Source organism: Nannobrachium achirus (assembly GCF_963921795.1).
Source record: "Nannobrachium achirus genome assembly, chromosome: 15".
Taxonomy (NCBI): Eukaryota; Metazoa; Chordata; class Actinopteri; order Myctophiformes; family Myctophidae; genus Nannobrachium; species Nannobrachium achirus.
In genome coordinates this window covers 11963635-12035723 of record NC_137822.1, presented here as the reverse complement: position 1 = coordinate 12035723, position 72089 = coordinate 11963635, and the positions used below count along the sequence as shown (strand labels likewise).

At 41.7% G+C, this 72089-nt stretch overlaps 2 protein-coding genes and 1 long non-coding RNA gene across 3 annotated transcripts; 1 reads left to right on the top strand and 2 right to left on the bottom strand.

Moving 5' to 3' along the window:
- Positions 1–37853: 37853 nt before the first annotated feature.
- LOC308299620 (G2/mitotic-specific cyclin-B2-like) lies at positions 37854–39128 on the bottom strand (the record flags this gene model as incomplete). Its single annotated transcript, XM_080743415.1, has 1 exon — positions 37854–39128. The coding sequence occupies one exon, from the start codon at positions 39126–39128 to the stop codon at positions 37854–37856; it is 1275 nt and encodes a 424-aa protein (XP_080599541.1).
- A 12153-nt stretch (positions 39129–51281) lies between these two features.
- On the top strand, positions 51282–62205 carry LOC308299531. The gene is made up of 9 exons (XR_013962783.1): positions 51282–51421; positions 54424–54495; positions 54893–56015; positions 57114–57191; positions 58472–58569; positions 59015–59130; positions 59760–60170; positions 60476–60847; positions 61777–62205. It is a non-coding gene; the product is annotated as an uncharacterized lncRNA (long non-coding RNA).
- LOC308299053 (transforming protein RhoA-like) lies at positions 52227–52802 on the bottom strand (the record flags this gene model as incomplete). Its single annotated transcript, XM_080742779.1, has 1 exon — positions 52227–52802. One exon carries the CDS (start codon positions 52800–52802, stop codon positions 52227–52229), a length of 576 nt encoding a protein of 191 aa, XP_080598905.1.
- Positions 62206–72089: the final 9884 nt, after the last annotated feature.

Here is a 72089-nt window from a genome sequence, read left to right as displayed (position 1 = left end):
TACACAGCTTATGGTCATTTTTTTGGTTTGAAAATAAGGTCTTATTGTTGGTTACAATTGAATGTGTATTTTACTGTTGGGAAATTGAATTCATGCACATTTTTATTGTTGGTTCATTTGGTTGCAGTTGAAAATGAGTGGTAACAATCAAACTGTGTCTGCAAAAATGCAAGTGGGTTTTGGTGAAAAAAGGTTGAGAACACCTACTTTCAAAGGGATCAGAATGGTTATGGAACGGCTTCAAACAGAAAGGAACAGCAATGTCACACAGTCAACCAAATTAAAGAACCAAATAACTGCTCTCATGGCCTCTAAGGAAAATGTCTCAAATGTCAAACAAACCCTGGAAAAGTTCAAATTGTTGTGTAAAAAAGCTACCGAAATCCATAATACACTGCTTTCTGAATTCCCTATGCCAGAGGATGAACAAACCAAACAAAATACATGGATTCAAGCAAGGATGATGAGCAGTGACGTGTTCATTGATGATGTATCAAAATGGTTGTCAGAAAATGGATGTGCAACTGATGAGGGTGACAATGCAAATAAGGATTTGGGTGGTCAAAATGCACAGTGTCAAGATAACATTAATCCAGAGGACAGTGTGTCTTGTGTGTCTCAGGGTTCAAAGAGGTCAAAGGCCTCTAGCAAAGGTTCTGGAGTGTCATCTGCTTGCATGAGGGCCAAGGCAGAAAAAGCAGCTTTATTGGAGAAAGTTGCTGCTATGAAGAAAAGGCACGAAATAGAGGAACAAGAGGAAAAGTTGAGGAAAATGAAAGAGCAGTTGGAACTTGATTCGCAAATAGCGGCTGCTAATGCCATGGTTTCTGTGCTGGAGGAGGGCAGTGCTGTTGGAGGAAAGGCCCCTTCGAATGCAATGGGCTCTTATGTGAGCAAAGGCCCTATAAGGCAAGGCCTTCAATTTAACCCTAAGGCACAGGAGTTTGTGCCAAAGGTGAAGACACTTACTCTAAAACAAAGCTTAAACCCACCACCTGTTTCATCGACCCCCAATGTGCGACAAAGGGTGAATATGGACCCTCAAAACACAATTGATCCCACTGTCAGAGAACAGCCCCAACCAAACATTGGACCCCCTCAAGCAGCTACGCCAAGGAACATAATGTCAACACATCCGTGACAGCCGAACCCCATTTACAGCAACAACCCATAAACAGGCCCCTGTCCCCGCAAAACAGGACATCAGGACAATCATTACAATGCTCAGGTGACAAAGGAACCCTTTGTGAAATAATGCAACGACAAAACGAAATCACCACAATGCTTGTGCAGCAACAAATGGCAGCCACTCTACCTCAAAAGGATATCGCAGCATTTGATGGTGATCCGTTACAGTGTACATCTTTTATCAGGACCTTTGAGCATTGCATCGAAGCTAAAGCAAGAAGTTATCAAGATTGTCTATACTACTTGGAACAATACACCAGGGGGCAGCCCAGAGAGCTGGTGAGAAGCTGCTTACACATGCTGCCACAACAAGGTTATGAAAGAGCTAAAACACTGCTTAAGGAGCACTTCGGCAATGAATATATAATAGCAACGGCATATATGGACAAAGCATTTGGTTGGCCTGCTATTAAAACCGAAGATGTTAAGGCACTGCAGGAATTTGCCTTATTCTTAAGAGGATGCTGCAATGCTATGATGGAGATTAAGTATATGGAGGAAATGAACATTCCATCAAACATGAGGCAGGTCATGACGAAATGGCCATATAAACTGCGGGAGAAATGGAGGTCTAAGGCCTGTGGGATACAAGATCAACATGGCTACAGGGCTACATTCCCAGATATGGTGAGCTTTCTTGAGAAACAAGTCAAAATATTGTCTCATCCCCTCTTTGGTGACATTTCTGATGCACATTCAAACACTTCAATACAGCCTACAACCAGGACTACCATAAAGAAAAGCAGTTTTGTAACCTCAATCGCAGCTACCAATTATACTGTAACTCCTGGGCCTATAGCATCGCAGGAGTCAGCCGTGGAACATTGTCTTTACTGTGGAGAGACACATCCACTATCCACGTGTTCAACACTGAGTACGATTTCTCAAACAGAGAAAATTGAATTCTTAAAGGTCAAAGGAATCTGTTTCGGATGCTTGAAAAAAGGCCACATGAGCAAGGAATGCAGAAGTCGTCTAACTTGTGACGAATGCAATCTTAAACATCCAACGATTCTGCATATCCACAACAGGGATGAAACACCAGAAACGCCAGTCAGTAGTGCTTTTGTATCCCTTCAAGCTTATGGTTGTACTGGGGCCGGAGACCAAGACTGCACCCTCTCCATCGTTCCAGTGCAGTTAAAGTCTAAGAGGGGAAATAAGGTACTGCAGACTTATGCTTTCCTAGACCCCGGAAGTACAGCAACCTTTTGCACCAATCATCTCATGAAGAGGTTGAATCTGCAGGGTACCAAGACCAACATCCTCTTGCGTACAATGGGCCAAAACAGTGTGGTTAAAAGCCAAATCCTTACTGGTCTGGAGGTTTCCAAATTGGATGGGAACCAGTTTGTAGAGCTCCCAGAGGTATTCACTCAGGACTCGATCCCTGTGTCTAGAAGTAACATCCCTACACAGCAAGACGTTGACAAATGGGACTATCTGAAAGATGTTAAAATCTCAGAATTGGATGCCAATGTCGAAATGTTGATCGGGACTAATGCTTCGCACCTCATGGAACCTTGGGAGGTAATAAACAGCCATGACAATGGACCCTATGCCGTGAGGACCCTATTGGGGTGGGTCATCAACGGCTCTTTGAGAGGCAATAGTGGGTGCCAGAGAAGCTGCTCCACCATAAATGCCAATGGAATTTTGTCTGTCGAGCTGAAAGAAGAGTTAAAAGAGGAAGTACTGGAGGAGAATCAAAGGCTGTCGGGAGATGACTTGAAGTTTATGGAAATCTTGGAGTCAACTTGCAGCTTGGAGGAAGCAGACCACAAGAAGTTCCCTGCTGCTCCCAGAAGGAAGAGAGGACACAGGAGCAAGGCAGGCTCGGACCCCAAAAGGTCTCCTGCTATTGCTAGAGTCACAAGGAACAGTGTGAAACAGCCCACCATCATGTCTATATGTAAAGGTTTCTCAAAGTCAAAGGTGGATGGAGAGGCTTCACATGGTCAAAAGGAAATGATTGAAAATGATTGCTGGAAGAAGGTGGATTCAACTAAGCCAGTCTGTGCAGCCGTGATACCACCTCCTAAACGCCTAGATGTCCTCTCGGGCTGCGGAGGACTGGTTAAAAGCTTCCACCATCCAAGGAAATGGGAGGCCTTCAGGCGAAACAACGGCACCTCAGTCATAACTGGAGACCACAGTGTCCTGTTTAAGCTGGTCAAATCTGGGGAGAAGACTACTACTGACACTCCGGGTCAGAAGCCGCCTTGGAAGGAGTGACGTGGAGATGCTTGGTGGAGGCCCGTCAGGGCCATAATGGAACCAATCACTTCACTACTATATTCAAGCTTTTCCTGTCTCACAAACTGAAAGGGAAAACACTGAAATGGGCTTGGATTCTTTCTATGGCTCCCTTTTTGTTTTGTAATTGTTCACTTACCTTCACAATTAGGGGCCGGAGTGAAGGAGCCATTCTGCCTGTGTGCCCTTCAAGCCTGTTGTGGGCGGGTTCACCATAGGGCAGTGATTGACAGGCGCAAACTAATAATGGACACAGGTGCAACAAGCCAAGTGATGGCATGGCATGGTATGGGCACGGAGGGAGATGACACGGTTTTTACCGTTTCCTTATATTTGCAAATATGAAAAGTTTACTGTTATGTTATACTCGACCTGGCTGTTACCTTGAATAAATGGGAACACCACCCAACAGTAGCTGAAGTCTGGACAATTGATTATTTGAACGCGTCAAAAACGATTTCCATGTGCCCAGCCGAGTGGCTAAGTTTGTTTGGAATTAGCCACTACAATATATATATATATATATATATATATATATATATATATATATATATATACTGTATATATAATTACAGTACAAAGTAACTACGATTTAGGTCAAATCAGACCTAGAATCTGTCTAAACCAGTGGTTCTCAACGACTCAACCACTGGGGATACTTGAGCCCCCCACTGTGAAAAGGGTTGAAAACCACTGCGCTAGACCAGGGGTTTTCAAAGTGGTTGAAGGGGAACCCTGGGGTGCCGTGATGCCAGTCCAGGGGTGCCGCAAGATAATTTGATTTGGAATTCATCAATATCATTTCACTATGCTTAGTAAAACAGACCTGATTTGCACTGTACTTGATGAGTTCTTTTTCCATCTACGACGAATCTCTTCACCAAAAATAGCAGATCTACAAGCTCACAACGTGTCGCGTTGTCGCGTTGATTCGTCGCGTTGATTCGCGTTGATTTGGAATTCATCAATATCATTTCACTATGCTTAGTAAAACAGACCTGATTTGCACTGTACTTGATGAGTTCTTTTTCCATCTACGACGAATCTCTTCACCAAAAATAGCAGATCTACAAGCTCACAACGTGTCGCGTTGTGAGCTTGTAGATCGGCTATTTTTGGTGAACATTTCCCCCAGAATAGGCATGCTGGGGTTCAAGTGGTTAAACGTCAAGTATAACGCTATTTTCAGTCAGTTCTGATGGAAACAGATATTTCTCCAATATGATGTAAGATTAAAAAAATTAACAGTCTAACTCAGGGGTGCCGTGGATGAAAAAAGTATTTACAGGGGTGCCCTAGCTGAGTCAAACAAGTTTGAAAACCCCTGCTAGATGAACACAGTCCTTTGACCATTTGTATTTTATGGACTCCACTGACCTCTACTGCTGGTGGCTCGTGGGCGATGCGTTTCTTGGGGTTCTTGGGTGGCCTCGGTGACTTGCCCTGCAGGGACGAGCAGAGAATGTTAGAGAGGCAGGGGCTGACATTTATAAAAGGGCTTTTTAGTAAGAAGCTCTGGCTGTAGTGAAGGCGATGAATGTTGTCAATGATCATGCAGAGCGTGGGGTTGCCTTAATACAAGAATATTGTGGTCTCATTACTAAAGATGAGTCCCAACTCCAATACTTGCTGCAAATTGTGCAGAACCATCGGCACAAGTATCCCGATAGCCGTAAACAAACTTAAATTGATCAGTAAATACTGAATTGCTATACTGCAGTGACTTTCGGGGGTTTTGGGGGTAAACAGGAAGTGGGGCTGTGTGCTTGTTGTGTGTTGTGAGTATGATTGAAGAGTGTTCAATAAAGACATGTCATTGTGCACATTAAATGAAAAATAGCAATTTGTCATTCTTTGCTTTGCTATTTCCTACAATACATGCTGGTTTGACATATGACAAACATGTAATCAGATTTGTGTTTAGATTTGTAAGCTTAAAAAATATAATTTTTGTGCTTAGTATAAGAATAATGTGTAATGAATAATGTGTAATGTATAACTTAAATGTGCCTGCAGTGCAATTCGATTTTGACCAATAAAATGTACAATCTTTGACTTGATTGAGCTACCTCTAAATATGCTTGAAATTCAACCAATTTTAACCAAAGCAGTTTTTTGTACATTGGAACATAATCGGGGGGTAAGACTCAAGAAAATCTAAAAAAGGTAATTTAAGATCCACCCTAGACCGCTCGTGGCGTTTTCAGACACAACGGGGCCATGGTCATTTTTCTATTTTTTACATTTTATGAAAGTACAGAATGTAAGCTTTCATATGATGTATCATTCATTGAAATTGGACAATATTTGAAGAAGATATGATCAATTGAAACGTGTTGATCCAGAAACAGCAAAGGAGAGAAAATGCCCTTCAAAGAATTCTCCTTTTAACACCTTTTCCAGGCCCAGAAAATGGGAGTGACATAGTAGTTAACCCCACCTCTAACCACTCCCCCACTAGCTGTCAACTGTCTGTCAATACTTGAAACACATTTCACAAGACAGGCCTTCAAGCCAGTAGATCAAATAATACTCATGAATGGTATAAAATGTACTTAAGTAATATACTTAAGTATAATTTTGAGGTAGGTATTTGTTCTTACTTGAGTATTTCCAGTTTCCAATACTTAGACTCTACAACACTGAGAGCTTGTAGATCTGCTATTTTCAAATTAGTATTTTATACTTTTTGAAAACAATTTGAAATGAAAGATGGCTACTTCATGATGTTTTAAAAGGCTAGTAGCCTACTATTTGTACTTTAAGTACATTTGGATGGAAATACTTTTACTCAAGTAAATTCTGAATACCAGACTTTTACTAAACAAATATTTCTGCATTATAGTATTGATACTTTTACTTGAGTAAAGATCTGATTACTTTTCCCACCACTACTCTCTTATTTCTTTGCTCAAAATGGGCCCCCCCCCCTCTCTCTCAAAATGCCCCCCTCTCCCTATCCCTCTCCCTATCCCTCTCTCTCTCTCTCTCTCTCTCTCTCTCTCTCTCTCTCTCTCTCTCTCTCTCTCTCTCTCTCTCTCTCTCTCTCTCTCTCTCTCTCTCTCTCTCTCTCTCTCTCTCTGGGAAGTTCGAGTAGCGACGTAACATGTTTTGTAACATCAGGGGTAGACATTAAGGGAAATTTACTACTGGCCCTCAGGGCCAGTGGATGTTGATGATCACTGGCCCTGACACGCGTGTGCACGCAAAACTTTCTGTGGTGTAAATCCTTTCAGTAGAAGTTGTATCAGTGAACTGTACTGTCCTGTCCCTTTTGCCATTCAAAATATCATCCCCCATAAATATAGGCCTACTACTAACACCAGCTGTAGCCTGTTTAACTGGTGAGGGCCCCAGCCCAGATCGGGTGGATTGACAGCTGTCTGTCTGCCTTCCCAGGATCTCCTAATTTGGGGTTAATTAGCCTAGGATCAAGGCTATCAAAGCTGTATTTTATAGATGATATAAAATAAAATAATTGCATCATATTTATAAACTGTGTATACATTCCTGCTCCAGCTAGTCAGTTATACAGAAGATAGGACAGCAATTATAGAAATATTAGACCTTAACTGTGGAATGTTCAATCATGTATGCCTATGTGTTACATTACTTAAGGCCATTTTCTAAATATTTGACTTTTTTTAACATGTAGAAACATAATTGCCAAATTTGACATCAAAGTTCCCACTCTTCCTTATAGTGCCCACAGTTGTGTTACATGATGCATCCATCTCTGACACCGAGACACTCCATTGACCATTCTCATCTTCTCGTTTGATATACATATTCTCAATAGGCTACAGTACACTTTGATTCTAAATATTTACAACAGTTAAAAGAAACTAATTTGCCGAATGCGTTCCGCGCGCACACACACACACACACACACACACACACACACACACACACACACACACACACACACACACACACAGGACCGCCCCTCTCTCATTCACTAGACACACAGCGACTTGCGACAGCGTCTTTCCCCAACTTCAAGAACATAACTTGTCTATTGTAGGCCTACTTTCTGATTCTGACCCGCGGTGGACATACTGAACAGCAGGGCAACAGCGCTCCGTTGTCAACAATCTGCAGTAGAAGCTAACGCTGTTTAGCTGTTAGCAGCATCAACGGAGCCGAACGCATGGATGTGAATGAGCGTGTCAGCGTGGAGCATAGAGATGGGGCGTTCATGAACGAATCGAGTCTTTTGAACGGCTCTTTGAAATGAACGATGGGATCCGGTTCGCAGTATAGGGAGCCGTTCCTTTTGTAAATGAACAGCTCTTTGAAAGGAACGGATCTTAGAGATCCGGCTCACTTCAAAGAGCCATAAATCCCATATGTAGTGGAGCCACTCCACTGTGACTGCAGCGCTGTGCGCAAGCACGCAGAAGGTAACTTTGATCTGGATCACGCAATGCTATATTTTAGCAGTAATTACGAGACGATTTCACCGAAATTATTACAAAACAGTTACAGTACCACAGGGAATACATGTGAAATTAGATATAAACGTTATTATTTGTTTTATTTTCAAGGCATTAAATTCACTGGCCCAAACGGGCAAGTCCCTGGTGAGTTCTGGTGGCCCTGTCACTCTAAAAAGTACATACGGGCCAGCGGGCTGGTTCTAATGTCGACTCCTGAACATGATGGAGACGGAGGGAGGGACAGAGTCACAGCGTGTGGCCGTATGAAATGCATGCAATAATAAGAATAAAGTTAATCTGGCGTTGATTTTAAAGCAATTGAACCCCGGATCCTTTGAGCTAAACCCACCGAGCCATGACAAAGAAAGAGAGAGGGGGGAAGGGAGGAGAGAAAGATAAAGAGAAAGAAACGTTCCTCGCAAGCGACTCCTCTACAACAGTGAAGCTGGACTTTAACTTCGCCGTACGACATGTTACATTCTGAAACTAGTTGATCTATACAACACGTCGCATTCGCGACGCGTTGTGAGCTTGTAGATCAGCTCTTTTCACCACGCTAAAACTTGCAGGAGGACTCGGAGATAGAGTCCCCGCCGCTGTGATTTAGGCAAGACGTCCTGTTGTATTTCTGGTACATTCACAGCGTTGTAATCCACCACTGATTCCCCCGTGTGTCACTGTTTTATTTTGCGACGGGTAGTGCTGTAATCAGCGCATCGCCTGATTTTCGCCTCCGTTTACTGGCTGTCCTGTAGCCTACATTAAAAGCTTTAAGCAAGTGTGCTGATACAAAGTGAGTTGCAAATCAGCCATTATAAGAAAGATTGAATCTGTTGTGTTTACTGTTTAGAAACACGTGTGCTTATGGGCGGTGCAGCGCTGCTCTGCCAGGAGGGAGAACAATAGGCGAGGCCAATCGCAAGCACTCTATGTAAATACGTGGAAGAATGTTACACCCCCAAACAACCACGGAAAATGTCTTAAAATAGAGCCATGTTTAAGACTATAAAACGATGACTGTATGAATGTAAAACACCTATCTCTTGTTATTAAAACCTTCATCAACATTCAAACTGTTTTATTATGCCTAGAAACGAAAAAAACTAAAAAAATAAATCGAATGCATTTTGTTCTATTGTAGAAATCCATTACCCCCGAGTTGTGTCTGAAAACTCTGAGTGGTCACAAATATGCAAGCTGAATAGGATGAGGCCATACACCTGTATTTTAACATCAGTTGTTATGGTGGTACTTGGAGAGAGATATTTTATGAGGTGGTACAGTAAAAAGTAGGTGGGGATACCACTTTTTTGCTGATCAAGTACAAGTACGAGTACTTAATTTGAGTACTTGCCGATACCGAATACCGATACTGTAAGTTACGTTTCTGTACAAGTGCTTAAATAATGTGTGACGCTCCAAAATAAAATGCTTTAAATAATTATGTTGTCATGCCTAGAGTGAGAGAAGGTGAAAACACTGTTCATTAGTTGAACTAACACACACAAAACTGTGTCTTAGGACTTTTGATATGTTGTTACCATATTTCTGAAACAAAATGGTATCTGGCGTTGTCGTGAGTAATATCGGACGAGTACGAGTAGAGCAAAATAGGCAGCATCGGGGCGAGTACCGATTCTGGTATCGGTATCAGGACATCCCTGGTAAAAAGGTTGAGAACCACTGGCCTATATGATAATATTAAAAAAATGTGTTTGTTTGTGTGTGCGTACTTGCCTGCGAACTTGCGTGTGTGCGTGCGTGTGTGTGTGTGTGTGTGTGTGTGTGTGTGCGACTGTGCGTGCATGGGACTATCCCACAGTATACTAGCAGCCATACACATTTTGGCTAAGAACAAATTGGATATCTACTGACATCTGGTGGACTTTACAGCACATTACACCTTTGCCTATAAGTCTAAAAGAAAGTAGGACATACCTGTACAAGCAAGGAGCAGAGGATGAAAACAAGCCGCCAAAAACTCACATTAGACCATGGTAAACCTTCTCAGGCCTGCAACCCCGAAAATAATCATATTTTAACTGGGGACCCCCCCCCCACCCCACCCTGACAAGCACTAAGAGTTGAGGCATTACATTTTGTATTGCGAGGCGTTGTGAACATGTAGATCGGCTATTTTCACAATTCCTGCCTCTAATATTTGACAATTTGGCCAATGTTTAATTTGTCATTTTAGAGATATTAAAAAGTCCCTAAATTGTCACTTTAGAAATTTGCAGATACCCTCTATACACTTAAACTTTATGTTGTTGTTTTTTACCCTTGAGTGAGAAAACAATGTTGTACATTAAATTCATCATCTGGGGACCCCCCCAAAATAATTTGACCCACAGGTTGAGAACCACTGCATTAGAGGTAGGTCTATTTACTTTCATTTTGCGCTAGCACTCAAGATTACTTACTGGCTGTGGCTCTCCAGGCTCTGGGGTAACACTGGCCACCTGGGAGGGCGAGAAAAATACAAATGAAAATAATTGCGACCGTCAGGGAGCAGTTTACTATGAAAACCTCCACCGGCCGTCCGTCCGTCCGTCCGTCCGTCACACGTCACACCTTTGCCCTGCTCATATCTCCGCATCAGTATGACATCACACCACATGTGTACACAAACCTTTGTGTACGTTCCTGTGGCAACAGTCTGTTGTTGCTGGTTTGTTAGTGTACGTTAGCAACCACCTTAGCAACCATGGTTTTACCCTAGCAACCAACTGTTTACCCTAGCAACCAACTGTTTACCATAGCAACCATGTTTTTTTACCCTAGCAACCAACTGTTTACCATAGCAACCAGATACGCAGAGCAGGGATCTCCATATATGGGCATAAACAGGTGACATCACACTGATGTCAGATACTCAGAGCAGGGATTTCTCCATAATATATGGGCATAAAAGGGATTCTGTTAGGGATCTCCATATATGGGCATAAAAGGGATTCTGTTAGGGATCTCCATATATGGGCATACAAGGGATTCTGTTAGGGATCTCCATATATGGGCATAAAAGGGATTCTGTTAGGGATCTCCATATATGGGCATAAAAGGGATTCTGTTAGGGATCTCCATATATGGGCATAAAAGGGATTCTGTTAGCTGTTAGTGATCTCCATATATGGGCATAAAATGGATGCTGTTAGGGATCTCCATATATGGGCATAAAAGGGATTCTGTTAGGGATCTCCATATATGGGCATGAAAGGGATTCTGTTAGGGATCTCCATATATGGGCATAAAAGGGATTGTATCCCAGATGATGCCCTGTTAGGAGATCCACACTAACAGAATCCATATATGGTCCTACCGACAGCTGCTATAAGCCAACCCTGGCGATAAGGTCTGAGTCGAAGAAATGCTTCTTTCCTGGCAAGAATTGCCCCTTTATACTGTAGGGCTCGTTTGTGTATTGTATGACATCACGCCACATCATCGGCTGAGGACTGTGTGATGTCATCATATCTCCATATATGGAGACATAAGTTGCTCATGCCCAAATATGGGCTGGTGAGGTCAGACTTAGTGTGATGCGTAGGTTATCTCCATATATGGAGATTCAACTTCAATGAGTAACCATGGCAAACTGTCAACTGCCCGTATGTCTTGATAATTGGTAAAACAAACTTTTGGCCTATTTGTGGAGATAAGCGACCAACGGTCGCTTATCTCCCGATTAGGGAGTCTTACTGGTAGATAATCACATGTTGTACAGTAGGTGGCACAGTTGACCTGATGATGTTTTTATTGTGCAGTTGCAATCTTAAACCCTTAAAGGAGTAGTTCAACCCCCAAAATGACTTTGTTTTTTCTTCTATTGATTACTCACTCCATGGACACTTGAATTCAATAATATTTTTTTGTTTTTTGTCACATTCCCAAGATAAAAAATGTATTACAATAAATTTACCCCCATTGATTACGGATGGAGACCCAAATGCATTTGGGTCCCCATCCGGAATCATTGGGGGTAAATTAACTATAATCAATTTTTTTTGTCTTAATGCGACAAAAACAGAAACATATGATTGAACTCAAGTCTCAATGGAGTGAGTAATCAATAGAAAAAAAGTCATTTTGGGGGTACCTTTAAGGGTATATATTATATTACTGTTATATTTATGCTCTTGTAGATTGGCTATCTTCAAATGGATGAAATATAAGTGGTTAGTGTGTTTTGTAATAATAATCTACATCTACAAAGTAAAAATTTACTGCGTTTTCATATATTTTTAGATATATTTTTAGTAAAAGTACAATAATTTTAGGTATATTTTTAGTAAAAGTACAGTATTTTCCTCTGAGATGTAGTGGAGTAGAAGTAAAAGTATTGAAAACTGCAAATACTGGAAAAAAGTAAAACATGCATAATATGTGATATGTATTTTAAAGTAGTTGCTTTACACTATCACACAACAAAACGCAGACACGACTATTATTATTATCATTAATTTGCAACAATTACAAAAAGACAGCAACTTTTACTCACATTTCCTGGTATACCGGGAAATGTGAAAACAACAGCGTGTTCATTCGCTGCATGCTAATTAGCTTATTAACAGCCAATGTACCTCAGGGCGGCCATTACTGTGACAGAGTGATGAGCGAGGATGATGTCGTCTCCATAATGACCCAGCGCTACCATACGGAACAAGGGTTCGGCCATTATGGCAGCATATGCTCCTCAAATTAATCCCACCTTAAGATAGTGGAGGGGGGGTTTTAAGGGAGAGATTTAGTAGATTTTTAGTTACAATTTGAAGTAATTTCTCTCTTACCTTGTCGCCCTCATCACCTTTTGGCCCAGTATTTGGCCCGGTATTGCCTCTTTCTGCCTGTAATGATGTAAAACATTTTAAGTTATTTTTCTGCAGTTTTCAGAACAAATTCATACTTAAGCCCCAGTGCGTTGAGAGAGTGCGTTTTCAGTCAGCCGCGCACTAAAATTGTTTATCCGCTGGCGACCATACTTTGGTGTGTGTGCAAGTAAAAGTCTGTATTTCAAAATGTACTTGAAAATGTACTTAAAGTACAAAATGTTTGAAAATAGCAGATCTACAAGCTCACAAGGCATCGCGATGAAAATAAAAGTATAATATTTGCCTCTGAGATGTAGTGGAGTAGAAGTAAAAGTACTGAAAACTGGAAATACTCAAGTAAAGTACAAATACCTCAAAATTGTACTTAAGTACAGCACTTAAGTAAATGTACTGTACTTAGTTACTTTACACCAGGGGTTTTCAAAGTGGGTGACGGGGCACCCTGGGGGCCGTGACGGCAGTCCAGGGGTGCCACGAGATCATTTGATAATATTTGGAATTTATTTGGACACTTGAAAAAATATTATAAAAGTACAAAGATATTTTCAGTCAGTTCTAACCAAAATGGCTATTATCTCAATGTTTTCCTCGCAACATAATCACTAAGATATCGTCAATGTCGGGCAGAAACCTTGTATCTCCAAGTTTCAAATGTGTACGTCTTTTGCCCTGCTTCATCATACAAGACTGTCGGACAAAACTAGTGAAAACAGCCAATCTACAAGCACACAACGCCTCGCATCGCCAACATGTGTGGTTGTGTGTAAGGAGCTGCTTCAGGGCGGACGTAGCTATGTGTCGGGACCCCCAGGGGGGTCCCCAAATTATTTTGGGGGGTCCCCAAATCATTCACTTAAAGGACAACTTTGTTTTTTACAACAAGGGTTCATATTTTAGAGACATTTTTAGAGAAAAGAGAAGATGAGTGTTAAAAATGTTTTCATTTACTTCTTTCTATTGTTTTTCGTGATTTGCATGCATGCCCCCAGGTTGGGGCATGCATGCAAGTGGCTAAATATGTATTTTTAGACACAATAAGCCCATTACCAAGATGCATCTTTCATGGGCAGAAGTGACTTATGGGGGCTGGTGTAAATAGTAACAAAGAAATTGTCAGCTTATTGTGTCTAAAAATACATATTTAGCCACTTGTACGCATGCCCCCAACCACTGAAATCAAAATACTAAAATGGCTAAAACTATAGAAAGCAGAAAATGAAAACATTTTAACACTCATCTTCTCTTTTCTCTAATTACAATCTAAAATATGAACCCTTGTTGTAAAAAAACAAAGTTGTCCTTTAATGTGCAACATTGTTTTCTCACAATAGTAAACAAACCAACATAGAGTTTAAGTGTATAGCACATTTTTGAATATTAGAGGCAGAACATATGAAAATAGCTGATCTACATGCTCACAACGTGCCGTGGAGGAGAGTCTTTTTCACCTACCTGTCTGAGCCATTTCGCCTACCCTCAATTCTGCTGTCAGACTGTCCATGTTTTCATATTATCTCTTTGTCATTTAAATATTATAGTGACTGTGACAGTGGTGTTACATGTCAAACCTACACAAGGCTATCCTATGCACTCCATAGTAATGACATAAATACAGAGCTATTGGAATCAGGTGCGCCCAAATAATTAATTAATCCATGTCCCGATACTATACATTCTTTGGTGCAGTATTGAACAGTATTGTAAAATGAACAGTATTGTAGGCCTATATTGTTTTAACATTAGGCTATACAAAATATATGTAGGCTATTAGCCTATTAGGTCTATATAAGATATGCTACACCTAAATAGCCTATAGAATCAACCTTGCCTGTCAACCAACGGGCATAAAAAACTATTTTGCCATTTTTTTAGGAATAAAATGTGATGTAAATAATAAATGTCAAGTAAACTGTTAGATTCACTTGACAGTTGACAGCACTGTCAAATCACTATAATATTTAAATGACAAAGAGATCATTTGCAAACATAGACAGTCTGACAGCAGAATTGAGGGTAGGGCGAAATGGCTCAGACAGGTAGGTGAAAAGACTCTCCTCCAAGGCAAAAATGCCAGGCGAAAGGACCAAATGCGTGTAGGTGAATATAGGCCAGTCAATCTAAGCTAAAAAGGGGCCTGACCCAAAAGAAATTGCAATAGCAATCATTCAGGGTTTTTTATGATCCTTAGGGTCATCCAAAACACATGTTAAAGATCTACCAAAATATTCTTAGTGGATCAAGGTAAATTCAGGGGATTCAAGTTTGGGTCCCTTCACTTACTATACAGGAAAAAAGACCCCCCCAAAAAAATCTTATTTAAGTAGCATGTGAGGGGTCTAACTAGGGGGTTTTCATAATTCTGAATCCATTGCAAGCATTTGTTTTGCATGAAAATCATTCCTCAGGCCAAAAACTGACCCACAGCATGATGGTATAGCGATGGTTTAGTGATGAGTCATCACTTTTCACACTTTGTGGGGTCCATTTTTTGCCAGAGGAATGTATTTCGTGCAAAACAAATGCTTGCAATGGATTCAGAATCATGAAACCCCCCTAGTTAGACCCCTCACATGCTACTTAAAGAAGATTTTTTGGGTAGTCTTTTTTTCCTATATAGTAAGTGAAGGGACCCAAACTTGAACCAACTGAATTTACCTTGATCCACTAAGAATATTTTGGTAGATTTTTAACATGTGTTTTGGATGACCCTAAGGACCATAAAAAAACCTTGAACCATTACTATTGCAATTTCTTTTGGGTCAAACCTCAGATTGACTGGGCTAATATGTTATAGGCGAAAGTGCTGGTGACCGACGAAAACACTGGCACTTGTCGTGCATTTCAACAGTGAAATGCGCGTAAAAAGAAGACTGTCGCACACCCAGTAGCTCCTCTCAAGCAGGTGCGTCGGTCACAAAGTAGTTGAATGAATGAATCTTCAATGAAGAAAATACACCCGCACACTGCCACTTGCAGGTTCCAAGTATACATTTATTAAAAGCAACGTTTCGGTCGGTAGACCTTCCTCGACAGTGAAATGCGCGTAACCCCGGACATTTGAAGGAATTTATAAAGAAAACCCGGACAGCCCCCTAAAAGAGAACTTATGGTCATCCTACTCTGTCAATTTATGGGGTCCTTGGCTAAAACATGAACACCCCCTGCCCTCGTATGCTACTTATTGTCTCAAAGCCAAAATTGTGGGCACATCTCTTCAGGCCAGGTGCTGCCGTGCTGGACATCAAGGTATCAAGAACACCAGCACACTGTTGCTCCAAAAATCAGGCATAACTTGAAGTCTTCATCAGGCAAAAAACTTTTGCCTGATGAAGACGTAAAGTCGAAACGTTGCAGTTGCCTGTAATAAAATTACGTTTTTGGAGCATACAGTGTGCGGGCGTGCTTTCCATCCATTACTCAAACCTACCTGTAAACTACTGTCGTGTGAAACAAACGGACAGTAGCCTAAACATTAAAGTTAGCTAAATGGTACACAAACTTTCGACAAAAGGTTATCAAGCCCACAGTAATGTTTTCAAACTAGATAGTCAACATTTCAGAGTGGCGAAAGAGTTAGGCTAGGCATATATAACTTACCATTTTAAAAGATTTTATTTGTCGACTCCGTCGCTCGTCGTGCTTGTGATGGAGAGAGCTTAGGCTTATGTGAAGTGAGCTACATTAGCGTTAGCTGCAATAAAACTTCCGGTGCCGATCTCTTCAGAATAAGAGTACCCATGAGCTGAGGCAATTGAAAAATGTTGAAAAACGAGTAATTGTCCCATGATATGCACATTCAAAATATAGATTAAGCATTTAAACGAACAAACAGAATGCTAATTGTGTTTCTGGCAAAAAAAAAAAGTTTTAATATATAAAAAAAATGATAAATGCAGTTAACTGGAGTGCATAGCCTTTACAAATTGGGCACTGGACAGGAGGCGGCTCTTTGCGACGGCACTTTGACACAAATGTGAGAGAGAGAGAGCGTAATCACAATATATACAAAATAAATAAATACATATATTGCAATATAATGAACAATATAAAATAACATGAAACAAGGGCGACAGTGGCTGCACTGGAAAGCCAACAGAAATTGTTACACCTCTCCTGCCTAGTGGATAGTGTGGTGTGATAGAGGAGGTCTCCCCGAACATGTGCGCGTGTTCAAAGTGCCGACGCAAAGAGCCGCCTCCTGTCTAGTGCCCACTAGAGCTTTTGGGGGTGTTTTCTTTTTTCTTTTTTTACATTTAACTCCCCACATCCTTGTTCCATCTTTTACTTAGTACATTTTACCTTTCACTCTGTACTTGGTCTCCTTTTTCACTTCTACACCAAACCTATTTGCCAAAAATAGCCGATCTACAAGCTTGTAGATCTGCTATTTGGCTAAAGTTCTCCTCAGAAAAGGGATGAGAGGGTTGTTCATTTATTCTAAAAGAATGGTCATCACACAGAGTTGGTGCCTTCCCCTGTAGTAATTCTGAGGTCCTGAAACCCCTGTTGAAGACCCCTGGTGTACATGCACACAAGGTGTATTTTCATGACTTACATTGATATAGCCTATAGTAGTGTTACACAGTAGTGTGAACAATAACAAGCCAAAGGCTTTGGTTCGAGAAAGTGACCATAAATGGGGAGGCACCACACAAACCACACAGTAGGCAGAAGTACAAAAATCAATGTTCTTTTATTCAACCTAAAACTAATAAAAGCAGAGCAGTCCAATAAGGGGCTTGGGCATAGGAGGGAAAGTTCGGTAACTGAATGTTCAGGGGAAAGCACTCAGGGGTCAAATGTACAATGGGGGAAAGGGGATGTCTTCAGTGCCGTCCAGATCCAGTACGCACTGATAGAAGATACAGATACAGAGTCAATTAGGTTCCATTACGTGCCTGCACAGCAAAGTGACTTGTGCCAGAGATGATCCACTACAGTTCAGCAGCAAAGTGACTTGCATGGGTTTGTACTTCCCGGTCCAGTGGGGTTCAGTTGGTTACTGCCTGAGGCCAGGTCCTTCCTCTTCTCTCCTTGGTGGAGGTCCGTGTGTGCACCGTCGTGGCTAGAACAAAACTGCCTTACTCTCCAACAGTGGCCCTTAAATAGAGAGAGCCTCCCAGCCCAGCTCCAATAGCAGCCTGCAACAGATTATTAGTTCATGCCCTGCACCTGTTCCATTTGGGGTGGAGTCTTCCATGCTGACCTGCTCACTAAAAACTGGCTTCCAAAGCACTGCAATCCAAAAATAATAAAGCAAAGAACACATAACACCAAATCAAAGTAACATAAGCCAGCCAGCAAAATAAACAAGCAGTCAGCATCATGACACTCTCACCCACTGGTCAGTGTCCGTCCCGGGCAAATTACCTGTCAGCATGACACTCATGACAGTAGCCTATACATTACATCTGCCCAATCTAAATAAACAGATAAAGTAAAATTGATAATTAGGTAACTGGACCTCATTAAGTGTAGCCTATTGTGTCAACAACCAATTGATAGCTCTTCTATGGATTACAATTGAAAGAAAGGAATTAACATGTTAAGTGGCCTTTAATAGCTCGCATACCACGAAAACCTGGAAAATGTGTACAATTAGAAGTACACTAGTATAGAGACATACATCATAAACGTATTTTTAAATACATTTGTGTCATAATTTAGTCGACTTTTATTTTGAAGGCTGGAGCCTGGCTTATTGCAGCGTTCTCCCAGGCCAGAAACGCTAATGCAGCTCACTTCACGGACCTCAGGGGGCAGGATATTGAATGTGGCGCCACAAGATGGCACCATTTCTCCATTAGAATCAATGGACAGGGTTTGATTGATTGATTGAAGGCTTTATTAGAAGTTTTGCATAGGAAAATGTACAGATTCATGACGGTACAGTTCACTGGTACAAGGTCTACTAAAAGGAGATCCATGAAAAGACTAAGCTTATTTCAACAGGAAACCATTTAAGTATCTCATATAACATTGAATGACAGACAAATAGAACACAGTACTATGCAGTAGATATGTAAAGAAAAGGAAGAAAAAAAAGAAAACAGTAAGTCTAAACAAACAGTAAGTACAGTAGGCTATATATACAAGGAAGGGGTAGGGTTGGGCTAGGTTTTTACCAGTTGCGAACGGCTGCTGCCTGTAAGTGGGTTTTTAGGGCAATTTTAAAGGATGCTAGTGATCCACACTCCTTTATGGCCTTCGGTAAGGCATTCCACATTTTTGTGGTATAGCAGAAGAACGAGTTCGACCCTTTCTTTGAGTTGACTCTGGATTGAACGTGATCTGTGGCACTGCCTCTGGTGTTGTAATTATGGACATCCTTAACGTTTACAAAGTATTTTGACAGGTACTTGGGTATCATAGGGTCACAAGAATACATCCAATGTAGGCTAATGTTTTGTTTTTGTGTTTGTTTTTGCCAGACCCATGAAATGGGTAGGCCTACATAAGCAAATGTCGGTCTGTCCTGTTTTTCTCCATAGATGGTCATGATGATGACATGATGATGACATGAGGGAGGGATAGACCGACAGACAAAGCCTTCATGTCATCACAATGACATGAGGGAGGGACAGACCGACAGACAAAGCAAAAGGCTTTGCAAAAGGCTTTCTCCATATTTGGTCACAATGATGTCACAAATGATGATGACATGAGGGAGGGACAGACAGCCTATAAAGGGACAGACAGCCTATAAATGTACCATTAAATTTATAGGCCCAGAGGGTTGGCAGAACCGGGGTCTGGCACAACCAGGTTGACCTGGTCTTGTTTCAATTAGTCCTACTAATTTTTCTGAAATAAAGCCAAAATACAATATTTAAACTGAGTCAAATAGGTTTACATTTGTCTAGCTCAAATGAGGTAAGGGTTCATTTGGTTCCATTTGTACACTCAGAGTTGCAGATCTGTTATGGTCATTCAAGGCTAGCTCTTGATGTGTTTCTGGTAATATTACTGTCTGCTCATTTTGCAGGCCTATGAAACCAAAATAGCCGATCTAGAAGCTCACACCGCCTTGCGGTGCGAGGCGTTGTGAGCTTGTAGATCGGCTTTTTTGGATACAGTTCTCAGAATGTGGACACTAGGGTTCAAGTTGTTAATATAAAAAGGATTGGAAGATTTGGAGGACCCCGTGTAGTAACTCTGAGGACCCCCTAGGGGTCCCGGACCCACTGTTAAAGACCCCTGGCCTGCCTATGTCTTTGGTAAAAATGGAATTTTGACAAATATGACCAACAACATAACAAGCCAACATGGTGCATGACCCCTATCTGTTCCAGGTTTTCTTCAGAATATGTAGGCCTATGACACCGACTCACTATGACACATTAGGAGTCCAACTAGTGGCTCTCAATTTTGTACCAAACCAGTGCTGATTGAAATTGTAATTATTTCTCAGGTTGCACACTGCTATCACCGGCAGGCGGCGGCAGCAGCCATCCACCTTCTCTCAGGATCTGACTGGACTGCTTGCTGTTGAATCATCACACATCACAGTCTTGAAGCCAGACTTCTGGATGGTGAGACAACATAGGACCCCAAGTAAGGACATAGGCTATTCACCATATTCCTGGCCATTCTATGGAGGCTGCCATTTTCCTTTTACAGAGGGCGCTGGAGCATTTTTCTTTGTGTGCTGCTTCATAAACATCTTTTCACTTCTTCCCAACCAAGTAAGGAAGTGACATGAAATTGTCTGTTTTTTTTGCCAAAGAAATAAGCCCAACAGAAGCAACTACAGTAGGCTATACTACTTTACATTCACATTTGAAAATAGCAGATCAAGCTCACAATGTGTCACATTGTGACTCATTGTGAGCTTGTATATTTGCTATTTAAAAATATTGAGGGAAAACATTTTTTTGAATATTTTTGAAACATTTTAACAACATAAATCTGTGTGGAGGTCCCTGGCACCACATATTTTCAGATGGGGGTCTGCGACTGTGGACAAATATGTAATCTGGGGTCCTTGATATGAAAAGATTTGGGAACCACTGGTTTAAAAAATATTAGAAACCCAGTAAACACTAGCCGTCATTTAGACCTATGGTTATGGTTAGCCCTCATTTGAACCGTCTATCGTCAGTCTGTCTATAGACCCATTTGCAGCTGATTACATTTAATCCATTATTCCATACTTGTTCATTACAAAAATAGCTTTAATATCCACACCTGGTTTTCAAATATTGGACTAAAGTAATTTTAAGAGCCAATTTCACTATATAGTCTAGTTTAGTTGTAGCCGTCATCTGAACGCTTCCATTTAAACGATATATCACCGTTTAGGACAAACGTGTGTTAGACCATCTTTTTTTTTAATACATTTAATACATCATTATCGGATGCTAACAGTATCTCCCGGTTCTACCTTAATAGTTGTAGTTTAATTGCATCCACTGAGCAGTTTTCTGTCGTCTTTTAGGCGTCTAAAAGACGTGCTGGGCAATACCTTTGAAAAATTCTAAAAGTGTAATAAATAATGGCATAATGCCATGGTGCTGCTCATGACAGCATACTATTAAGTACTTCTCTGAGTTATATAATTAATTCTGACACCAACAGACTCAAACACACAAGACTGCATGTCTCCCCGGCCACATATCCCCACCCCCACCATACGATAATGATTAAATGACAACTTTAGTTTTTTACAACAAGGGTTCATATTTTAGATTGTAATTAAAGAATATAAAAGATGAGTGTTAAAATTATTTCATTTACTTCTTTCTATTGTTTCAGAGATTCTTATTTCAGTGGTTGGGGGCATGCGTACAAGTGGCTAAATATGTCATTTTACACAGAATAAGCCCATTCCCAAGATACAACGCAGCATTTCATGGTTGGATGTGACTTATGGGGGCTAGAAGTGTTACTGTAAATAGCAGTAAAGAAACTGCTGGCTTATTGTTTCTAAAAGACATATTTAGCCACTTGCACGCATGCCCCCATGCGTACGCATGTCCCACATTTTAGCACGCTAAATGCAATAAAACAATAGAACGAAGCAAAAGAAAACATTTAAACACTCACTTTTTCTTTTCTCTAATTACAATCTAAAATATGAACCCTTGTTGTAAAAAACTAAAGTTGTCCTTTATAAAATCGTTTTATAGCTATCCATCAATATAAGTTTGTGTTGTCAAACAAAATGCACCGACCTAAAACGAACAGCGGGAGGTGATATGTCAACTACTAATAGCTGCTGAACACATGTCAGTTACAAGCTGTTGCCGTGGCGCAGCGGTAGCGCATAGGTTTCATAGACAGAAGATCCCGAGTTCCAACCCTGTCGACTCCCTGTGTCAAATAATAACAGTGCAAGAATCCATTACAAATACGAGCAGCTACGGTGGTTCAGGTAGGATACGGCTCTCAGAACCAAGAAATAGTGATTTTAAACCCTGCTGGCTGCCATCATTTTCACTACTTTCGGCGGCCGCTAACGGCTAACCGCTAACCGTTAAATGGCGGTGATACAATGTCTAGTCTATGTATAGCCGTTGAAAAAACTTTAAATTTTAAACTCGTCACAGACCGGATCTAGCTAGACGTCCGGTTACGGCGAAGACGTGATTTGAACGCGATTTAATCCCCAAATTGCTTAGTGGGAAGTAAGCCCAATAAGCAAATATTATTTTAGAGACACAAATTGCTTATTATAAGCAGACATGGCAACCCAGGTACATACAGAGCCCAGAGCCTAGAACGCCAACTACTGACACTTTAATGCAAGGACAACAGGAAGTCAAATGATGTTTTTCAGGCCAGCTTTTTCAGCCTCCGCCTCTTTCAGGATATGAACAGGAAGCCAGGGGCGTGGCCAGGAATAACGTGAATAATGCAATTTCTTGGTCAGTTTAAAAGTGTCTTTTTGTAATTAGACACTTTATAACTATTAACTACAGTTATAATGAGCTGTTCAGCTGACCCTATCATGCAGTAGGCCTATGTAGTGCCATCTCTTCACCAGAATGTCTTTAAAGTAAAGTCTTTATTTATAGTCCTAACTGTTTTTACTTGGCTAAGAACTCAAATTGTACATCCATAGAAAAAAGGGCATCAACCTCTGAATGATGCATGAACTATACTAAATTATTTGTTTCCCTGTCAGTTACTCAATGCAATGGAGACATGGATTCATGGATATTTTTGTTTTGTCACATACCTAAGCAAATAATTTGATGAGACTCTTTTTGTCTCCATAGGGAACCATTGCTGGACATCAAATTATTGGATTAGGAATGTGACAAAAACAAATGTCCCTGAATTCAAGTCTCAGTGGGGTGAGTAATCTATAGAAATCATAATATTTGTTTTGGGTGAACTACTCCTTTGACAGAGATTTCCGTTATTCTAATTCATCACATCCCTGTCGGATAAAAATGCTAAACAAAAAACTCCCTCCTTTACTTCAGGCATGATGCTAGACGGTAGCGGTGACAGTTTGTATGCAGTGTTGTTTGTGAAGGACATCCAGCCTGGTTCTGTGGCCTCTGAAGAGGGCAGCCTGAGACCACTGGACATAATCCACTACACCAATGGATCTCCCACCCTGGACCTGACTTTCAAATTGATAGTGTTCCGGTGCTCCAGTTGCAGTTTTGTCACTTCATCCTGTATGAGACCTCTCTACTGATTGAATTAAAACTGTTATTTCAAACAGAAACTTTATTTTCTGTTTACTAAAGAGCTAGAGAGATTAGGATACCTGTTACCTAACAAACACACTATAGCAATGGCTAATATACAGTTGGGCAGTGGTTCTCTTCTCAACCTTTTCAGGCCGCAACCCCCAAAATAATCTTATTTGAACTTGGGAGCCCCCACCCCACCCTGACGAGACTTGAGACATTACATTTTGCTTATCACAGATCTATTGTGAAAATAGCATGTCGATCAGCTATTTTTACAATTGCATCTAAGAGGCATAACATTTCTGCCTCTTATATTTAATAATTTTAATTTTACCGGCAGTTATTAAAAGGGTCTTAAATGTCCTTAAATTAATCACTTTTGAAATGTGCAGATACCCTCCATACATTTATACGGTATGTTGGTTTGTTTACTGTTGAGTGAGAAAACAATGTCTCACATTAAGCTAATCATCTGGGGACCCCCCAAAATAATTGGGGGACCCCCTTGGGTTGAGAACCACTGCACTAAAACAAGTGCCTTCAAGTGTTGTCTCGCACACTTGGAACACCTTACAAGCTTCGCTTTAGTGTAGCTCTTGTTCCCCAAGGTCGCTTTCAGTCGGATATATCAAGCTTGGTCAATCGAAATTGTACTTGTTTTAATTGATGTTGATAAATCATGTAATAATTATAAAATGTTCTCTTAATCATGTTATTTTATTCATTCAAAAGAGGGTCCCAGCCCTCAGTGTGTCTTCAGAGATGTAAGGAAATGAAATCAATGATCACATTGAACCACATCTGATCCACATCTCATCCCTAGTTTCTCGTGGTGAGGTTCTGCACGTTGTTCGATGCCAAGGAGAGGAGTGTGACCTTTCTCAACAGTCAGACTTCTAGCATCACTGAGGGCTCTCGGCATGGGCTTGCTGGGTCTGGAGCCTGATGATTTTACCCTGTTCCTGGCTGTTTTCTTGGTGTCTGCTGGTAAGACATGCACACACACACACGTACGCAAGCAAGCACACACATGCACTCTGAATTCGGTGCTGCGCTGTGAGCTTGTAGATCTGTTATTTTTCAATAGTTAAAGGGGCACTCCACCACTTTTCAACCTATCTTCATATAATAGGTCCTTACTAATGTTCATGATAAAATATCACAATTTTTTTCTACTCAGTTTGGGTCTCATAGGAGAGCTGTGGGTGGGTCAAATCCTTCCTACCGGTGACATCATCAATGGGGAATGCAAGCTAATAGAAACTGCAGGCTTTCTATTCCTGAAAAAGTTGCAATGTTAAAGTGTTTTTTTTTTCTTTTCCTTCAAAAATATTATTTATTTATTATTTGTCAAACGATGATGTCACCGGTACCAAATCAAACGCGAAGCGGATGACGGCAAATATAGCGGCATGGTCATGATGGACCTCCAGAAGGCATTTGACACCGTAAATCATTCTATTCTGATTGAGAAACTAAAAGCCATCGGTCTTGACAGCGCAGCAGTGAGGTGGATGCAGTCTTACCTGGTGGGGAGGGAACAGGTGGTGGAGATTAACGGTACCCTGTCCCCCCCCCTCCCGGTAAACTGTGGTGTTCCTCAAGGTAGCATACTGGGACCTCTGTTGTTCCTAATATACGTGAACGACATGGCATCTGCTTGTGACTGCAACCTGTTCCTGTTCGCGGATGACTCGGCTCTCCTAGTCTCGGGCAAGGACCACTTGCAGGTTGAGAAGACACTTAACTCTGAACTAAGTAAGATCTGCACATGGCTTAACGACAACAAATTATCAATTCACCTGGGTAAAACAGAGTCCATCCTCTTTGGATCAAATCATAACCTCAAAAAAGTTGATAACTTCACAATCAAAGTGGGTGACAAGGTCATAACACGAAAAAACGAAATCTCTTACTTAGGATGTATCCTTGAAGCTAATCTTTCCAGTGAAAAGATGACTTCTAAAGTAATAAATAAAATCAACCAACGAACTCGTTTCCTACAGAGGATCGCCCCGATGGTCAATTCCAACACACTGAAGACCATAGCTGGTGCAATAATCCAGCCCCTCTTTGACTACGGAGTCCACGTATGGTATTGTGACGCCCCACAAGCCCTGAAAACTAAACTACAAACAGCCCAAAATAAACTAATTAGGGTCCTGCTTAGACTTCCCTATCAGACTCACCTCACCGCTACTCACCAGTTAAGAGTGGGGTGGCTCAGAGTAGTTGACAGAGTACAGCAACTTGCAATGGGCCTGGTGTACAAGATACACTACACCACTATGATACCCAAGTACCTGTCAAAATACTTTATAAACATTAAGGATGTCCATAATTACAACACCAGAGGCAGCGCCACAGATCACTTTCAACCCAGAGTCAAAACCAACAAAGGGTCAAACTCTTTTTTCTGCTATACCACCAAAATGTGGAAAGCCTTACCGAAGGCCACAAAGGAGTGTGGATCACTAGCATCCTTTAAAATTGCCCTGAAAAACCACTTACAGGCAGCAGCCGTTCGCAACTGGTAAAAAAGAATCTAGCCCAACCCTACCCTCCCCTGCCCCTTCTTTGTATATACTGTTTGTTTTGACTTACTGTCTTCTATTTTGTTTTTCTTTACATATCTACTGCATAGTACTGTGTTCTATTTGTCTGTCATTCAATGTTATATGAGATACTTCAATGGTTTCCAGTGGAAATAAGCTTAGTCTTTTCATGGATCTCCTTTTAGTAGACCTTGTACCAGTGAACTGTACCGTCATGAAACTGTACCTTTTCCTATGCAAACTTCTAATAAAGTCTTCAATCAATCAATCAATCAATCAATCAAAGGAAGGATTTGACAGCTCTCCTATGAGATAGTCTAGTAGCCAGAATGTGAACCAAGACATTTTGAGTACCCTAAAGTTTGGTGTTAGAAATGTTGAGTATGGGTCCCCAGCATGTAAAAACCACCGGATGCTAACTTGTATATGTTGAGCAATTTTCATAATCAGCCGCTAAAGTTGGTGTCCCATTAACTTTACATTACAGGAAAAATAAGCAAAAAATTAATCTGCTTTAAGTAGCATATGAGGGGTCTAACTAGGGGTATTTCATGATTCTGAATCCATTGCAAGCATCCGTTTTGCATGAAAAACATTCCTTGGGCTAAAACGGACCCCAGAAATATGTGAAAAGTGATGATTCGGCACTTTTCATGACCAAACCAAGGCCGATTTTTCGCCAAGGAATGATTTTCGTGCAAAACGGATGCTTGCAATGGATTCAGAATCATGAAATACCCCTAGTTAGACCCCTCATATGCTACTTAAAGCAGATTAATTTTTTGCTTATTTTTCCTGTAATGTAAAGTTAATGGGACACCAACTTTAGAGGCTGATTATGAAAATTGCTCAACATATACAAGTTAGCATCCGGTAGTTTTTATATGCTGGGGACCCATACTCAACATTTTTAACATAAAACTTTAGGGTACTCAAAATGTCCGGGTCTACAATGGGTAGACTAAGACCCAGACAGAATAGAAAAACATTGTGCTATTTTATTATGAACATTAGTGAGGACCTATTATATGAAGACAGGTTGAAAAGTGGTGAACTACTCCTTTAAAGCATTCAATAATTCTAGAAGTTGTGTATCTTTTCAGGGGTTAGACCTGGATAGAGGAGCAGGAAATGGGAACATTTCTTAGTGTGTCTAAAGGGCGTCTGGCCGATACGCAAGCTTGTCCAAGTTCCGGTCCCCGCCGAGCCCCCTGTGATTGGCTGAACCGGAGGTAGGGAGCGCTCCATTGTAGTCACTTGGACCACGCAGAGGAGGTGAATAGAATGCGTTAGGAGGTTATCTGGCGTTTATCGTGGGCTTCACCACGGCCTGCGGCGCTCGGGCGCGAAGAGCAGGACCAAGGTCCGCTGGCCTTCGCGCCGCTTGCAATGTCGTGGACAATAACTGGGCGTCGTGGACAATAACTGTGACATCTAACCATAAAACGAGCGCTCCCTTCATAGACAAGCTTGCAAATAGCTTCCTCGCGTCTAAAGGCTCAGATGGGGCCCCTTTGTTCCTGGAGCTGCACTACAATGGCTGCCCCGATCACAGATCATCACACACAGGCGCCCGTGCTACTGGTGGGCAAGGGTATCACCTTTGACAGGTAAACCATAGCACAAAAAACCATTCTACCCTTCACCTTACTTCTGTGCTGCCCTGTAATGTTGTCAGTTTACGAAATGAACTTTATGAACGTTTTCCAGCCAAATGTCTGATAGTTACATTCTTAGATTCTTAAACAGGAACTTGGAAGGTGTTCATTAATGACCCTGGATGTTGGCAATAAGAGCTGAAGCATATTCTGAAATACTTTCTTGGCCAGTATGAGGTTCATACTGTACATAGAGTTTTGCCTTTGGCACGTGCTGCATTAAAGGAGTAGTTCACCCCAAAATGACTTTTACTTTTACTCACGCCATGGAGACTTGAATTTAATAATATTTTGGGTTTTTTGTTGCTTTCCTAAGACAATCATTTGATTACAATAAATGTTCCCTATTGATTCCGGATGGGGAAATTTGGTGACCCAAATGCATTTGGGTCACCATCCAGAATCAATGGGGGCAAATTTACTATTATCACATTTTTTAGGAATGCGACAAATACAAACGAATATTATTGAACTCAAGTCTCCATGGCGTGATTAATTAATAGAGAAAAAGTATTTTGGGGGGTGAACTACTCCTTTAATAACATTAAATAATTAACACAGGCCTACAGACCAGGAAGATGCCCTAATAAGGGCAAGGTCGCACACATGGGCGCGTGCAGACTGCTGGGCGAGCTCTTGCGCTTTGGCATGGCATCAACTTTGACTAAAAAACAGACCTGGTTGGCGTCTGTCGATCTGCTATCTGCTGGAACAAACAATAGAGAACAGCTAAAACTGGTGCTTTCTCCTCTTGCTTCTGTTTTGGCCGAGGTGCAGAGTTTTGGATGAAAGGTTGAATATATCATCTATTCTATGTTAAGTATTAACTGTTAACTGTTTCTCAGGGTCTTGTGTTGGGTGTGTATATGAGAAGGAGGGAGAAGATTCCAGTCCTCATCTGACAAAGACTGCAGCAGGTTCTGACAACACTGTGTCCGGAAAACTGTCAGAGGTGTTAAAAATGTGAGTCTACTGCACTCAACCTGCAGAACTAAACAAAAAACAATACAATAATTATAAAAAATTCTAAAATAGCCGCTCTATAATATCAAAAGTAGCAATTTTGCCCAAAATAGGGACACCAGATTTAAAGTGGTAAAAAATCGTGACACGTCGGCTGCATAATTGCAGACAGGATTTACCACAGTGCATTCGAACCCTAGACTGGAATCAGAGTCCTGGGACACCTGCAAGGAAAATATCAGCTGCAGTGTCAAGCAAGACAAGAGTCAGAATGTAGAAGAAGCAGCTATGTAATTTTTAGTACATTGGTTTATGACATTATAGTTTATTTGTCATTTTACTTGTGGCTCTGAATAAGAGAACATCTTCTCTTAATAACAGTAGGTTGTAATTTATTATCTAAAAGGTTATTTGTGTGTTCTAATTATTCAACAAAATAATGTTTATTGTTATCCTTCAATCAAGTTGAGGATAAGCCATGAGTGAATGCAATAATGACTGTGTAAACTATGTAAACTCACTTGGTAGTTCAGAGCGCTGTTGGCTCTTAAATTCTGCTCATCAGTAGAAGTTCTTGTCAGTAGTGACTCTGTGTGTGTGTGTGTGTGTATGTGCATGTGTTTGTGTCAACAAACTCTGTGTGTGTGTGTGTGTGTGTGTGTGTGTGTGTGTGTGTGTGTGTGTGTGTGTGTGTGTGTGTGCGTGCGTGCGTGCGTGCGTGCGTGCGTGCGTGCGTGCGTGCGTGCGTGCGTGCGTGCGTGCGTGCGTGCGTGCGTGTGTGTGCGTGTGTTTGTGTCTACAGCGGGCTCTGTGTGTGTGTGTATGTGCATGTGTTTGTGTCTACAGCGGGCTCTGTGTGTGTGTATGTGCATGTGTTTGTGTCAACAAACTCTGTGTGTGTGTGTGTGTGTGTGTGTGTGTGTGTGTGTGTGTGTGTGTGTGTGTGTGTGTGTGTGTGTGTGTGTTGTGTGTGTGTGTGTGTGCGTGTGTGATGCCCAGTCATCAGCAGAGGGTGCCGTACTGGACTTGTTTCTATTCGACCAAATGAAATCTAAGAAGAAGACCAAAGTGACCATGCATGGAAGGTATAGTATAAGTCCAAGCTCAAGAGGGTGTAAGGCCTCAAAATGTAAACTAGAGGGTCACGGGCCTTCGGCCCGCTCCCATCTAGTAAAAATAAATTAAAAAAAGTTTAAAAAAAAGTTAAAAAAAAAATTGGCGGAACTATTGTGCCGCAGCGCACGTTTCCGGCCGGACATATTTGACCGCCGGACGCACTTCCGGTTTAGAACTCCGTGTGCCATGTGATCAGTCCTAGCCAATTGGACAGCTTTGGGTCGTCTAAATATGAGGGATGGGATAGCACTTTGGGATATGACATCACGGTTACCATACAGCAGGGGTGGCCACCTTGTTGGCACAGGGGAGGTTGATCACTGGCACACTGGCAGAAGTGTGAGAGAAAGGATTTGTATTTTAAAATCAAATAGTGTTTTAAACGTGGTCAATCAAATTAAGTCACCTAATTCGCACAAATGTCATCCTGCACATATTTCTACATTCATTAAAACACTGAACTTTGACTGGGGAGGGAGTCAGGGAGATAGGTAGGCTATTGCTTGAATCTAATGATCATTATAACAATGTCCTGACCATATCTCAGAATTTTTGATGGGGTGTCATCAAAATGTATGTTGACATGGGAATACCAGTAGACTCGCCGAAATGAAGGTCGCCCGGAATGCTCGCCAACAAGTGTCGCCAATGTGTTTGGAATAGTCGCCTGGCGTTATAGAAAACTCATCCAGGAAGAGAAATCTCATCGAGAATGCCCGCCGACAAGGGTCGCCAATGTGTTTGGAATACTCGCCTATATTTATAATTCATAACGACATGCTGAGAACAAATGCCCAAAATAAACAACAAAAGGAGTGAGTGAGTGAGTGAGTGAGTGAGTGAGTGGGGTATTCAAGTGAGTGTAGGCTACCCTACCCATAACGTTTGCATAAGTGTCCACCACTTTGCAGATCAATTACCTTAAATAATAGTTACAGTATCTGTGCTATTTAGAGAAACTATAAGCTTTAACTGTAGCCTACAAGCTGGCTGCTGGCAACTCGTCTGACTGCACAGATCACTTCCTTGGGATTAAAACCGCTCGTAGTCCTACCACAGTGGTGCGGTGGTACGTGGCTTTGGAAATAAACATCATGAAACTTTACCTTTTTCTATGCAAACTTCTAATAAAGTCTTCAATCAATCCATTTCATCCTCCATGACACAAACTACTTGAACCGAGCCTGTGCTCGCGCCTCCGACCAAGACGACACGAGGAAAACAGTGTGCGTGCAGCTGTGTCAGTGTGTGCCAGGGACGTGCAGAGAATGTTAGAGAGGCAGGGGCTGACACTTCTAAAAGAGGTCAATTCTTTCAACAGGGCAGGTGCTCAAGCCCCCTTTGATGTCTAATGTGTGCACGTGCCACTATGTGCTGAGTTGCGGCTCACAACATGATGCTGTCAGACAGTAAAATAAAACTTTGTGGATTGTTTGATATAATTAGGCCTACATTTCTGTTGATGTTTCAACCAAGGTACGAGTTTATTTTATTTGTGATTCCCCCATATCCATAAAACCCTCATGATAGCTGATACAACAGAAGTAAATCCCACTACCTTTATTAGAATCACCCCCAAAAATAGTGTGTGTGTGTGCGCGTGTGCTTCCATCTCTAACTCCACGTTCAGCAGTTGTTCAATTGTCTAAAAAACATAATACAAAAATCAATAACGCATGTACCTTGCCCAACATCAACTTTATCACCTTCAGATGTGTCTCTACTTCTCATAATCCCCAAATGTTTAAAATATTTCCCCAAATTTTGGCCTGTTGGCGGCTTTGTCCTGTGATGCGAATTACATCACAAATGGGCGTCGACAAGCAGCGCACTCCCAGTCCACAGTCTGTGATGTCACACCAAGGTGGACTAACAGGCACACACACACACATCACAGTCTGTGATGTCTGTGAGCGGCCTCTGATCTAGTTACATTTAACAGAAGATCTTTTTAATTAAAATGGAATGCTCAAAACGCATTGCTTCGCTTCATGATGCTGTGACTGTGAGCTTGTAGATCGTCTATTTTCACTACTTCATAATTATATATTTTTATTTATGGAATGTCTTTGCTTGAAATAACAATAGGCCTACATAATCATGCAGTCGATCGGTGAACTGATGCACAGAGGAGGCATCATATAGCACTGGACCCTACTATAGGCCTAGCTATAGCCTCGTAAACCAGTCTCCCTTCCTGCCTGAAGATGGGAGGAGTCAGTTTACTAGGCTAGCCTAGCTATAGCCTAGCTTTTGTCTTGAAATAAAAGATAATTTGACAGACAACAGCCTGCATACTGACCATATGGAATGTTATTGCAGTCGGGGTTAGGCTATAGACCTGTTTCTTGCAAAAGATTTTAAGACAACGGGTGTGTCCGCATAACCTTATATAACGAAGTTGCTTTCATACTAGCTTTTTATTAGTGAACTAAAACAATATTTGACAGATATGACTAGCTTATACATTTTACTTGTGAATTGGAATGTTATATTATAGCAATTGATGCAACAATGATGTATGGAACACTAATGGAGAGACATGGCACGCATTACGTGCCGTGCGTAATGCCAGCCCATTTAATTGCGTTTTGCCATTGCCATATGGACAGAGAGATTTCTCTATATGGGGCCATGTAGAAGTAATCAAAGCCATCAGCTGTAAATGATCAGTCAATCAATTAAAAGGGTACCCACGTCCGTTGAGTTTGGCAGGTCCTGTGCAGGCTGAGTTTGAATCGTTTTTTACTGTCATATCAGACGGCGATTTATCTGACACAAATTGCCTATAGGCCTATTGTAATAGCCTACAATAATTGGCTGCGATGTAGGCCTAATATTACAATTAGTGTGATGATGTGAACTCTAGATGTTCCCCTAATCCCTAACTCTTGACGCAAAGCTATAATATTCATGTGATAGCCTACTCTATAATGTCAGGTCTAAGTTGTGGCATTTAGTAAATTATTTCTATTTGATACCAGTGACATGCATTCTGAGACTCTCTCAGAATGCTTTGATTTAATCGAATCTTAAAAATGTTAATGTTCATATACTGGCCTGGGATTGTTTTCTTAATAGGCCTATGATTGTTGAATGTTCATACAAAATGCACTTTGTATTTAGGCCTACTTTGAATTTCAAAGTGGGCTATTAATCTTTCTGTTTGGTGAAACAGATACTTGACTGTGCACATTTCAATATGATGTCAAATGCCACTTTGCTGCTTTGTCCATATGCACTTAGGAAGCAAAGTAAGAGACAAGAGTAAGACACCAGTTTCATTCGAACATGGCTCGGTCAATTATGAAGCGATTTAAAAAAATAAAACGTCACCCCCACTTCCATGACCAATGACTGTAGCCTATAGTAGTGTCCCTATTAAATCTAAATATTTAGTTGGCTGATCTACCAGCTCTCCAGACTCCTGTCCCAAAACTGACATTTCCCGACGTTGATTCTCAAAGCTCTGAGCATTGATTGGCTTCACATTGATAGATATATATAACTAGCCTACTTCACTCCCTTTGTTGTCTATTTTGGGCATCTGTGCCGTTTTTATATGATTTATAAATATAGGCGACTATTCCAAACACATCGGCGACACTGTCGGCGACACGTAAAAACTGTCAGCGACAATTCCAAGTCTGGCAGGCGAGAATTCCACCGAAATTGGTGAGCCTTCCTCGGCGACTCTTCCACGTTTTCCGGCGACCTTCATTTCGGCGAGTCTACCAGTTACCTGACATGGCACACTGACTATCTAGAAAATAAAAACATGGCTCTTCTTTTCAAAAAGGTTGCTGACCCCTGCCATACAGGCTCATTACCCTGTTTGGAAATGCGCAATAAATACATATCATTATATTCCATAAATATAATATAATTGATTTTATTAGAGTGTTTGACGAGTGTCCAACACAACAGAAAACATTTTCTCCAACAGTTACAGTTACACAACCTACACCTGAATGATTGAGTGATTACTGATTACCGTATTATTATTATTTTTATTCATTATAGATGTTTCAAATAACTTTAAAATGTATTAAAACAACAACCATAACATAGTTTTGACAAAAAATAATCAATGATATTTAGTGTGAAATCGACAGGCTTCATTGACACGTGGTGCATTTTGCTAAGAGCCCCATATCTTGTAGATGTGGGCTTAAAATTGCAATCTCCATATGTATGGGCTTAAAAGTGACACACACACACACACACAATGTGCTCCGTTCCCTTTGAAAACGTGTCCTTGACCGTGTCCTTACTGAGTCACAGTCCACAAGAGGTGAATAATAGCATACACTTACAAGAAGTGTGTTAACATACATGTACATACAGGGGTTAAAGTTATCAGTCCTGGGGACGGATTTCAGTCTTGAGGATTCCATAGGGGCTATTATTGAGATCAGTGCAGATCTGCCAAAAAAGAAATAACATAATATTATGGGCTTACCTTTGTTTCCTCACTTGCAACCTTTCCTCTCCCTGCATTCAAGGTGCATAATAGTTCGAATGACTACTGACCGCTACATGTGTAGCGTCTTCCTCTGTGTTAACACACTGCTGCTATGCACCATATGGTCAATATACCTACAGTTACTGTAGGTACAGTAATAATTTTAAGATATGAGTATTTTAATTGGCTAGACTAGCAATAGAATACAATAGCAACTTCAGAAGATAGTTCTACAAAATGAAGCATGGATTGGCACACACATTCAGTGAAGGCAGTTCAGAACTGTTTCGTGTGCGCCACGTTTCAAGAATCACATATTGGGACATGGTTTAGGGTGGAGTGAGCTTGTAGAGCTGCTATTTCTCAATAGTTAAAGCATAAAACAATGGTTAAAGTGGTTAAAATGTAAAAAGTTGTCTGACTTGTCCCTTAAGGTGAGAAGCCACACATGCACCTGGGACAGCTGCACGTGGAAGCTTGCCCTCTGCGACGAGCTGACACAGCACTACAGGAAACCCTTCAAGTGTGTGGACTGCGACTGCAGCTTCTCCAGGTCTGACCACTTGGCCCTGCAACGATGGGGGGATGGAGAGACAGACAGACAGAGAGATGTCCAACAAGGAAGTGGACACGTGTTCACACATGGAAGTACATAGGAAGGGGGAGGGGGGCTGGTTCCCTCTCTCTCTAAATGTAGTTCAGCTGGTCTGGATGCACAGTCGTAGCATACACGTATTCATATGAACACACACACACACACGCACGCACACACGCACACACACACACACACACACACACACACACACACACACACACACACACACACACACGCACACACGCACACACGCATGCACACACACACTCTCTTACCTGTCCCCGTCGTAGTGAGAGAGCAGGGAGAGATGAATGGAGTGTGTCCAGCACAAAACGGGGTCACTTCTAGGATCACTGGGATGGAAGTAATGAACCGTAGGATCTTTTATTGTTGTTGTTTTTGTTTGGAGTTTAAATTGAAAATCTGTCTTTTACAGCAGTGGTTCTCAACCTTTTCAGGCCGCGACCCCCAAAATAATCATATTTCAACTCGGGACCCCCCACCCTGACAAGCACTTGGAATTGTAGGAGTTGGCATTACTGTACATTAGTTTGACTCAATCTTGCTAATGTTTGACCAGAGGTACTAGAAATGGGCAGATACCATGTATACACCTATGTTGTTGGTCTGTTTGCTGTTGAGTGAGAAAACAATGTTAACATTAAGCTTAACATCTAGGGACCCCCCAAAATAATTTGGGGACCCCCCTGGGGGTCCTGCTCCACAGGTTGAGAACCACTGTTTTACAGCACTATTGGTAAATGTTTCAACTAGATTTATAAGATGGACTTGTCCTCTTCATTTGGACCAAAAAGGAGGGTAAAAAAAGAAAGAAAATTAAATCGCAACCATTTCCTCTTGGTATCTTTGTTTTAATTATATTGTTAAAATGGCTGCTTTTTCAGGCGTTCATAAAGTGAAAGACCTCAGCATATGAATTGGATTTTTGTGTGTGCTCTATTGATCTGTCAAGCACACACACACACACACACACACACACACACACACACACACACACACACACACACACACACACACACACACACACACACACAGTATAGTTGCACCATTCCATCTGTACACCCTGTGTGCCAGCAGAGGGGGACATTTCACCATACATGGGTTCCCTAAATCTGCTGTTAGATGGAGGCACCCAGATGGGACAGTGACTTGGACACTCAAAGAGGGGCTGAGATTGTGCCCACTTCAAGGCCAGCAACCTATCAAATGAGATTCAGACCTTATAGCCATATAACCATAGCCATATATATATCTGTGGTGCATGTTGTGCTGTGATTAGCAATCAGTAAACTGCAATCTTATAAGGTATAATAGTTTAAATATGACAACTTATTTAGTTTACTGTATGTTGCTTTTTATGACTGCTTTCATTATATTTATCTATTTTGTGTTCTTGTCCTCGTTCTGTGTTTTTATGTCATTCCCAATGAAGGTCTGCAATCATGACTATGTTTCCACCCACCCGTGCCACCAATTTACTTTAGTATACTACATTTACTTTTGTTGCAAATGGGTTTGTATTTCCAGCACAAGTCTCTATCCTGGTGTTACTGGCTCCTTTCTAACTACAGTATAAACGGCATAGCCTTGGATAGGGAGCTACAGCTACTCAAAATCCCCATCCTTGTCAGTTAGTTTGTCTAATATGAATCACTTAAATTAAACTAAAATTAGCATTCTGACTTTTGTGCCACCTGCCACTGACTATTTCCACCATTTATATGCAACATGTTCTAATGCATAGTGTTGGGAGGCCCATCACTTTTGGGGTGCCATCACTATACCTGCCTCATTGTGACATTGTACCTTAATAATAATAAAAAAGATTTGAAAAGAAAGAAAAGTACAAACACTGACAGAAGGTTTTTGATCGATTTGTTTCTATACTTTGCTGTGCTGTATGAGATGAGATACAATACTGCCAAATGCAGTTTTTGGACTGAGGCCAGTACATAATAGTAATGTTAAGATATTCTATAAAAGTACTTTGGAAACCACACACACAAACACCCACACACATGTGTTTCATATTTGAATTGAATATCCACATTTTCAATAAGTAGCCAAATCCAGGAAGTCAGTTACACACATTTTATGATTGGGGGCACTTCATCATTGCATATAACTATTTTCTGTACAAATGATATTTTCAAATCTTGTAATACGTGATAGTGAAAATACAACGTATTTTGGCTGTATATGATAAACATTGGAAAAATATGGCTCTTGATTAGTATAGGTGCAGAAAACTAATTTTCACCTAAGGGACTCATTTATCTAATTTGATATGCAGCAAAGTGGGGATATTGGTATTGCTAAGGCAGTTTATCATTCTGTAAATTTCCATGTGATGTTGTGTAACGGCAGTGGTGTAAAGTAACTAAACTTTGACTTGAAGATGGCTATGAGCGTGTATACAGGACAAGTTATATTGTATTTCCCTCCAGTGTCTTTCCTCATTTGAAAGCATAATTTTGTAACCAGGATCAAAGTTATGCAATAATAATTAATAGTGTAATAATAATAATAATAATATCAATACTCTGTGCAGATTTTATTTCAATGTCAACGTACAGTCAGGCCAATGTGTTCAAATGAATAAATTGCAAATGAGTAACCATGAATTTTGGAAAAGCACAGACCAATATGCAAATCTGACCTCCAATGTTTTGTGCTCTTTTTGCACTTAACCTTATGCGATTGCTTCAAACACAGCATCCTCCAATAACATTTTCACATGCTGTTTATGCCACCCATTATTAGCCTACTTTACTTGCAATATGTCAATCCCTATTATTACAATATGTTTCAGATAGAGAAGAGTAATTCCACAATAACAAACGATGTTAATCACACAAAAAATGTTTTATTAAATGAATGCTTGAATAAATGAGTATTTACATAATATTTACATAATTTAATATAGATATTTGCATAATAAGACCATAATGGAATGCTATGGATACATGGAAAACAACAATACAATAGTAGTACAAACCTTTGGGGTAATCCTTTCAACCAAAGTAAGTAAAGAGTTCCTGGATTTAGACCATAGACTCTGCCCACGCATATTCAGTCTGATAATCAGGTCTCTTTTAAAAAGTGACATTTAAATTACGTCATCCGTACAATGGAAGGCAGTCCTTCAACTGGGACGTTGTCCAGCAGAGAGCAGCCAGGTTGTTCACGGCAGGAGACTGCAGTTCAGGTAGGAGAGAAATGTTCATGAAGTTGATCCCAGCGTACTTCTTCTTGACCACCTGCAGCTCTGCTTTCCCCTGGTTGACGGCCACAACATTCTTGGCTAGGTGTCGCACGATCGGCTTTAGGTGAGCCTCGTCATACGTGGTGTAGTGCTGCTCTGTAGGAGTCCATGACCGACCATCCACATCCAGCAGCAGCAGCTGGGAGAGGAACAGGGAAGCGGCGGCGATCTCAGACGGCCGGTAGTGAACCAAGTCGTAGTCGAGAAGAGTCAGCTCCATCAGGTAGTTGGCCAGCATGTGCATCTCCGCAGTAGAGCCTGCAGCCTTGGACGCTCTCCGGAGGAAGTGCAAGGGCAGCGGACGCCCCAGGTCGAAGTTGAGGGACTGCAGCATGATCCTCTCCATCTGTTTAATGCTAGCGGCTGTGTAGGTGTTGTCTGTGATGTTGGCAAAGTCCCGGACGCCTGGTGTGTCTCCGCCCCACGACAACTCCTCGTACTTTGTGGCCAGCAGCATGGCAGTGACACCAACGAGCTGGAGCATATTTCGTGAAACCGGCATAACTGACAGGAAACGGTCGAAGATGGCAACCGACAGATACAGCGTCTCCTGGTGCAGATGGAATATGGAACGAAGCATTATCATCCAGGAGATTAGGAGAGCACGCATGTGGGGCGTGATGTCGCCGCCCTTCAGATACCCGGGTCGCACAGCCTGCTGCACCTCGAGCACCATCAGATGCGCATATATGTCTTTGACATATTCAGAACATCGCTCTGGCATGTCCGAGTCCCCTGCATCAATGTCCTTGATTGTGATGGAAATGTCTGCTGCTTGTTCTGGAACAGTGGAGGAGGGAGCGACTTGAGGAGCAGTGTCTCCGGTGTCGCGCCGTAGTGTGTCCACGTCGCAGGTGGCAAGCCTCTTTCTCCCCCTGGGTGTACTACCGCTGCCTGGCTCCTGTGGCAGTTTGCGCGTCACCAGTCCTCCTGACGCCGGGGTCCTGACGCAGTGCTCCGCCAGCCTCATCCTCGATCTCCCCCTGAAGTTCTCCCAGACCCCCGGGAGGACTCTGATGCGGCCCACACAAGATCCAACGGTCAGTTGTGGTCTGTTTGCCATGTTGTTTGCCGCCTTGTTGTTGTTGTTGTTGTTGACGACAATGTAGATCTCTGCAAGTGCAGACATGTTCTTCACTGAAGACAGTTCTGTTGAGAGGTAGTGGTAATCCAGTGAAGTTTTGTCTTGTCTCCTCAACGCTCCGACACTGAATGACACGCTCTTCAAAGTCCGTCTGGGATTTATAGGCGACGCAGTGTTTCAAACGACGCGCGTCCGTCCAATGAGCGCGCCGCGCGTGCATCCCTACACAAAGTCGCGTCCAATGAGCGCGTCGTCCGTTTTGCCACGTCAGCAACGGGAATATGTGACACGCCCCCCCGAGCTAAAGAGCGAACATTCGAACAGATGCTAATGCTAGCTAACTGTTACTTTTGCTAAATTCTAACAGATGCTAACAGCTAACCGCTATTTCCGCTACACAATTACTGGCAGATCTGGTGTTGTTCTTTGCACAGGTGTGTGGTTAGAATACTGGATCCGACGGTAAGGGTCCATTTGGTTCCATTTGTGTACTCTATGTGAAATAAATGTGTTTACATTGTAGATTGGTTTGCTAGAGAAAACGTGTATCAAGGGATAAGTGGTCTAGTGCAGTGGTTCTCAACCTGTGGGTATTTGGGGGGGTCCCCAGATGATTAACTCGATGTGCAACATTGTTTTCTCACTCAAAAGTAAACAAGAGCGTTTATGCACATTTCTAAAATGCCAATTGAAGGACTTGACTAATTAAACATTGGCCATTATTGTCAAATATTAGAGGCAGAAATTGTGAACATAGCTGATCTACATGCTCACAGCGCCTCATGTAGATCTGCTATTTTCACAGTAGAAGTGTGTTATACAAGATGTAATGCCTCAAGCCCTCAACTCTTAGTGCTGATGGGGTGGGGGGGTCCCCAGTTAAAATATGATTATTTTGGGGGTCGTGGCCTGAAGAGGTTGAGAAGCACTGGTCTAGTGTTGTATGTCAAAGCTTTAGAACCATGGATTGTAATTATTTCTCAGGTTGCACACTGCTATCAGGCTGTTAGCAGTGTGTGTGATAGTATCAGCAGCAGCTGTCCACCTTCCCTCAGCATCTGGGGGGGGTGCTCTCCATTCCGACATGTCTCCATTCTGACAGTGACTTCTTATTGTCGGAGTGGCAACACTTCCATAGAGTTTAGGGTTATGGTTAGGGTTAGGGATATGTATATGGGTAGGCCTGGCCTACTATATGGGATGGTTGATCTAAGCAGTTTCACCTGGCTCAAGTCAAACTATCACTGTCACTGTCAGTCTGTCACAAACATTCAAGAGACAGAATGTTTGTGGGAGTGACTGATTAGTCATGACAGGCTGGAAATCTGGTTGTTATCCTTGTGGCTATATCTAACCCGGTAGGCCTACACATATACATGAGAGAATATAAAATGGCCCCACTTTACCTGTATTCACCATAGCCTATGTACACATGTATTTATTAATAACTGAAATTCACAAATATAAATTCTTATCTTGACAAGTTATTTCAGTCATGTCAATTAATGAAAACTGAAATGAATCACTTTAACATATCCATATTTCCTTAAGTAAAAAACACCTGAGGTGTAAATAAACTTTAAAAGCAGTCTCACCCTCCTAAATTAGCCCTTCACTATGCCCCTCCCAGCCTTGGCAAGCAGGAAGTTATTCTAAGCTAGCATTGGACAAAAGCTTATTGGTAGGGGCAGCATAGTGAAGGGCTTAAATCTCTCTGGTTTGACAGATTCAGCACCATGGACAGTGGCAGGGTCAGAGAGCAGAATCATTCACTGTGTGGGGATTTCACAGAAACCTAAAGTTCATTTCAGAGTTAAGGCCCATTCCCACTGGGCCAGATAACAGATATCTGGAGATATTTCTCCAGATATTTTTCCATGATACAAAAAATATTTGCCACAGATAAAAGTATCTGTGGCAAATATCTGTGGTAGACTTTTTTTTTATCTGTATCTACCATCCACTTTGCATGGAAAAATATCTGGAGAAATATCTCCAGATATCTGTTATCTGGCCCAGTGGGAATGGGCCTTTAGGCCTGTGTCCGGGGAGTGTGATGAGGGATTGAATGTAGGAGTCTCAGAAGTAATGTTGGAGAACCCAGACCGGTGACCGTTGGGCAGAATAGTCACCATCGATGTCCAGTCTGTCTGGCTGGCACTCTTTTATGCCCATATATGGTGTTCCGTATCCAGGCCAGTCTGTGATGTCATCTCCAAATTTGGGCAATGTAGTGATGTCAGTTGGGGATTGTTGAAGTCAGTTGGGCATTGTTACTATGGTGGCGACACTGTTCAGTGATGTCAGCATGCAGACAGACGGTCAGACGGACAAACATTTGGTTAATTAATAGTTAGATGTCATAAACAAATATCTTCTGATTACCATGGAGACCCCTTAATTAACAATATATTATGTAGGCTTTTTTTTGGACGCTTGACATTTCTAACTGTGGTTTTCCAGAGTGATACAGATCTTCCCTGGTAACATCTTCAGAGACGGACCATCATAATGGACATTAAAAATGAATGGAAACAGTGTCTCAGTGAAAGAGTGTGAAGGCGTGTGTTAGAATCAGGATCAGGGAAGGACAGCTGTCCTCTGTCCCAGTCCAGCTGGACTCTGAATCTCCAGGGTTTCTGATTCACTGAGAGAACAGTTATCTCATCATCACCATCATCTGTCTGGCTGGCACTCCATATAGGGCTGTCACAATTATTACATAATCGTCTAATCGTGATTATTTGACATTATCGCAATTATTTTGTCATAATTGTCATAATCGTGAATGTTGAAAAATGTCAGAAATTGTAGATTGGCTATTTCCACTATCAAAGTTATTTTTTAAGTAGTAAGTTGTCAAATATGTCAGTAATTTCTTTGTATATTTAGGTCATGTGTCACATCTACCATGTGCCACTTCAAAGCCTAAAAGCCAAACAGAAATGTAATTATCAACGACAAAAACACAATTAAATCGTTAATCGCCAATTATTTGAGTGACAATTAATCGTCATGTAAAATGTCATATCGTGACAGCCCTAACTCCGTATATACTATATATATGCCCATGGTGTTCCGTGTCCAGGCCAGTCTGTGATGTCATGCTCCTCTTTGGGCATTGTAGTGATGTCAGTCATTGATGTCAGTTGGGCTTTGTTGATGTCAGTTGGGCATTGTTACCATGGTGGCGACACCGTTTAGTAGCAGTGATGTCAGCATGCAGACAGACGGTCAGACGGCGGACAGAAATTCCGTAAATTAATAGTTTGATGTATTAAGTTAGCCTGTACTGCCATCTTCTGAATAACATAGATGTGTCTGGAATGCAGCTGCAGCTAAAATCTGAAACTATATTACGACACGTATTACTAGTTGTATCTGCATCTTTCCTATTCCTTTACACTTTAGTGTAATGCTTTGAAGAACATACTGTAGTCTAAACCTACATTGTGTTCAGGAAATCAATATTAAAAGTGTGAGTGGGGATGTTTCATGATCATAGCATAAAGGTGATGACTCAGAATAACCATTTTCTTGTAATCTTATGGGCTTTTCTGAGCCTTTATTTTATAGGTACAGTGGAAAGAACAGAAAACATCGAGCGCGGGAGCGACATGCAGCAAATCTGTCCAGCCGTCCGGGAATAGAACCAAGGACTTGCTGCCAGTCGTTTGAGGTACAGTATGTGCCCTAAACACTCAGCTATCAGGACTATCAGAATACTGTTGTGTTGATTTGTTGTGATCCATCTCTTTAAGCCTAGTGGACCCAAACCATAGCAGGAAAATTCCCCTCAAAGCATTACAGAGCCACCGGACCCCTCACTGTAGGGTCAAGCATTTAGGCCTGTTTCTCTGTAGACCAGTGCTTAGGTGGTTTGTGAAACACTGAATGTGAAATGTGCACTTTACTTTGTAATGAGGGCTGTATGCACAGCAACCCTACTATATCAACATCCCTCTCTATGTACAGTCGTTCTGATTATGTACTGCAGTGCATTGACGTTCTCAGTCACTTTAGGAAGCTGCTCTTCATGTTTGAGCGGTGTTACATATGGTTTTGTCTGTAAGTATGTTTGTCCATCCCACAAGCATCACGGGACGCTTAATGAAATGAACTCATAAAGGGCACCATTCACTTCACACTGGGTGGGATTTATTTTTCTTTACTTCACACTAATGCATGAGCATCACGGTCATCAAATATGTGCTTTTGCTCACAGACAACATAAGGGTATAATTATGCACATACGCCATTTTGTTCTACTTCCGGGTGTCTTTCGACTTCCTTCACAGGTGTTACTGATGATACTAATTAAGGCTCTGTTCCATTCTGGTCAAACAGAGTCAGGGTGCAGCTATTGTGCTTGTTGGCTCACTGGAAACACTCTGCTACACCAGTGGGTCTCAAAGTGGCCTTGAGTGGGTTCCAAATGTCCCCATACAGTAACTCTGAGAGTGTACAAATGGAATCAAATGTTGATTCCATTTGTACAGAGTTATGGGGGTCCTTGAAATTAAAGAACCGCTGTACAATAAATCAAACAGAGCCTTAATTAGTATCATCAGTAACACCTGTGAAGGAAGTCGAAAGACACCCGGAAGTAGAACAAAATGGTGCATGTGCATATACCCTCTATATTAGTTTTCAAAAATATGACATAATAGTCAGTTTCCCCCAAAATGTTATAACAACATCATACCACTATATATTTACTGTAGCCAGAAATAAGCCCTAGGAAAGAAAAAAACATACTATGTTACCGAAAGGGGGCACATCACAATATAATATATGTTCTCAAAACATAAAATAAAATAATACAAAAGTATTTAGCTATCTGCTATAAACATGATAGTGAAGACAGACGTATTAATTGTTGTGTGTTGTCTAGTTGTCTTGGTTGTGTTAATAGTTTCTGTGCTGTTTGGTCACTCTTGCTCTCCCTTTTGTCTGACAGGCGTGTCCTCTGAACACATGTTCTGTGGCGTTCCAGTCAGGACTCGGGTGTGGGAGCCATTCTGAAGATAGACCATAACAATCGGAGCGACCAGAGGTGAAATGGTTGACTTCAGTGAGAAGCTCAGCTATCTGACAGTAAGACACACACACACACACACACACACACACACACACACACACACACACACACACACACACACACACACACACACACACACGCGTAAAGTGTGTCCATAGAAGAGTCCGGCTCGACTAGGCTAGTTAGTTTGTTACTTGTCAGCCAGAAATTGGTGGAAGCGACGCTGCCATATTGTTTTGGTGTGCTGCTCCAGGTACGGAAAGTACCTGTAAAGAAAGTATGTAGAAACAAAATGGTGACGCTTTGTTTAGAAGAGATGCCAAAATGAACATAAAAGAAAATTCTAACCAAATATCATCTTGAAATTAAACATTTTGCTACCCAAACCCAGTGGAATGCACTCCCCAATATATATATGGCTTTCCAATATGGATTTCCCCCAACTAACTCCACAGTTCAAACCTCCCTTTTCTCATCAATCCACAGTTTTTTAAGTGGTGCTGCCCGCTCATCTGGCTTTGTGTTTCTGTATTTATGACTGTATGTCTGACTGTCCCTCAGAACTTGACATTGGCCAAGCTTCGCGGAAGGTTAATGAAATTAACACTGAGTTTTAGGCAGTATATTTTGAGGGTTGGTTTGTACCAATTTGTCTGTCTTCAACACAAATCATTCATGTTTTAAGATGTTGTTTCGTGTGTCCTTGTTTCTGAATCTGAATCTTTGTTCCTGAGGTAATGCCACAGATTCTCACGACAGGTCCCTGTTCTGATTATTAAATCAGTAGCTGTTGCACAGGAATTTCACAGGTCTTGTAGGCCATGGCGACCGTGGCACCTCAGTTTAACTTATGCCCTTCAAAAAATGACAGATCAGTTCAGTAATATTTGCTGTATTTAGTAGAATACCATAGTATTAATTAAAATAATAGAAATGTCTATAGCTATCTGCTATAAACAAGATAGTGATGATGTTAGATATATATAAACAAGATAGTGATGATGTTAGATATACTTATAATGTTATGTAGTGTAGTTGTCATGAGTTGTGTTGATGTCTGTTGATGCTGTTTAGTCTGCCCTCTAGTGTCAGATTGAGGTAATGGTATCTAGTTTCCCAGATAATGACCTTCCTCATAGACTGCATTTACACCAACAATGTTTACAGATGTTATCTTTTTGTTCTCGGGAGAGGTTTATTATATTTTCTTGCTGTATTATATAGTGTGTGTATACATGTGTTTGTCTGTGTGTGTGTGTGTGTGTGTGTGTGTGTGTGTGTGTGTGTGTGTGTGTGTGTGTGTGTGTGTGTGTGTGTGTGTGTGTGTGCGTGTGCAAGTAACTTCAGTAACACTGTTGAGTACAGTGTACTACTATGTAGTAATAGTGTAGGATGTTTTTCACTTTTGAACTGTTGGCTTTGTTGTATTAAAGATTCTCAAAGATCATTAATTTATTTGTCCTCGTTGTCAGGATTGGCATGTGTGCTGATATGTGAGCATAAGGTTTAATGTTATGCTGATCAAGTTTGTATTTGTCACAAGCAGTCATTCAAGCACAGTCAGTGATGACTCTGGGGAGCTGTGGAGTAAGGAAAAAGTTTTTTTTATTTTTTTATTCTCTGGTGTATTGTGATTTCTGTACTCTTATTGTTGTCTTTTCGACATTTTCTGTAAGGCACTTTGGTCAACTTGTTCTTAAACGTGCTCTATAAATAAAGTTGGATTGGATTTTCTTTTTTCTTTTAACTCCACTCTGGCTCTCCTACTTGTCTGTCTCACAGGCCTGTCCAGTGTGTTCTGTGGTGCCTGCCAGCTGCTGCAGTCAGGAGGTGTTGGAGTCATTCTCTCAGCAAGGAAGTGGTGGAGTTTGGCAAGAGCATTCCAGGGTTCCAGAGTCTCAGTCAACATGACCAGGCCATGGTGCTCAAATAGGGCACCTACACCCAGAGCACTCATTATGCCTTGTAGAGCAGGGAATCTCCTGTTTAGGAATGAAACATCGAACCACATCTGGTTCTTAGGTTCTGCTTGTTATTCAATGCCAAGGAGAGGAGTGTGTTTGTTCACAAATCAATATTTTTTCTTGGGGTTATTCTTTGGCAAGAATGTAAAATAATCCATGCTTCGAAAGGCATTAAAAATCAAGGAAGCACACATTTCTAATTAGCATGTACAGTAGATTACATATCCCAAGAAAGTCTTTGAAAGACTTTGCAAGATTATGACTCAAGTCATAATCAATAATTGGTTGTTCAAATCATAGTCAATTGGTTAACCACTTATGCCCTGTATATTTGTTGAGCAACAAAAATAGCCCATCCCTAAGCTCACAATGCATTTCAAGACGTGAGCTTGCCTTGTAGATTGGCTGGCTTTGCTATTTTTTTAAATGGCTTGAAATCGTTCAACTATAACGACTCAAAATAGGGTATTATCCCAGTATTACTCCTTATAAATTATAATACAATGTTTAAACAGTTTGTTTTCACATCTTTTGAATAATATAAATAATATATATATTTTTACAGGAGCAATATATTTTCTGCTATCCAGTGATCTGTGCTCAGATGTCTTCAAGCAGAGGAGAAGATCTCAGGATTGTGCAGACAGTGGATTATATCATGAACTGTCTGAACAGAAAAACCCAAATGAGGACAGTTGACTTGGGCAGATATTGCCAATTCACAATTACAAGATATTTTCCTTAAACCTTAATTTCTTGAGAGTGAATCCTAGAAATCTATATATTTTTTATGGTTTATGCTTTTTTAAATTCTATCTTTGGCTGCTACAGTATGTATCTTAATGCATTCATGAGAACTGTTGATTGTCTTTATTTCATCTATAACAAAAGAAACACATTTTCCCCCTTTTAGATTCTTGGATTATGCTAAAAGTAATTATGCAAATGATGAACGAATGAATTGAGTTTTAAGTATAATTGTTGCAGGGACTTGCCTAGAAAACCATACCATACCATGACTGTATTTGCTTAGTAAATCTATTTGCCTTGGGTAATTGAGGAAATTAAAAGTGTACATAATATTCATCTCCTTTAAAATTAAACTGTGGATACGTTTTAAATGTCATTAACAGAGTCTCTTTTGTAAATATGAGTCAAACATTTCCATGTCTTGTAACTTCAATAGATCATTGCTGTCGGGCAGAAACTTCCACCATTCAACTTTCCTTTTTTTTCGTTAATTAATTCCCTATTTTGTCAGTGTTACACAAGTAGCAAAATGGACGATGTAAGAGCTTGCAATGCAACATGTTGTGAGATGTAGAACAGCTATTTGTGCTATTCTGAAAAAAGCAGAAAGTGGTTAGGTGTGTTTTTGTTTTATAAATATCTAACTAATGAGAAGTATTAGCCGGCCATTGGAACACAGATTTTCCATCTGTCTGAAAGTAACTGTTTTGGACATACAAGGTTTCCACCCAATAGAACAGTCTGGTTCACTACCTCTGCTTAAGAAAAAGGACAGACTATAGCAAAGAATCTGGTCAGATGGGTCACTGATTGCAAACCTACTGTCTGCCATACTGCAACAGGACTGGGAAGTGAGCAAGAAGACGTTGGTGCCATCTTGAGGGCAGTGGAAAACATTGGTCATCTGTTGACAGGACTGAACAGATCTTTGTCATTTGAATGTACTGTATGTGTATGTATGTACTATATGTCGCTGGACAAAGAGAAAAGGTCCTATGAGGTTCATATTCCCTTGAGCCAGATACCGACAGCATCCTGGCTGGCTGCATCATCACGGCCTGCCTGTTCTAGGAACTGGATTTAAAATGTGCTACTTTTTACTGCCTCATTTTATAGACTTTTCCTTAAACCATGCACCTTATATACTTATGACATTACATTACTGCTGCTGTTTCACTCCCTCGTCCCACTGTTATTAACTACCAACCAGGTATACTGTATATTATGCATCATTCATATATTTCACACACTTAGCCATGTGTGATATCTGATCTGTTTTTCTTTTTTGTGCTATGAGAATGACCCTTATTCCACAGTGATTGTGGGTTTTATATTTAATATGATGGATGGACCACCACACACTGTAATTAAAAGGAGGAGAATTCCTCCTAAACTCCAGGAAATGTGTGTGTTACTTTGTTCAACACTGTTTATAACACAAGCAGATTATTTCCCTTTAAACACATTGAAACAAATTGTACTAAGAAATCACCTCTAATATTACTATTAATGCTGCTACAAATACAATTACGAACTTAACAATAAAGAAACCTTAAACCTTGAAGATACATACAGACACATTTTACATTTTTAGATAATTTATTATGTATTTAATCAACAAACAATATTTACAAAGAAGTTACATAGGGTACATCATACATTTTTCATAAGAATAATTGAGGTATTTAATTGATATTTACAAGCAAGTCATCATCACTGTTTAAAACAGTATTCTTAGATAAATTATGTATTTAATAAACAAACATTATTTACAAGGACGTTACATAAGGTACATCATACATTCTCCATAATAATAGATATACAAGCAAGTTATCATTGTTTAAAACATGTCAAAGTGTCAATGGTTTAGTCCTCAGGCAGAAAGGTATTTCAACATGTTTCCAGCCATACCCAGAGGAATAAGAGTCTTGGAGAGCTGTCCCTTGGGGATACCTCCCTCAAGGAACATGGGGGTGATCAGCTCTGTCAGGTACTGCCAAAAGTGTGGTATGTCTGTAGACATGTCCTCTGCCACGTCTAGGATCTCCTGAAGTCCTTTGTAGTACTGCTGTGAGGGCATTATGCCAGCCTTGATGAGCTGATACAGCAGCTGCCCCATGTGGTCTCGGGCGATGGTGCTGCGATCTAGCGTGGCCTCCAGGCCATAACGCACAAACACAAAGAGCAGCTGACCGCTGTTCAACTCCTGTACACACTGCAGTGCCTCCTTCATGTCGTTGAGGTGGAGGTACTCTGCCACGATGGCTGCGGATTTCTTCTCCACTTCCTCCTCGGTCAAGGCTGGCTTGGTGGGGGTCTGGGGGGTTGGGGGGTTAGGAGCAGCATCCTGCTTCACGTTCTCTGCTGTGATCCTGGCATCCACTCTGCTGTTGTCCTGAGCCAGTAGTCTGTCTGACTGAAGAGAGGAGGCTGAAGACCGTTGCTGTTGCTGGGTGCTGGTGGCTGGATCAGCAGGCTTGACACAGCTTCCCCCGCGCTGCCTGAGACGTGACTTGTCGATGTGTTTGTTGTTGGTGGAGATGGAGCAGCTGTTCCAGCCCTTGGTGTCTCTACCCTGTCGTGGGGGGTATGAGCCCCGTCCTCCGGAGATGAGTGTCTTCTGGATCCTCAGCTGCTCCATTTCCACCTCCAGCTCTGCATCTTTGTGGACCTCCTCGATGGTCTTGGGACCCTGGTCTCCTCGCCTGGGCACCCAGTGGTTACGTTGGAGATCCAACAGGTCCTGCATCATGAAGCGGATCCTGGGGGAGGTCTTCCGCTCCTTGATGATCTTCTGCATTTTGTCCATGCAAGGCCTGGCTATCTCAGAGTCCATGTCTTTCCCTATGGTGGTAATGAGAGTGCATAGGCACTCCAGGGAATCCTCGTCAGGTCTCACGAGCAGCTTTTGGACAATGCATTTGTCCATGGTTGCCCCTGTCATCATCTTGAGTTTGAACAACTCGCTGATGAATTTAATGTTGCCCAGGGAGCACCTCCTGTCCTTGAACTGGCCCAGTTCTTCATTGCACAGCTGCTTCTCCTTCTGCCCCTGGGCAACATTCAGCTGCCTCTCAAACTCCACCTTGCAGCGGTTGAGCAACAGCCTACGGAAGTTAATAGTTACTCCAGGCTTGTCTGCGCTGGGGACCTGGAGCTCCAAAAGGCTTTGGCACAGTTTGGCGTAGACAGCAGAGAAGCTGGGCTCTGAGATGGCTTTCTCAAAAATGGTGTCGATGACGCCCTTAAGCCGGCCCTCAGTGTCGATGGGGAGCTCCCTCACCTGCTTGGACAGCTGTTGGAACTTCTGCGGGGTTAGCTTGTTCAGGATGCCACGTACTCTGTTGAGCAGATCCTGGGTCATGGCCTCCTCTGTGTCCTTCTCCTCACACATCTGCTGCTTCTTAGAAGGCTTCCAGGCCTCCTTGGCCTTGTTGAGCTGCACGTCGACTGACAGAGTGAATTGGCGACGAGGCTTGTCTCTCCAGCCTGTCTCTCCAGAAGAAGGCTTGAAAACAGAGCCACGGTCCATCCCTCCTGGTGGACGTCTGGGGTTAAGCTTTCCCACTGGGACAAAGCCATCACAAAGCCTCTGGGAGATTCCCAGAGGCTTCATGTTAGCTTTGTCCAGGATTACATCCCTGATGACTGGCAGGTCATCAGGTTTGATCAAGCTGACTGGAACAAACTGCAAGCTGAGAATGAATTCTCTCTCATATCTGATCTTCTCCATGATGTGCTTCTCCATAATCACCACCATCACTATCAAGTAGAAGTGAACTCTGTCGCTGCAGTCGGCTTTATTTATAGGCGACGCACATCAACAAACGGCCGTACACAAAACGCCCGCGTCCAATGAGCGCTTTGTTGATACGTCAGCGACATTCCCGTTGCCTGGTGACGGGAATGTGTGACACGCGGTGACACGCCCACCGCTTCCGTTTGCCACGTCAACGCGCGACAGGCACTGGAATTTGTGACACGCCCACCACCGAGCTGAAGCGAACAGCCTCCAACCAAGTCAAATATCCAAGATTTCAGACATTTAAAATTTAATAATTACATATTTATTGCATGTGTTCTGATTTACGTTATGTGTGATGTCTGTAGGAGAATCAATCTGTCAAAACGGTATTCAGTTGGTTTCACCCACGCTACATTAACATGAAATCAAGGCAAATTATATGGATTTTAAGTTGGTCCCTTAAATTGATTGTTTGTGTTTTCTGATTATCTGAAATATTGGGTTGTGATGACGTTTAAGTCTTCTGTTCATTTTGAAATTGTGTGTCTACAGAATATTTTTAATTTCCATATTCTACCATGTAAACAAACTTCGGCGCCAGGCCGCCAGCAACCGTTTGGTTTGTCCATATTCACTTTCCGTACCTCTTGGAGGCTGGTGCTGAGTCCAAAACAAACAACATGGCAGCCTCCCTGTGAGCCACGAATGAGGAGTTTAAAGTGTAGGAGATTTGCTGAAATATACATTATACACGTGGAACTTTTTCCTAATCATCATGTCAGGCCGACACAACAACAAACTTCCAAACAATCTGCCTCAGGGGTCCACAGTCATACACGTAAGAGGTTGTTTTTTTTTATTAGCTAACAAGTCGCTTATGTAGCTAATGGTGTTAGCGAATACATTTGATTTGCTACACACACACACACTTTTGTACTCAGTAGTAGTACTACTACTACTACTGTAGCATTCGAATTGAGTTGAATCTGAAGTTACACGTTTTGTCAGTTTGCAGGTTTGACCAAATCTGTATCTTGATCTCTTCAATTTTCCAGTTTCTGCAACAGTATCGACATTACCAGTCCAATGTTCAGATCAAGTTACAGCCAGACAAGCCCTACAGTTTACAGATTAGGAATTTATCAGATGCTTTTAATCCAAAGCGATTTACAATAAGCAGGTAATACATCACTTTAATAAGCAAGATAATATGTCAGTACATCAACAACAATATGAAGGTTAAGTGTTAAATATAAATATGTGGTTATTCATTAATACATGTATATAATCTCAATAAACACAAGTCAAGAGTCAAATACTTATCATTGAATTAAAGGTTGTTATTAAAGGTTAAGTGTTAAATAGTAATTATTATTAGTAATTATATTATTAGTTATTATTCATTAATACAAGTACTCTCAAACAGCACAGCTCATTTCACACTGGGTGTGTATGTACAGTATGTATGAGCACCAAAAACTCCATGTATGGAGATAAATAATGTCACAGACAGAACGGCCCATACAAGGAGATATGCATGTGTGTCGTGTTTGTTCGCACAGGTGCTATTTCTAATATAGGATGATCTGTCCTTTTTTCCCTTAGTTTTACCCATGCATTAAGTAGTCCTCATGAGCCTCCATTTACATTAGAAGACAAAGACATTTATTTCTCCTTTTCTTCAGTAGTGCCGCCCTGGTGGCCATCTCAAAGACTGCCCTCACACCATCCTTTGTTTTCGCAGAGCACTCCATGTATGCAAAGGCACCTATCCTGTTTGCCATCTCGCGGCCCTCCTCGGGTTTCACTGGCTTTTGCTTCGTTTTGGCCAGCGTCCTACGGGTTTGCTCGTCATTGCGCAGGTCAATTTTATTCCCCACCAAGACAATGGGAGCACCAGGGCAGTAGAACCTGAGTTCAGGGGCCCACTGCTCCAGGATCCTCACAAGACTTTCCGGCCTATCACTGGAGAAGCACATGAGAATGACATCAGCATTTAAGTAACAAGGAGGACGTAGTCTGTCAAAGCCTTCGTGGCCGGGTGTATCCTGGAGCGCCAGCTGAACCAGTTTGCCATCCACTTCAATGTACCTAAGCTCTTCCATCTCGAAAATTGTAGGCATATAGACGTCTAGCTCTGGGAATGAGTCCTTGCATAGACAGGTCTTCCCACAGGCTTCATCTCCCACTATTACAATCTTTCTCTTAATTGCTGCCATAATGGCTTACAATCTATGCTGGGATGATCACTGCTTGTATCTCGCAATACTGTCCCAAACTTCTTGTGTGGTCCGCTTTTAAAGCTCCGCTGCTGGTGATGTCACTAGCTATGATGTCACTGTGACTGTGCATCATGCCCAACTTTGGAGATCATGTGTGGCAAAATATCAACAAATGAGTGAAAGGCCTTTATCAAGTAACCATAGCAACTAAAAATCAACAAATAGTGCAAAGTGAAATATCTTTATCGGGTAACCATAGAAACCAAAATAATCAACAAATATGAGTCTTTGTCCCCATGTAGTATGTCACTAATTTGAAATATTTGGGAATGGCTGACACAGAACTCCATATGTGGACATAGAAGTGACAGACAGATGATATCTCCATATATGGGCATAAAAGGGCATGGCTGATGATATCTCCATATATGGGCAATTGGGCATACAAGGGACAGACAGACACAAGCAGAGCTGTCTATTTCATAGATAATTTTGTGTCTGTCAATATATCGACAAATATGAGTGAAAGGCCTTCATCAAGTAACCATAGCAACTAAAAATCAACAAATAGTGCAAAGTGAAATATCCTTATTGGGTAACCATAGCAACCAAATAAATCAACAAATATAAGTCTCTGTGTCCCCATGTATCTCTGCCGTTCTCAGTGGTTGTCGAAAAATTGATAAATCTCCGGTGCTATGGGGAAATAGTGACATATCGAGTTACACAAACCACATGACCGGCCCCCGCAATGGCGCAACTCTGAGCTGTCACACCACTGACTGGACGACATTACAATGACATTGATAACTCTTCCTTGTCGGTCAGCGAGCGACCTCAGAGCGGCCTCACCGGTGTTCTCATCCTTGGCTATATGTGTTAACCCATTTACTGTAGGCCTAGAATTACTGAATGCTTTAACCAGTGAAAAATAGCAGATATACAAGCTCACAGCGCGGCACCGAGTGCCGCACTGCGAGCTTGTAAATCTGCTATTTTTGAAAAAGTCGTGAAAATGTGCGCAAATCTTTGAATACATGTATTTTTGTTTGTAACTCAAATTTTGCTTCTGGGTGGTCCCTGGAACTAAATATTTTGAGAAGGTAAAGAAATAAATATCATTTTGGGGGTCCTTCACATGAAAATGTTTGAGCACCACTGACAGTAATCTCTCAAGAACAGACTAACTGAGCTCCAGTTAAGTGAAAAGGACCTCTTCTTTGACGATGGCTAGCCAGATTGCTGACATAGAAACATAGGTTTTTCAAAAAACCTTAGAAGGATTCAAAATACACTTATAGAACCGGGTCAAAATTCGAATTTTCACGATTTTTCAAAAATAGCAGATCTACAAGCTCGCAGCGCGGCACTCGGTGCCGCGCTGTGAGCTTGTATATCTGCTATTTTTCAATAGTTAAAGCATAAAATAATGATACACAATAATGTGTACCCGTTCTAAATGGGAATGGCATGATTTTGGCTACCTGTATAAATTGTTGTTTTGTGGTATATTTGTGCAAAAATATAGCCATTTCCAAAGGGAAAAATTACCACTGTATTGTGCGGTTTCCCATGTTCCTTTTTGTCCATTAATGATTTATTTTCTGTGCCTCCACAGACATTATACACCCAAATTGTATCGGACATCAACAACATTAATGCGAAACATAAAAACAACAAAGTAAACACGGTAAGTAAACACGCACAACTTTTATGTAATCGTTCCCGATGTGCTCATGTACAGTATTTCAACATTGTTGTGCCTTAATATTCAATTCAATATTACTATGCAGTATGCATTGAGAAATATGTTTCAAAATGCAAATTCAACATTTTGAAAGAAAGATCGGAAAGATTAGATAATTTGTGTGTTACAGTATATTGACATGGTTGAGAAAACCAGCAAAGTATTTGTAATCTTATTTCTTAGGCCAAAATGTTGGCTTATATCAGTTTATCCATTTTGGCAGATGAATCATCATCACCCAGTTGTCTTGTGAAGCTACATCTTCCTTGCATATTTAGCACAAACTTGAACAAATTAAGATAATTCTGTACATTGACAATTACTATTTTCCCCTCTACAGCTCTTCCTCTTCAATTACTATCCATTCACCTCAAGACCTCAGGAGGGACCCACCCAATACCTCCCCAGAGAAGCCTCTTGTTGGGAAAAAACAAATAGAGCAGGAGAGGGGAGTTTAGCCTTGGTCAGGAGGAGGAGATGGGCAGTGATTTGGCCACCACTGCCGACCCGGCCATCAGGAGGGTGTTGTGGTTTGTGGGTCGAAACACCTTATGATCGATGGATACCACCTGAAGACATCAAATTTTCCTGGGCAAGGCTACATTCACCAAACGTGAATGGAGGAGAAGCATCGTTAGATGTAATTATAATCATAGAACTCTGGGCAACCAGTGACTTCCAGGAAAGTCTGTATGGAAACCGAGGAAGATTGGTGACGCTGGAGAGACAGATGACCACCAGGAAGAGCCTGGCGTGGGTGTATGAGGTTAGCAACCTCATGCACAGCACTCGCGAGAGGGCACCAACTCAAGCTACAGACATTTATTCAGATACCCTCAGAGTCTCCCGAGAGGGGGGGAGTATGTGAGACTCAACAATACAAACATAACGGTAACGGCCCTTAACTAATCACAGCTAACGAGATGGCTCACCTAAACAACATCAGCTGGGGAGAAATTGGAAGTAAAGTGTCACTGCGAGAACATCTGCAGGAACACAAAAGGTAAAAATACATCAAGCCAGGACCAAGTGTGGAGAAGAGGGGTCACAGGTGCAGCGCACAACTTGGTTGGTGAGTTGGTGAGACGAAGGAGAACTCCAGGCAGGAATAACCCCACAGTACTGGAGAACTCTACGCACCTGTGTCACCTCAAGACCTCAGGAGGGACCCACCCAATACCTCCCCAGAGAAGCCTCTTGTTGGGAAAAAACAAATAGAGCAGGAGAGGGGAGTTTAGCCTTGGTCAGGAGGAGGAGATGGGCAGTGATTTGGCCACCACTGCCGACCCGGCCATCAGGAGGGTGTTGTGGTTTGTGGGTCGAAACACCTTATGATCGATGGATACCACCTGAAGACATCACATTTTCCTGGCCAAGGCTACATTCACAAAACGTGAATGGAGGAGAAGCATCGTTAGATGTAATTATAATCATCCAGAGGTTTCTCCAGCCCCATCAAAGAGGTAATTACAAATAAATACTTTCAGTACATTCATCCTGTGTTGACACTAGCGGTGAAAACACAGGCTACAAGTCATTTTCATGACGCTTGTGTGACACGCCAAAATAAATCAAAGATGATCTTGTCTCACCTTTCTTCCACGCTCAAACGATGCAGTGATAACCTGACTTCCGTCAGATGGTGGCAGTAGTGCGTAGGCTACCGCTCTACTTTACCATCTGAGATCACTCGGTGGGAGTTGATAACGCTCGTAAAGCCCCGGGCCGGACCAATCAGCGGCAGCTACGGGCGGGCTCTGAGCGGCTCTGAGCCAATAGAGTCTGATTGCAGACCACGTGGATGCAGACAGGCCAATATGAGTGGTTGGAGTTGGCACTCCCAGACTGTGACAGAGAGACGGCCACATCCAATCACCCGCTAAAGAAATTCAAAAAATGGCCCGCCCCTTACATCGAGTCTGCCCGAGAGATATCAGATGGTAAAGTAGAGCGGTAGCCTACGCACTACTGCCACCATCTGACGGAAGTCAGGTTAATGCAGTGAAGCATCAAACAAACATTCTTTTGTTTCAGCATTTCCACTCCCTGCTCTCTCAAGACAATTCCTGCTCCATTCAGGCAAACAGTTTCCCAAAATAACAAAAATACTGTAGTATGTATCTATAAGCTCAAAACACATCGCAACTTATCAGTCTGTTTGTAAATCCTTCCCTCCTTAATAGGGCTTAAGCAGTTAACAGTTCCCAGTGCTATTTAACCCTGACACCTTCATTTATGCAGTGTGACTTGAGCAACAACTACAACTTGGCAGCGATGTAGCTGACTATGCTTGGTCATTTTGAAGCTTTGTTGTCGCTAGCATGAATGCAGCAACGGGTGTAAACATTTGTAAAATGTATTTCCTTGCCAGATGTGACCAAGATCCTCCTGTGTGCCGCCCAGTCGACCCACCAGCTAGATACTTATACTGTATATACATGATGGGACACTGTATATACACACATACAGTACATGCATATGAAAGTCCAACTAACCAAAGTGCATTTGACAAACAGTAAGCATTATAATCTAATGCTGTGAATTCATTTTTACTTCTGCAGACCATCGGACCTGTGTTCATGACTATTGCCAACGACTTTGTGACAGACAGGAACTCTGGTGAGGTGATGACTGTTTGGGTAGGTCTGTTTTAATTGTTACCAGTCAACAATGGACTAGGTCTGTCCTCAACTAAAATTCTTAGTCGACATTAAAGGAGTAGTTCACCCCCCAAATTACTTTTTTCTATTGATTACTCACGCCATGGAGACTTGAGTTCAATAATAGTTTTGGGTTTTCCGAAGACAATAATTTGATTACAATAAATGTACCCCGATTCATTGCGGATGGGGACCCAAATGCATTTGGGTCCACTTCCGGAATCAATGGATGTAAATTTACAATAATCACATTTTTGTCTTAGGAATGTGACAAAAACCCCAAACTATTATTGAACTCAAGTCTCCATGGTGTGAGTAATCAATAGAAAAAAAGTCATTTTGGGGGTGAACTATTCCTTTAAGGGTGCAGCGGTTTACAAAATCTACGGTTCTGTTCAGTTCGATATTTTGGTGTCACGGTTCGATACTTTTTCGATACAAAAAATAAATAGAAATGTCCTTGATTATAAATGTATTTTTATAACTACGTATTTTTAGTTTTAACTTTGAACAATAAGGTATCCAACCTCTGAGGTAGTGGTTCTCTAAGTTGGCTCTGCAGACCCCTAGGAGTCCTTGAGGAGGTTCCAGGGGAATGTGGATGTGGAGTGGCATTGTATTGTTCTGTACAGGGTAATTAGGTTCTGTACAGGTTAATTAGGTTCTGTACAGGTTAATTAGGTTCTGTACAGGGTAATTCGGTTCTGTACAGGTTAATTAGGTTCTGTACAGGGTAATTCGGTTCTGTACAGGTTAATTAGGTTCTGTACAGGGTAATTCGGTTCTGTATTCGAAATTCGGTTCGATATGTTGCACCCCTAGTCGACATTAATGTCAACTAAACAATTAGTTAATTGGAAAATTGTTTGCTGCTTGCAGTCAGAGAACTGAACTAAAATTGATTTCACAATGTGCATTGGCCTATAGACGGATATAATAGTGTCATATCTAGATTTTACAGAGATTTGCTCATAATGTTTCAAGAAATAATTTGTTCATTATTGAAAAGGCGTAAAAAAAATGACTAACAAAGTTATGATGGACTAAGACCAAACTGACTAATTATTCAGCTATGAAGGGACAGCCCTACAGCAAACAATGCGTCTTATTATAATAACCTTCTAATTGATAGACTGCATTGAAATGTGAAGTGAAAACAGACACATTGGCTGTTCTGAAATGCGTAACCATAAACTTTTTAATTTACAAGTGCACCTGATGCCATCCTTATGACATTATGACATGTGTGACCTGTGTAGCGTCAATGCCATCAAGGAGGTGGTAGCTCGTTGTCCCCTGGCCATGACTGAAGACCTGCCTAGTGACCTGGTGCTGTACAAGAACCACAAAGACAAGAGTGAGTGGTCCAATAACTGGCATTATAAGGGTTGGGATCCGGAACTGGATGAATTGGGTGGAACTGGATTCAACATAGAGGAACCAGGAATCGGATCCATCACATTTGGAACCGTTTCAGGTCCCAGTTTTATCACACTGTCAGAGCTGGCATGTGGGTCTGCTAAACAATTACAGTACTGATGATCCACAAATCACACATTAGGATGTGGCCATACAAACATTTTCAATCGTGAGATGATATTAATCCTGATTAATCCATGTACATAACATACTGACCGAGTCATAGTCCACAGGAGGAGGTCAGTATTGGACATTTAATGTGAAGAATTAATTATTGAATTAAATTAAGTGTTTTCATGTACATTTACCAGATGTAATAAAGTCTGTTACAGTGTCCTGAATAGAGTTTCTGCAGACGATGATTACGTTGTGTATCTTTTCAGGGGTCAGGCCTGGATAGAGGAGCAGGAAATGGGAGCATTTCTCAGCGTGTCTAAAGGCTCAGATGAGCCCCCACACACACCCTGCTACTGGTGGGCAAGGGTATCACCTTTGACAGGTAAACCATAGTACATAGTTGGTACTAGTTCTTACATGGAGCGCTGCCTTTAGCACGTTATGCATTAACAACATTAACTCAAAGCAGAGTTTATTGGGGTTGCCTGCCACTTTTTCTTTACCTTCTGCGAGCATGCTGTTGTCAGCTCTCGAAAACAACACACCTCATGATAATCCATGCGAGCATTTCTGCACTCGCCAGCTAGCAGCGTAAACAATGAAGCTGTGCATTGGAGTGACCTCTCCATTGCATTGTTGTCCCGCCCCCCCCCCAAAAAAAGCATATCCGTCTCCGGTTTCCGGTCCCAACCAGAAGCACTGTCTCTGGAGTACTTAGAAACGGCCGATCGGTGATCCGACTTTTGATTGTATTCTATCGATTAAAGCATTTTAAATTCTAGGGTTTCTCCTGGCGGCCTGAAACAACGGCTTTTTCTCTGGATTCTTGGGTTGGGTCAGTAAATGAGAAACAATTAACACAGGCCTACAGATAAAGCACATGGACATACAGGACTGACATACTGTATGTGGCTTTGGAAATGGGTGTAAAATATAGATTCTTCCAGATGTACACACTCTTCGATTATTGACTGTCAGTAATTTTTCACATTGATTTCTTCTTCCTTACAGTGGTGGAATCTCCCTGAAGCCATCCTCTGTGTGTGCCTCCATCGTCATGGCAGCAGCCCTCAAGCTGCCAGTCAACATTATTGGTGAGACTGATGGCACAAACCCCCTGCTGTGTGCTTTTCTTTGTTGTGCCTCATCAACGACAAACAGACAGTGAATATTTCGATAACCATATGGACATTTTACATATTCCAAAATACAATCGATTTTGTCAGGCAAGGACTGAAGCATTATTTATGCAACGTTTTTTCAACCCTGAAATTTTGAAGGAACAAACTTAGGTGTTTTGCACTTGATTGCTTGTCTTTTCTGTCTCTGTCAGGTCTAGCTCCCCTCTGCGAGAACATGCCCAGTGGAAAAGCCAACAAACCAGGGGATGTAGTCAGAGCCTAGAATGGTAAAACCATCCAGGTGTGTGTGGGCCACAGCGCATTTAAGATGTTCACTGCTAGTTAAACGCCACTACAAATGTGTGAATGATCAATGATGGGATTCCAAATGCATTTGATAGCCTTGTGGGACGTGACCACTGATGGTCAAAGACAACAGGCTGGTGCATCTAAGCTTTCTTTGGAATGAATATCTGTGGCACCATTCTGTCTGTTTGCTGTTCTTGTCAGACTTCCTTATGTGATCTTCAACTCATTTCATTTGTATGTTGTAAGTCATTTAGATCAACATTTTTTTTGTCTCTCCTGTGCATGTTCATAATACAGATGCAGAAGGGAGGTTGATCTTGGCTGATGCTCTGTGTTATGCTCACACCTTCAACCCCAGGGCCGGGATGGTGTTTTCTACTGGTGTTTCAGTCCGAGCGTATCAAAGGGTGCGTTCGGAAATGTGCACATGGTGTGTGCTCAGTGTAGTGAGTGCCTAAACCTAACCCTAATCCTAACCCTAACCTCAGTAAAACTATGCCTAACCCTAACCTTAACCTCAGTAAAACTATGCCTAAACCTAACCATAACCCCTAACCCTAACCACACCCGGTGCGCATTTACGAACGCACCCTTTGATACACTCTGACTGAATCACCAGCGGAAAACACTCTCCCCCCAGGGCCATCGTCAACGCCGCTACGCTAACAGGTGAGACACATGGAAAAATTAGCCTCTGTGCGCAGAGGCTATTTCCTGGATTTCCAGAATGTGGCATACAGCACCTGTTTCCGGTTCACTTCCCAATAGCTGATGAACCCACAACAGGAAACCGATATGCCAACTTAGACATTAATGCACAGAGCCTGTTAGGGCTCTATAGATTCAAAACGAGGTGATTACAATGTTTGTTTGTTTTTTTGGGACAGCTACTAGTTTGGTTGATACCATATTTCAAAACTATTTGAAAGGTTTTATCCAAACATCACACAAATCAATATAGTGTCTCTATAGTCAGATAGATCTGTCAGATATTTCATATTCCATCCTAATTGGCTAACATTGGCTTCCAAAGTTGTCAGGATTGCTCCGTTTTGAACAAAATGAATCAAATCATGAACGCAGCTTTTGCTTTCCGTGAAACTTTGCACGCACATTCCCACTAGGTCATGGAACAGTGCCACCCTTTTCATATTTGCCTGTTAAGAGCGCCTCCAGCTTTTGACTTTTGCACAACACATTTTTGGAATAAAATCATGCATGCAGTGTCCGATTGCTGTTAAAGGCTGAAGAAGACATGGCACCCTTTTAACATTGGCCTATTATAGCGCCACCAGGAGGCCACAATAACCTTCCTGACCTAGCACAGGCGGAAACCTGTGCTTGAAAGAGCACTGCTTCTAGTTTAACCAAGCAGGTGACTCTAACATTGGCAAGTACAACCGGTATGTAGCTCAACACACACTGACTCTGAGCACTGTCAGATTGCAGCAGGGGGCCCTCTAGTGTTTGAGTAAAATAAGGCAGTACAAATCACTAACCCATATCACCTTGATAAACAGATGTGATGGCAGGGGGGAAATAGACATAAAAGCAATATACCGTTAATGTGTTAACTATATGAATCTGTATCTCATCAGGTCTGGTGGTACGTGCACAGCAGCTGCCTTCCTGAGAGAGTTTGTCACAGGGCGTCATTGGGCTCACCTGGACATCGCTGGGGTTATGTCTAACAAAGATGAACAACAGACCTGAGAGACTGGAGTCTCACACAGCCAGCACAACATGAGCTGAAGAGCATTAGCTCTGATGTGTTATGACGAGGAGAGTAAATACTACCACAATTATTCTCAAAGTGGGGTAGAGGGACCGCCGTGGGTCCTTGAAGAGGTTCCCAGAGGGTCTTCAGCAAAATGTGGAACACTTTAACCATTTTAGGACATAATCTGAAAGTGGCTCATATACAAACAAGCTGACAACGCATCACAATAAGACACATTATTAGACACAGGTATCTGAATTAATGTCAAATGGATGTTACGAATAAAGCCTATATTACAAATGTTTAAGGTTTGTATTAATGTCCCTACTCACAATAACCTGACTTTCGCCAGATAGTTGCAGCAGTGCGTAACGCTCTGCCTTACATCTGGGCTCTCTCGGACATACTCGATGTAAGGGGCGGGCCATTTTTTGAATATCTGTAGCAGGTGATTGGATGTGGCCGTTTCTATCACAGTCTGGGAGTGCCAACTCCAACCACTCATATTGGCCTGTCTGCATGACGTTGCACCCAGAATCCGCCTCCTGGGTTTCCACGTGGTCTTCAATCAGACTCTATTGGCTCAGAGCCGCTCAGAGCCCGCCCATAGCTGCCGCTGATTGGTCCGGCCCGGGACTTTACGAGTGTTATCAACTCTGCCGGACCGAGACCAGATGGTAAAGCAATGCAACGCAATGCTGCCACCATCTGGCGAAAGTCAGGTTATACTCACAAGGCAGTGTACAAAACTGATATATGTGAATATTTATATATGAGTGTTCATGAATATAGAGGCACAATATGCTCATAAATCTAAAAATAAACATCCTAAAACAATGATGAGTACATTTGAAAATGAAAGCACATTCTATTTGGCATTCAGAAGACTTCTTTCCTATCTTTTTGTTTTGGGGATCTGGAGATGAGAGCTTGAGGTGAATTGAACTGGGCAAACTATCAATATCTGTAACATCAGAAAGAAATTCAAGAAATATCTACCGTGTATGTTTCACCTTTCAAGTTCAAGTGCAGGTTCCTTTCGTTAAAAGCAAGTGTGGTTTGTCATTCCTACCTGAATGTGTGGGATTTTGTAAGCTAAGTTCATGACATATCCTTCATTACAGTGGTTCTGCTTAAACCTGGTGGAAATGTGGGCTGGTTCACTAGAACAGCGGTTCTCAACCTTTTCAGGCCGCGACCCACAAAATACCGGTAATCATATTTTAACTGGGGACCCCGGACCCCACACCCTGACGAGCACTATAAGAGTGAGGCATTGCATTTTGTATAACACAGTTCTATTGTGAAAATAGCAGATCTACATGTAAAATCTGCTATTTTCACAATTTCTGCCTGTAATATTTGACAATCTGGCCAATATATAATTTGTCATTTTAGAGGTATTAAAAGGTCCTTAAATTGTCACTTAAGAAATGTGCATATACCCTCTATACATTTAGACTTTATGTTGGTTTGTTTACTGTTGGGTAAAAAAAGAAACAATGTTGCACATTAAGTTCATCATCTGGGGTCCCAACCCACAGGTTGAGAACCACTGCACTAGAAAGCACCAAGGTTCCAAGAATCCAGAATGGAACCGGTGCTACAGTAGAACCAAAGTTATCTTGGTGGAAAAAGCGTATATCATTTACTACTACAATAACTATTGTAACAGTACAGAAATCAGTGTACTGTACATGTTGATGTTAGTTAAAAGCTTAATAGTTGTATATCATTGCTGTTCTTCAAATGTAATTTAATTATGACAATGAAAGTGCTTGACCACAATCATAATCATGAGTAGCCTAGATCATGTCTATATTTTTGCATATCTCCTAAATAACGTTCTTCCACCAGGTAGAAATTATCAGTTTTGACCCTTGCTTTGCACTGCCAAAGTTTGAACTGACAAGGACTACTAATAACTAATTAGTTTCATTCATTGCAGAATCCAGAATCCTCCTGCATTTTGGTCTAAATCAGTGGTTCTCAAACTTTAAAATGTCAAGGTCTCCCCTTAACTCTGACACTATACAAATGAAACCAACCGGACCCGTAAGGGTCTATTCTATTTGGTTTTATTTGTATACTGTCAGAGTTACATACTTGTAAGGGTCAAATCCCAGGACCCCACATTGAGGACCACTGGTCTAAAATGTCTGTTATTCCCTTTTCTTTTAGTTTTTGTTACCTTGTAGGTGGTTGTACTGTTAAGTAACTTGAGAATTAACCATAAAAACCAACATGAAAAATAATTGTGATAAGATTTGTGATACAGCTTGGAAAAATATTGTGATATTGTATTTTTCCATATCATCCACCCCTACCTGAAGGACTTCTTAGTTGTGATGATTATAGACTTTCCTTCCCTCTCAGGCTATTTGCTAAATTTGTGTTTAGGCCTCAATGTGTCAAATATATACTGTATGAGAACCAAAATTGTGTCGAACACCTGAGCTGTTTTATTAGAAGTTTTACATACTCTGAAACAATGAGAACTGTGAATGAATTGAACAGGACACAACTGATAGGATATCTACAGGATAAATTTATTTACACAAAAACCTTACCTTATACCAAACATATATATAACAGCAACAACAATAATAATACAATATAAAATAGTAATACATGAATGTGATGAATGATAGACTATATATACAAAAAGGTTTATTTACAAAAACAGCAATAATAATAATACAATAATACAATGGTAATAAAAGTCGAAAATGTACTATTTACAATTATGGTGGACTACAGTATGTGGTATTTAGGTGTGTGTGTGTGTGTGTGTGTGTGTGTGTGTGTGTGTGCGTGTGACCAAGCAGGTCCAAGTCCACCAAACCCATCACCACTTACATTCCCTTGTCCACACTGCCCTAGAAAAGGACAGTCATCGCCGACTGAGAGTGACCGCCGATGATGATGGTGTGTGCAGCTGTTTGGCCAAATACAGCACGTTTAAAGTGTCTTTGCAGTTGAATGACTGCAGGTATTCACAGACTGCAGGGGTGGGGATCTTAGTTGGCTCTGGCTGGGGTCCTCTGGGTTTCTGAAGGGAGCCATAACCTTCATCCTCATCCCAGTCCCACTCGTCGTCCTCTTCGAGGTCTTGGACGGGGGAGCAATGCACCTGCTGCTGCTGGAGCTCGGTGACGTCGACGGGAACGGTGCAAACCGGCCTGAACGTACCGTTCAGGAACTCCACCTGGATGAACGGTAGCAGGTGAGGTGATGTGCTGGCGGTGGTCCTGTGGCTGCTGGACCGACGGGCTCTGCTCCCACACTGACCCATGATGATGGAAACTGGCGGTTAACGTTCAAACTGCTGCCCAAAGTCTCTGGAACTGGAAGTTGTTTGGAAGAACAGGTGCAGTGAAGTCGATGTGATGATGATGGATGAGGATGAGGATGAGGAGGATGATGATGATGATGAATGGCAGTTGAAGGGTTGATGATGATCAAAAGAAAAACAACTGATCCGTGGTAGTGGAACAGGAGTGGAGTGTCGCGCTGAAGGTTCAGTGAACACTGAAGAGTTTCAAAGGCGCGCTCTACTTATTATTGCCCAGCGGCACAGCGGTTGACCAATCAACGAGGCCGACAGGCCAATCAGAGAAGCCGCCGAGCCGCGGTGCCCTAATTTGGCGTCTGACGTAACGTGCGTTCAACAGACCCGAAATCGCGTGAGATCCCATTACGTTTTTTAATTCGCCCGAGATTTATTTTCAGTGGGCAGTTGTTTTCTCGTTTTTTATGGAAATCTGTATTGCAAATGTGTGTGTGTGTGTGTGTGTGTGTGTGTGTGTGTGTGTGTGTGTGTGTGTGTGTGTGTGTGTGTGTGCTTGTGTGCTTGTGTGTGTGTGTGTGTGTGTGTGTGTGTGTGTGTGTGTGTGTGTGTTAGTGTGCGTGTGTGTGTGTGTGTGTGTGTGTGTGTGTGTGTGTGTGTGTGTGTGTGAGAGAGAGAGAGAGAGAGAGAGAGAGAGAGAGAGTGCGTGTGCATGTAATATTTTAAGGTATTACAGTGTGCACCTGGTATTTCTTATTTTCTGGGCAATTCAAATATAATTATATTGACGTCAATACGGTCAGTTAATGCAATGCCAGATGGTGCCACAGGGTGGTGCTGGTGCGTCCTTTTGTTTAGTTTTTGGTCAGAGTGTTCATGTTACGTCACTTCTCCCGGCTGGCTGGCATGTGTTATTGTTTTTGTTGTTATTTTTTTACATGCCTGTTCCTCGAACCACCCTTTGCTTTTCCAGCAGAGTGCTGCATGATAAAAGCTGCAGTGTAAGTGCAACTGTATTTATCAAACCTACTCCAGTCTGCAGACATCAATGGGACAAGATAGTTTACGTTTATTAAACGGCGTTTCCCCAGTAGGCCCATTAAATTAGGTAGGTAATTAAATTACGATGTATATGTATGTATTATGTGTATGTATGTATGTTGTCCTGTCCAGTGTTTTATTCACTATCACTATAACGTTACATTTGGACAATGTTTCAGTTGGCTCAGCTAGTCATTACACATTAACATCAGTCCACTTTATACAATAAAGTATCTAGTCTAGTGTTAATTAGCCCTAGAATGTCTCTGATTTTCGGTCGATTGACACTTTGTGTAATCCCTCAAACGAATACTTATTCGTTTTAATCACAGACATTCTAGGGCTAAGTGTTAATGTGCCTACTGGCATGATGTATCGCAGGGGTCTGCAACCTTTTTGAAATGAAGTGCCACGTTTTCATTTTCTTGTTAGTGACAGTCAGTGTGCCATATCATACCATTTTGATTGTCCATATAACAACCTTTAGGCTACTTGTTTTATTTATGTATGTATTTATTTTCAGCATACTCCCTCCCCAGTCATAATTAGCAGTTTGAATGAATGTGAACTTTTCAATATTTATTAATAATAATTATAATAATACATCTCTTCCCCCATTTATGCCAGTGTCAGTGCCAATGATCACCCTCCCCTATGCCAATGATGGCACCCGACCCGTGCCTAAGGTTGCCTACCCTGATGTCAAGCAAACTCATCTTCTGACACCAGGTAAAGTAGGCTACCTATATAATAGGACCATGAACAGTTTAATTAGTGTTGCATAGTCTTTCATGAGTTTCGTGGAATTGCATTATTGGGTGTTATTATGTTTTATTGTAATGTTACATTTGGCACTTTAACGACACACTAGATGATACATTTAGCTGATGGTATCCTATCAAGAGTGACTTATAACAAGTGCAACAATATAAAATAAGCTTCACTTGCAAATAAAGCAGTAATACATGCTGAAAGGTTTTAATTCATTCTGAATATCTCATGAGCAGAGACAAATAAATAGAATGCTGATGTTGCTAGGCCACTTATTTAGAACGTACTGTTGCATACTGTACATTTCCCATGGGCTAGGACAGTGGTTCTCAAACTGTTTGGGCTTCAGTAATCAGTACCCCTTTTCCTGATTGCTGAATCCAATAATTACCCCCTTTAATCGACAACATTTTGATTAGAAAATACTGACATAAAGGTCCAGTTTTTATGTCAATATGTTGACATAATTTATGTAAAAGCCTGTTTTATATTCAGTAACAGTAATATTTGTACTTAATTTGGTTTAAAGCTTTATGGAGCTGCATGTTCACATAGATGTGTCAGTGTTTTATCATTAAACATAACACTAAAATGTTTCCATTTTCTCTCAAGTCCCCCCTGTAGTACCTCTGCGTAACCCTAGGGGTACACGTACCCCCATTTGAGAAACACTGGGCTAGGACATCAAGGTCAGGACCATGGCACTCAGTGCACTATAGGCTCAGTACCCCACCAGAAGAAGTACAGTAGGAGTTTAGGGTTAGGGTTAGGGTCGATCCATACCGTTATAAGGAGCCTAACTAATTTCGGTTCGGCAGTGTCCAGACCCAAATATGGGTTTCCATTCCCGGTTCGGGGGGGCGTCAACCGACTTTAGTCGGCTCTACGGTGCTGCCTAAATGTTGTGACCTCCCGACTTAATTTCGGTACTTAGCGGTGTCTTCTCATTCATTCAGCCCGGCTTCAAGTGCATATTCTCGGCTGTGAATCCAAGGAAACAGCGTTCGTTTCTGGGAGGGAGACACGCCGACTTCCAAATGATTGTGGACACCGTGTATTGAGTGTTTCATAGCGAATACAGACAGCAGCTGGGTCTGAGTGATGGCAGGCAGGCGCGCGCGTGACACACACACACACACACACACACACACACACACACACACACACACACACACACAGAGAGAGAGCTTTGGTCGCTTCTCGCCGACCGTTTTAAAGAGAAAAGAAAAGCATAGACACAACTCTGCTAATGTTCCGTGTTGATAGGTTTTCCACGACGAGTTGTGACTGCGTGATGATATGCATGCAGCAAATGAGGCGGCCGCGGCACGTCTATAATGTGAGCTTGTAGATTAAATGTTGAGCGTTTGTGAGAGTGAGTGAGAGAGAGAGAAAAGAGACCCCGTGTCCCCGTCACTGGTGCTGCTGCCTACTGGAGCTGCCTGCTACTTAATGGACTTCCAGTCATTCAGCTTGCAGCGCGAGGTCAGTCAGATATATATCCGCCCTGCAACGCTCATGTATCGGCCACAAACGTCGTCATGCCATGGACCTCCAATATTTACAAGCGACTAGGCACTAGCCGTTAAGAAAGTATGGATGAACTCCCCCCAAACCTAAATAATTTCGGGTCGGGGTGTCCTCCCGAACCGAAATTAGTTAGGCTCCTTATAACGGTATGAAACGACCCTTAGAGATAGGGTTAGTGTCGGAATGGAGACACGTCGGAAAGGAGACATGTCGGAGTGGCTGGATGCACCCCAGTAGGTCCACCCTGATGATGCACCTTGGATAGAGTCAGTGTAGGCTGCACCTCTCATGTGTCAAAACCTGAGACACCCTACACCGCCCGTGCTGACCACCGCCACTGCACTTTGGTCCCCACCACTCCATAGAAGTCGTAGGAATCGCCCACCCTCCTTATATATAGCAAGCATTATTTATTTATTGTTTTTCACTTGATTGCTTATCTTTTCAGTCTTCACTGTCTGTCAGGTCTAGCTCCCATCTGTGAGAACATGCCCAGTGGAAAAGCCAACAAACCAGGGAATGTAGTCCGAGCCTATAATGGTAAAACCATCCAGGTGAGTGGGCCACGGATCGTGCACAGACCGTGCACCAGTGTGTGCACGCCGTTCACAGCTTTCAAACAAAAAGATCCGCTTGCAAATCAAAGCAAACTTTGCCGAGCTAGCTTTAGTTGTGTTGACACAGCAAGCTAATGTCCCATTTGACAGCACCCCGTTCCTTTTCTGACCGGAAATGGAAATGGCCGTTTCTGGAAATGGGATTGGAATCACTGTTTGGGGGGCACTTAGCAACCAAACAGCGCAAATCGGAGATCAGACTTTTGATTGTTTTATATCAATTAAAGCATATAAAATCCTCGGTTTTCTCGGGCCTGGCAGAGAAAAACAACAGCTTTTTCTCAGGATTCTCGGGTCAGGGCAGTAAATGAGTTAAATTAAGATGTTCACCGCTAGTTAAACCCCATTACTAATTTGTGAATGATCAATGATGGGATTCCAAATGCATTTGATAGCCAAGTGGGGCGTGACCACTGATGGTCAGGTCAACGACAACAGGCTGGTGCAAAGCTAAGCTTTCTTCAGAATATCTGTGGCACCACTCCCAGCTGTAATGGATTTTTACAGGTCTGTTGTTTGCTGTTCTTGTCAGACATGCTATGTATTCTTCAACTCATTTCATTTGTATGTCCAAGTTATTTAGATTAACTGTTTTTTTTTATATTTGTCTCTCCTGTGCATGTTCATAATACAGATGCAGAAGGGCGGTTGATCCTGGCTGATGCTCTGTGTTATGCTCACACCTTCAACCCCAGGGCCATCGTCAACGCCGCTACGCTAACAGGTGAGACACATGGAAAAATTAGCCTCTGTGCACAACCGTATTTCCTGGGTTTCCAGAATGTGGCATACAGTACCTGTTTCCTGTTACGGACCGGTGCCTCCTTCTAGAACAGGGGTTTTCAAAGTGGGTGACGGGGCACCCTGGGGTGCCGTGACAGCAGTCCAGGGGTGATAACAGTTGGAATTTATTTGGACGAAAAAATATATTTAGTATAATTTTAAACTTGAAATACAATGTTATTTTCAGTCAGTTCTAGCCAAAATGTCTATTATCTCAACGTTTTCCTTGCAACATAGTCACTAAAATATGCTTTAAACATAAGGTGCTGGGAGTGAAAATTATGAATGTAATGTAGGGGTAATGCCTCGGATGAAAGATACATTTCTAGGGGTGCCTTGAGCCCAAAAGGTTTGGGAACAGCAGTGTGCAACCACCTTCACTTGGGGATATTCACTATTGGACAATAATGGCTGCTGCTTCTTTCTCTAAGGGGCCATGGATGTCGCTCTGGGCTCTGCAGCAACTGGAGTGTTCACAAACTCTGACTGGCAGCTGCACAAGGTACACACACAGTGCTATAGCTGACTATTTGTCATGTGTTTGTATGAGTTTGTGATTGTCTTCAATGTGTGTGTGTGTGTGTGTGTGTGTGTGTGTGTGTGTGTGTGTGTGTGTGTGTGTGTGTGTGTGTGTGTGTGTGTGACCAAGTAGATCCAACCCAAACCCACCACCACTACATTCTCCTGTCCACACTGCTCCAGAAGAATCGGGTCCAGAATCGGCCTCTATGCCCACCTGAAAACCCAAGGACCAAGAAAGCAGGACAGTCATCACGGTAGGAATAACACACTCGCGGAACAGGGCGGTATGATGAGATGAGTACACTAACACAGGCACCTATGCCACTTAGGGAATTGCACCCTAGGACATAGTTATAATAGACATATAATAAAGATATAGCTTAACCACATGAACCATGGTGTCCCTATTCTGGAATTATGAACATTCAGCAAAAACAGCATTCATATCTGATTGATTGATTGATTGATTGATTGATTGAATACTTTATTAACAGTTTGCAGAGAGGTACAGGGAAGTACAGTATACAACAAGCTTTTTGGCAAGAGATTTGTTGGAAAAAGGTTTACTTTATTTTTATTTTAGTGGACAGAAATAATGAGAACAAAAACAGTGGGGTTTGGATAGCCTCCTTAGTGAGAACCCTAATGCATATGCAAGAGAACAGGAGTGTTGTTATTAAAGCAACCTCTCATTTATAAAATATAAGGGTATATATAGCAAAGAAGTGCAGATTCAAGTGCCAGGAAAGAAGGTTTATAAACCTCTCCACATCTAATCTGCGGAGAAGATTGACAGTCCTAAATATGATGCAGCTGTGGACCACAAACATCTCTCTCTTATTTACGTACGGACATATCTTGACCTATCTTTGCCCAACCGAAGGAAATGTTCCTGTTATTTATAGTGACATCATTGATAGTGATGACGATGTATCAATGCAAATGAAGCATCATTCAGCTTGTACAAATGTGTGTACAAGGTTGCCGACCAAACATCCATCTGATTTTGAGGCTATATGACACATTTTGTGAACCCAGGGCCCAGGACACATGTAACTCAACCTATGGTCACTAGATAGATGGTAGCAAATCTAGTCTATGAATGTTTGCTACATGCAATAACCATTTTCTTTTCTTTTTTCCACCTCATTGGTATAGTGATGTTTTGGAGAGACATAGTAAATATAGAATATACTGTGTATACTATAATACAAATGTGGTGGTAAAACTAGATTAGATGTGTATTTTGTGTTGAGCATGAAGTGTGAATTGTAAAATGAAATTCATAAGACACAAGCAGGTCCATAGAATTGTCGTCTCTTGTACAATGGCTACAGTCTGTTTACTACTTAAGCCACTCCAAGCCCCATACTTTGTACTTTTCAATATTTTAGTCAATTCATAACAATTGTTTTTTCATTTTCCTTTTTCTTTTAAACACTTTAAGCCAGAAAAGGCAAAAACACTGCCCAGAGCTCCAGGAGATTCTGGTTCACATATATATAGATACAGTAGGCCTATATATATAAAAATATGCTGGCAGCGTTCACAAGAAATGCTGCGCTGATAATGTTAATTCACACACCTATGAATTCACAGGACCTAAAAGTCCTCTGTGGGTCCCGGAAACCCCACTTT